This window comes from Indicator indicator, chromosome Z (genome assembly GCF_027791375.1).
Source record: "Indicator indicator isolate 239-I01 chromosome Z, UM_Iind_1.1, whole genome shotgun sequence".
In the NCBI taxonomy this organism is placed as follows: Eukaryota; Metazoa; Chordata; class Aves; order Piciformes; family Indicatoridae; genus Indicator; species Indicator indicator.
This window is the reverse complement of record NC_072053.1, coordinates 19,227,399-19,288,346: the sequence shown is the minus strand read 5'-3', so window position 1 is coordinate 19,288,346 and position 60,948 is coordinate 19,227,399. Positions and strand designations below refer to the sequence as shown.

General features: G+C 42.5%; 1 protein-coding gene across 1 annotated transcript; it reads left to right on the top strand.

Annotated features, from left to right (window-relative positions):
- The first annotated feature begins 1,777 nt into the window (after positions 1 to 1,777).
- On the top strand, positions 1,778 to 43,580 carry GOLPH3 (golgi phosphoprotein 3). Its single transcript, XM_054397678.1, has 4 exons — positions 1,778 to 1,990; positions 28,834 to 28,965; positions 39,801 to 39,915; positions 43,028 to 43,580. Exons 1-4 carry the CDS (start codon positions 1,778 to 1,780, stop codon positions 43,450 to 43,452), a joined length of 885 nt encoding a protein of 294 aa, XP_054253653.1. The 3' UTR covers positions 43,453 to 43,580.
- The last annotated feature ends 17,368 nt before the right edge of the window (positions 43,581 to 60,948 follow it).

Below are 60,948 nucleotides of genomic sequence, written 5' to 3'. Positions count from 1 at the left end.
TGGCGCAATACAACTGAAACTAGTGTTTCTTTGTATTTTTGAAAGTCTAAAACATCATCCTTAAATCATCCCAAGGGAGAAGCTTAAAATGAGGCTTATTGGGAAAAAAACCCAAAACTATTGGTAAATCTTGATTTTGTAAACTGATAATTAAAACAATGTCTAACTATTAGACATCCAAATCTGTCCAAGAGGAAAAAAGATTAAATACATGGAGAATAAATACATGGAAACAAAGATTAAAGGATGGAGAAAGACCTTGGAGTGCTGGTGGACAGCAAGTTCTCCATGGAACAACATGGAGAGAGCCAATGGGATCCTCGGATGCATCAAGAAAGGTGTGTCCAGCAGGTCTAGGGAAGTTCTTCTACCTCTCTGTTCTGCCCTGGTGAGACCACACTTGGAATCCTGTGTCAAGTTTTGGGCTCCCCAGTTCAAGAGAGACAGAGACCTGCTGGAGAGAATCCAATGGAGAGCCACGAGGATGATGAGGGGAGTTGAGCATGTCCCCTATGAAGAGAGACTGAGATCCGTGGGCTATTTAGTCTTGAGAAGAGACTGAGAGGGGATCTCATCAATATAAATATCTGAGAGGTGGGTGTCAAGTGGAGGGGGCCAGGCTCTTTTTGGTGGTTCACAGTGATAAGACAAGGAACAAATGGTTCAAACTTGAACATAGAAGATTTCACCTCAACATGAGGAGAAACTTCTTTACAGTGAAGGGGACAGAGCACTGGAACAGGCTGCCTAGAGACGTTGTGGAGTCTCCTTCTGTTCCTTCTGTAGAGACTTTCAACACCCACCTGGATGCATTCCTGTGCAGACTACCGTAAATGATCCTGCTCTGGCAGGGGGGTTGAGCCTGGTGATCTCTTGAGGTCCCTTCCAGCCTTTGATCTACTGTGATACTGTGATACATTCCACAAATGGCATACTTTAAGACAACTTTAAACAGTAGCATTAAAGCTAGGTAATTTGTATCAGCAAGCCAGGATGATCTGCATAGGGGTTTTCAAAAGAGCTTTTTGGAACTGCTTTTTTGATCTCTTGATATGATTCTTATATCTTCTGAATTTCAAATAACAAGAGAAAGTAAATATAGTGACTGTTAAAAGAAGGTAAAAGGGATGACCCAAGTTAACTACAGGACTGTCATTTTAATTGAAACCCTCGGCAAAATATTCAAGTGGCTCCTATATGGCTAAATTAATGCCTAATTATTGTAGAATTACTGGTCAGAAAAGACATTTACAAAAAACAGATCTGGTAACGCTATTGCGGCCTCTCTTATTTGATAAAGGAACAGCACTCTCACACCCTTAAACTCTGCTTTGGCATATGACCTGCAACAGCAACACCCCCAGCCCAGCCCAGCCCAGCCCAGCCCAGCCCTGCCCTGCCCTGCCCTGCCCTGCCCTGCCCCGCCCCGCGGGGCGTCGCTCCCTCCCGCGGCTCTTTCCGCTGCCCCCGCCCCCCGCGCCCGGCGCTGCCACATCCTCCGCTGACATCAGCCCTCGCCGCCATATTGGAGGAGAAGCCGTCTCCGCCAGCTCGGCCGCCGCAGGGGGGGGACGCTGGACTCTGCTGCCTCCGCCTCCCTCGCTGCGGCCCAGCCTTGTTCTCCATGACTCCCTCGGGCCCGCCACAGTCCCGGTGCGGATAGGGCAGAGGCGAGAGCGGCTCCCGTCCGTTTTCCTGCTCTCCCTACCCCCTGTCCCGAGCTGTCGCCGAGCCTCTCTCCCCGCGGCGGGCCTCTGCCCTCCCGCTGTCTCCAGCCATGACTTCCCTGACCCAGCGCAGCTCCGGCCTGGTGCAGCGGCGAACCGAGGCCTCCCGCAGCGCCACCGCCGACAAGGAACGGGGAGCGGGGGGTGGCCCGGAGGATGAAGGCCGCCGGGACGAGTCCGGCGACGACGAGAAGGGCGATTCCAAGGAAACGCGGCTCACCCTTATGGAGGAGGTGCTGCTTCTGGGCCTCAAGGACCGTGAGGTGCGGCCAGGGCCGCGGCGGTGGGATAGGGTCGGGCGGAGGTGAGGGGCGCTGGGCAGGGCTTATTTGAGGCCTGGTCCGTGCTTAGAGGGGGCTTTGTAAAGGGACGCCAAAAACAGTGGCCCGGGTGCCTGAGGGGACTCCTGTTAACTCTGGTGTTAAATCGGGTGCTTACGGAAGGAAAGGGAAGCCTATGTGGTGCGAGTGTGTGGGTGGATTGCGGGAAAGGGCGCTGCTGTGAGTGTTGCTGCGGGTTTGGGGCAAAGGCGTTGCTGGGAACGGGGATTGTGATGTTTCTGGGGTTAGTGACATACTCTTGGAGTAGGCCCGGTGCTTTCCATGAGGTGAGGAAGGTGCTTGGACTTTAAAGTGGGGGAGCCTGGCAGAGAGTTTGGGTCGTCCTTTGGATGTGGTGGTAACAGAGGGCCTTCTGCTATTTGTAGCGTCTCGAAGGCAGCCTAGCGGTTAGGGCTGGACGAGGACAATGGATGTGAGGCCAGGGCCTTTGGTCAGTGTTGATGGTTTGACCCGGAGGCGTGGGTAAATACACGATTTTTATAGGCCTCCACAACTTACCCATAGCTGTGATGTGAAAGATTTGTATCTTCCTATGCATTTTCTCATACCGAACCCTGTTGTACTTAGGGAGTTTTCAGGTGCTTTAGGGTGCTTAGCAGCCCTTTTTGCTGAGACTTCCCAGGCTAACGCCTGGGGAAAATGGCTTAAAATTGGTAGATACATAGACGAAATACGGACCTTGAGTAGTAAGTGTGTGAAAGGAGGAAATAGCATTATTATATAATTCTGTCGTTTTGCTGAATTTATAGCTCAATTGTTTAACATGATACTGTGAATAACAGTCACTGAGGGGGGTGTACTTTCAACAGTGTGTCAGATTTTTATTTTAAAGAGATAATCAGTATAAAAAGCATGCATACTGCAGAAAGTCAGTCCTGTTGGAGAAATCGGATGTGATATGGTGAAATGTAATGCCCCTTAATTTTTGTTTCGAGTTATAATGTAAATTTTATTGAACAACATGATTTTTTTGGTTTATTTTTAGTGGTAAGTAAGTTAATAAAGCCAGTTCGTTGATTTGGGGGGAAGTCTCTTAAAACTTATTCATGAAGACAGAATAATGTTGGAGAGAAACCAATATTATATTTTCTTTGACAGTGTGTTACATCTGAAAGAAACTTGCTGGTCGATAAGAAATGGATTAAAGGGTGGTTTGCTTGGTTAAGATTGTTTTTGTTGAAGCATGTGGGTATATCTGTATTAATAGCTGGTAAAACAACATTTTATTTCTCCCTCAGATTGTGTATTATAGGCCATATTCTTGAAGTCCCATTTCTTCAGGTAGACCTTGTTGTGTCAGCCCAATAAAATCAGTAGATACTCACATGGATGTCCGCTGTTGAATTGAAAACTTGTGCATATGTGCATTAATTTCCTTTCTACACACCTGAATAGTTGTGGGAAAGTAAGTTGTGCATGACAGTACAAATACCTGAGAAGACTGCTAGGAAGTCTAGCCTTGGAGGTGGGATGGACTGGGTTATCTTTCAGCTTTTTTTTTTTTTTTTTTCTGAGGATTGTGTGCTAAATTTACTGAATTTGTAGTGATAAATATTTCAGGAGAGCATTCTGTCTGCCTAGAAAGAATATAGTGCAAATCTTCCTACATATATCAAAACTACTAACATCGAGCCTAAAAATTCAGCTTGTGGTATGCATCAAAATTACAAATCATCTAACTTTGCTAACTGTGGCTGTGGCACACAGTGCAGAAAATCTGGTATTCCCTTGTATGAGAAAGGAACCGAGTACTTGCGGTGGCATGGATATCCATAGCTCCCTGGAGACTTTGCAGCTGAGATATCAGACAATAAGAATGATAATGTGGTCTCTAGAGTAAGGGTCTTAGGTGCAATACTGTAGTGTACTCTCTTTCTGAGCTTTGTTATACATGAATCACTAGGGTTTGTACTTTGGTTTTGGATCTGTATCCCTAAGTACAAGCTACGCTGTATGAACCACTTCATCACATTGTTTTCCATTTAAAACTGAAAATAAGACTATAGACTCATGTTCCAAGATGAATTTTTTTGTTGTTGTGGTTCTCCAGTATTCTAATGATAAATCAGGAAAACTTTACGCATCTGGAAATGCTTTTTACAAAGCTTTTACTTCCAACAAAATTGATTTTCCATGACATTTGTGTAGATTTTCTCACGATAGCAAGCAGAGAAAAGCAATGTAGGGTCTTCAAAATATAGTTGTGAAACCACAAGAAGCCTTAAGGGAAAGGCAAAAGCCTGTGTGTGAGCCATAAGCTCAACTGAAAGTCAGTAAACTTAAAGCAGTAACATCCTTCCTGTTTATTCCAACAGGATAAAATAATTTAAGTAAAAAATACTTAAGAAAGAAGATTCAATTGGCCAAAGAATATGTTTCCCTACAAAAATTGCTCTGTCAGAAAAAGCACTGATACATGCATTGGTAAGTTAACTTTCGGGTTTTGCAGTAACTTTTTTTTTTTCTAACAGTAAAGGCTGGTGAATATCTTAGCACCATGTAAACTGTATACAAAATGCCTCACACAGAGAGAGACATTTATAATTTGTAAGTGTAGGTGGCAGTGTCTTTAATCTTGGGAGAGAGTTTTTCAGGAAGTTCCGAACAGTGATGGATTGACAAGTTCAGTGTTTCTAGGAGATTTAGATATTCATCTGAATTCTGCTTTCAGAATAGTATGATGATTGTTAACCACCACACCAAAACTTTTTGAAATTTTTTGCAGCCTGGTTGTTACTGCAGTGTGGGTTTAGTGACAGGAATGTCTAGTTGTCGCAATCCCATTCTTAATGCTTGAATGCCATGAACTGCATTTGCATGTGCTTCCTGGACATGGCTTCCCCCCATCTTTTGGCCTAATTAAATTGTACTTGATATGTGTGTACCTGTTCCTTTTCTGTTGATATCTTCTGTATATAGACAACTATTTCTGTATTCCAAGGTCAAGATAAGTTGGAAGGGATATGTGCTGAAAAGTGTGCATGCTTGCATAACGTGACAGATGCAGTGTCCTTGGAGGAGCAGGTAATAAACTGTAACAAAATACGTTACTAAAATTCTTCAGGGAGCATAACAAGAATAATGATGCTTATTTGGAAACCCTTCTGGAACATAGCTGGGAAAGAGAGTCTCATTCATCCATTTGGAGAAGAGCAACAGCTTGTTGCTATAGGAATAAAAAATGCTCACTGAAATCAAATACTTTTCTATATTATGTTAGAAATAGTATTTTGGTAGGATAGGTCAAAGCCACAGCAAAAGGGAGGTTATTGAGTAGAACTCCTGAAGTATCTGAAGTCATCACTTCCAACAGAAGGGAGGGAGGAATATTAAACTGGCATATTTAAAAAAAACACCTAAGAGATTGGTACAGGCCAGTTTGCTCTTTACAGCTCTTCATCATGTAACTCAGATGCATAGGAAACTGAGAGGTTGCTAGGCGGCTGTGCTCTGTAACTGCTGCTCTTGTTAAATTCAGTTGAGTTTTTTGTACTTGTAGGAGTTTTTGGGGAGGTTGTGGGTGTTGCGGGGTGTGTGTGTGTTTGGGTTTTTTTCTCTTTTTTTGGAGCTTTCTCTGTACATGTTGGGAATCTAATCAGACACGGCAATGCACACAGCTGCTCCTGTCCTCTATATGGTGTGCTAGTTACAACTTGACAGATTGAAGCAGTTATAGAGGCATGGCACATACCAACATAAAACATTTATTTGATCTGTAACTAATCCTTCATTTCCTGAAACAGAACTCAAGCAAAATACGCAGAAATAACTGTCATGTACCAGTCTACTGCAACAGTAAATATTTCTGGTTTTATTTACCCTTTCTTTGGTGAACAGTAAAATGTGATTTGTGAGAGTATGGAATTGTGAGAGGAATGTAAAACCACTTTGTTAAGTACAGAAATTATCTTGGATCCTTGCTATTCGTGTTTGTCCTTCATTTATTGCAGAAGATTTAGTGTTGCAGCATAGCTTTTTGTCTGAATAGTTCATGTGAAAGTCTCTAGCTTTTTTTTTTTTTTTTGTATTGAAATAAGTTATTAAGGAGTTACTTTGCCTGATTGAGATTTGATGTTTTGTGTTGATCAGGTTAGTGCTAAAGTGTGTTTTGTTTTTCCTACTGATTTATATTTTTTAATCCTAAAGATATCTTTTCCTGAAAGATTAATTTTGAAAACATTCAAAATGTAGATGACATTTTCTGTGATACTAAGATTTGGCTTTGTGAAATTCATGTTATGATACCGAATTGCAGGCTTTTTTGCCTGTGTAAGAAATGAAGTTTGAAAAGTGTTTTTCATATCATTTTAGGTTTAAAGATTTTATTTTTTTTTTCTTTGGTTCCCCTCATTAAATTTCAGCAAGTCTCTGAATGTCAACTTGAAAGCTTCCAAGTTTTACTGGAAAATTTCTGAGACAAGTAGTGAAACATGAAGAGGCATCTACTGGGAATTCACATTTCAGTTGAAGAAAGATGTATGAATGTGTTGAAACCTTGACAAAGACGTGTTTTTTCTCAAATGCTCAGAGCTTAGTAACAAAGAATGTAATGTCTGTGCTGAAAAATTCTTTCTTTCATAGTTGCACAGTTTTGTGTCCTTCGTTTTATTTTTATTTCATGTCCGTACAAAAATTACAGGCTAGGAGAAGATAGGGAGGTGTGAGTAGAGGAGTATGGGAAGTATCCCAATTCTGTGTGTTATAAGATAAAGTGCCGCTTTACTGTGTGTGTCGGTGTGAGCTGAAATTCCCCCTACCACCAACAATAACCAGGCTAGCTCAGTCTGGAAGCAAATGCTGAGAGTATCCTGCTTTTAGGCTTTTTGGGGGACACATTGATTTGGAAGCAGCATTTTGGATTCAAGTTGACTTTGTGTTGAGATGGTGTTTATGTTTTATGGTTCTGCATGCAGCTAGTGCAGTTGTCCCTGCTCTTACGGCATGGCTAACCTGTAATCTGTATTATTATTGTTATCTGCAATCCCAAGCACAAATACAGGCTGGGCAGTGACTGGCTAGAAAGCAGCCCTGAGGAGAGGGACTTGGGGGTGCTGGTGGACGAGAAGCTCAGCATGAGCTGTCAGTGTGCACTTGCAGCCCAGAAAGCCAACCAGATCCTGGGCTGCATCAAGAGAAGTGTGGCCAGCAGGTCAAGGGAAGTGATGCTCCCCCTCTACTCAGCTCTGGTGAGACCCCACCTGGAGTACTGCGTCCAGTTCTGGAGCCCGTGTTGCAAGAGGGATCTGGACATGCTGAAACATGTCCAGAGGCGGGCCACCAGGATGATCAGAGGGCTGGAGCACCTCTGCTATGAGGAGAGACTGAAAGAGTTGGGGCTGTTCAGTCTGGAGAAGAGAAGGCTCCAAGGTGACCTTATTGTGGCTTTCCAGTATCTGAAGGGGGCCTACAAGAAAGCTGGGAAAGGACTTTTTAGGAGATCAGGTGGTGATAGGACTAGGGGGAATGGAATAAAGCTGGAAGTGGGGAGATTCAGGCTGGATGTGAGGAAGAAGTTCTTCCCCATGAGAGAAGCCTGGACTGGGTTATCCAGAGAGGTGGTTGAGGCCCCATCCCTGGAGGTGTTTAAGGCCAGGCTGGATGAGGCTCTGGCCAGCCTGATGTAGTGTGAGGTGTCCCTGCCCATGGCAGGGGGGTTGGAACCAGATGATCCTTGTGGTCCCTTCCAACCCTGACTGATCCTATGATTATTTATTCGTGGATAACTTTGAGTTTGGACTAGCCCTTTCTTTCATGTTGAGCCTGTCTAGTGTAAGGCTGAAACACAAACATTGTCAGAGTTCTTCTTGTGATGCCTCTTCATTTTCAAAGTGCTCCTAAAAAGTAAAGCACTAACTTTAAAGTGCTTTTAGAAACCCGAAGCTGTAACTCTTCTTCTCCCTATAGCGACCTGGTTTTATTTATAAATTTGCATGAACCAAAAGGTTCCTGCAGTGCATTGATGACAACTTTCTCCTGCAGGTAGTTGAAGAACCGACAAGGAGAAGTACAATGCTGGACCTGGTATTAACAAACAAAGAAGGACAGGTTGTAGATGTTAAGGGTGGGGCTGGTCTTGGTTGCAGTGACCATGACATGTTAGAGTTTAATATTAACAGACAAAGAAACAGGGTGATAAGTAAAATTTCATCCCTGGACTTAAAGAGGGCTAACTTTCCCCTCTTCAAGACTCTACTTAGAAATATCCAGTGGGCTAGGGTTCTGGAAGGAAGGGGTCCCAACAGAGCTGGTTAATATTCAAACTTGACCCCGTCCAAGCTCAAGAGAAATGTATTCCCTCAAAAAAAAAGTTCAAGTAAGGCAGGCAGAAGACTTCCATGGATAAGCAAGGAACTCTTAGTAACTAAAACTCAAAAATAAGAAGGAGGTTTACAATGTGGAAAAAAAGGACTAGTCAATTGCAAGAATTATAGAGATATAACCAGAGAATGTAGAGATGCAACAAGGAAAGCCAAGGCCCTCCTGGAACTGAATCTTGCCAGAAGGGTGAGAGAGAGCGAGAAGAGTTTTTTCAAATACATCAATGATAAAAGGAAGAGCAGGCAAAAGGTGGGCCCACTGCTGAATGATATGGGAGATACAGTAACTGATGGTACAGAAATGGTAGAGTTGCTGAATGCCTTCTTTGCCTCAGGCTTTACTCATAAGACCAGCCCTCAGGAACCTCTAAACCTCTAAACCCTCAGTCTCTAAAAGCAAGGGTGTGGAACAGGAGAGATATGGACATTCTGCTGGTCAGTCAGGTTAGAGATCTCTTACACCAACTAAAGACAAACAAATATGTGGGCCCTGATGTGGTGCACCCATGAGTGCTGAAAGAACGGGCTGATACTGTTGCTGAACATCTCTCCATCATCTTTGAATAGTCCTGGGGAACAGGAGAGGTGCCTGATGACTGGGAGAAACCAAATGTCAGTCTAGTTTTCAAAGACAGCAAGAAGGATGACCCAGGTAACTACAGACCAGTCAGCCTCACTTCCATCCCTGGAAAGATGATGGAGCAGCTCATCCTGGAGGCCACCTCTAACACATGGAAGACAAGAAGGTTATCAGGAGTAGCCAACATGTATTTACCAAGGGGAAATCCTGCCTGACTAATCTGATAGCCTTCTATGAAACTATGACCAAATGAGTAATGAGGGAAGAGAAGTGGATATCATAAACCTTGACTTCAGTAAAGCTTTTGATACTGTCTCACATAACATCCTCACAGAAAATCTTAGGAAATGTGGCATAGATGGCTGGTCAGTGAGGTGGATTGAAATCTGGCTCCACAACACAGTTCAGTGGGTCATCATCAGTGGCACAGAGTCAACTTGGAAGCCTATGGCCACTGGTGTTCCCCAGGGATTGGTACTGGGTCCAGTTTTGTTCAATGGCTTTAGCAATGATCTGGATGCAGCCATCCAACGTGACCTGGACAGGCTGGAGAGCTGGGTGCAGGCAAACCTCATGAACTTTAATAAGGACAAGTGCAGGGTCCTGCATCTGGGGTGGAATAACAACATGCAGCAGTACAGGTTAGGGGCTGCCCTGCTGGAAGGCAGCTCCACAGAGAAAGACCTTGGAGTGCTGGTGGACAGCAAGTTCTCCATGGAACAACAATGTGACCTTGTGGCCAAGAGAGCCAATGGGATCCTGGGATGTATCAAGAAAGGTGTGTCTAGCAGGTCTAGGGAAGTTCTACCTCTCTACTCTGCCCTGGTGAGACCACATTTGGAATCCTGCGTCAAGTTTTGGGCTCCCCAGTTCAAGAGAGACAGAGACCTGCTGGAGAGAATCCAACGGAGAACCACTGGAGGGAATCCAACGGAGAACCACGAGGATCATTAGGGGACTTGAGCATCTCCCCTATGAAGAGAGACTGAGATCCGTGGGCTATTTAGTCTTGAGAAGAGACTGGAAGGGGATCTCATCAATATAAATATGTGAGGGGTGGGTATCAAGTGGAGGGGGCCAGGCTCTTTTTGGTGGTTCACAGTGATGAGACAAGGAACAAATGGTTCAAACTTGAACATAGAAGATTTCACCTCAACATGAGGAGAAACTTCTTTACAGTGAAGGGGACAGAGCACTGGAACAGGCTGCCCAGGGACGTTGTGGAGTCTCCTTCTGTAGAGACTTTCAACACCCACCTGGATGCATTCCTGTGCAGACTACCGTAAATGATCCTGCTCTGGCAGGGGGGTTGAGCCTGGTGATCTCTTGAGGTCCCTTCCAACCTCTGATACACTGTGATACTGTGATACATAAGAAAATATTGTCATAATTGCTAGGAGGAAAGTAATCATGAAACTGCAAACTAACATATTAATGAAAAAGTGTTATTCCAGCTGTTCTTTGATCCTAAAGTAGTTCAAGTACTGCAGCATTTATCTGGATGAGTTAAAGCTATATGTAACAGGTCTTTTTTGCCAGGCTAACTTGACCAGGCTAAGTGTGGCAGGTAGTAGCTTCAAGAATGAGTTTTTAAAGCACAGAACAAATAATTACTTCAGCACACACTCACTTTTGTGTTGTGTTACTGGGAGAAAGAGAGGCTAGTCTGCAGTGAATGTGCAGTTTCCCTGCATAGACAATATTCACAATCTGCTTTCTCAAAATTTAAAGAAAAAAAACACTAGTCAACTTTACTGTGTGCTACTTTTTACTGGGTTTTTCCTGGCTTGCAAACAGCTCTCAAAAATTGTTTAGTAAATTGTTTATTTTCTTTCAGAAATATTCATAAAGCATTGCTGTAGAATAAATTCGTGTACATTTTCAAACGTAAAACTTACAAAGTTACACATAAAGTAGTTTGTGACTTTGTCCTTGAAGAGCATTGTATGCAAGCCTGGATGAGTAGGAGCCCAAAGGTGTGGTACTGTGATTTAGTTGTTAGTCTGGGTGCAGACCACTCTTGCACATGCCAAGCGTATTCTACTTTCCTCAGGATATCCTGCACTAAACTGCTGCCTTTCAATATTTTCTTTTTTTTTTCTCCTCTTTGTTATGGGTCATTAAGATAATAAAATATTTTGCCTTGTAAGCCAGATCTTTGTAATTGGAGATGTGTTACACTCCTAGCCCTTCAGTTATTTCTGGATGCTACAGAACTTATTCATCATACTGGCAAGTTAGTCTGTGGGGCTTTTTGCATATCCTTCTGTTGCTGACATTCTTCTAAGCACTTGTAAGCTGCTTACTGCTATATACCTCTGTCATCTGTCTTTATGGTCTTCCTAGACAGGATCATGCCATAATATTATTTAGTCCTTAGCTGCCAGGCTTGGTGGGTTTTGTGCGTGGTCTATACCATGAGGTTTCTGTTTACCCAGTCTTTCCTGTGCAGTATTCTTATTTAATTCAGTAGACACTTGATATTATGTTGGCATTTCTATGCTTACTGAACATTCTGTACCTGAGAGAAGCATTCTGCACTTATCATATTGCCCTTTCAGGGCACAATGGAGAAGGTAGGTATAGCATTTATTGACTGGGTTGAGGTTGATGTTCTATCTATGCTAATCACTTAGGAAGTGCTAATTGAGTCTATTTTGCCTGTGGTGGATATTTAAATGAGACTTTAAGCTTTAGCAGCATCTGCAGTCTGGCAGAGGCAGTTTACAGTTAGTACATATTAAGTGTAAGTGGAAGAACTTGTTCGTTTTAATGTGAGAACAGTGCAGTGAGTGGAATTTTTTAGATCTCTATTTTAGTCTGTTTCTTGAAAATTGTTTGCACTTGGATAAGTCAGACAACTGAGAGATCTTTTCTGAAAGGAACAAACTGAAAGGAAACTAGGGAAAGTGTAGACAAAGGAGAGAGGAATCCATACCCCTTATGTATACTTTTTTTTTTTAAATACCCTGAACTCTGAAAATCCATCCACATTAAGGACCAGATACAAACCTCTGAAAATGAAGCATTGTACAGTTCCTCAACTTGAAACAATATAGTGATTTATACAGTGTTTTAAATTCTGACCACTGTAGAAGAAAATATAGAAGAGAGGGATGGCTGTTGTATCTGGGTCAGATACAGTATGTTTATAAGCCTGGAGGAGGCAATTACAGTTTTAATGTGGCCTCGGTCAAAGTCAGTGGAACTTCTGCCTATTATTTAGTCAGCCAGTATTAGGCCTAGTTTGTCTGTATTAGAGGGACATACCAAATTTAGGTTTTGCTTACTGTTTTTTGGAGAAAGGTACTGAATCTGGCTGGGACAGAATTAATTTTCTTCATAGCAATCAGTGGGGTGCTGGGTTTTTTTGTTGGTTATTTGGTATTGTTTGTCTGTTTTTGACCAGAACAATGTTGGTAACACACATACGTTTTACTAGTTGCTGAACAGTGTTTGCACAGTGCCAAGGCCGCCCTTCTTACTCAGCCCACACTCCCAGTGAGTAGATTGGGTGCACAAGAGGCTGGAAGATGGGCAACCTGGACAGTAAACCCTAACTGACCAGAAGGATATTGCTGTATACTGTCACAGTCAGCAATAAAAAGGGAGGGGGATGGTGGATAGGTGGTCATTGCCTGGGGTCTGGGTGGATATCAGTCTGCTTATGGGAGATGATGAATATTTTGCATCAGTTTTGTGGATTTTTTTCACTCTTGCTCTTAACCTGTTCTCTACCCCCATCCTGCTGGGGAGGCCCCAGGGAGAGGCTATGTAGGACTTAGCTGTCAGCCACGGTCAGCCTGCCACTTGGAGATTCTAATTATGGGCAAGGTTTGTGCTGATTGATAGGTTTAGGCAGAATGTGACCTATTTTTTTGGTCCTGCTAAGTTTGCTTACTGCTGTGGGTGGTTTTTGAGTGAAATACCTGATATGGAGGATTTAAGCACTAGTTGTAATTAAACATTTTTTTAAGTGAATGTCAGATTTTATACTCAATGATAATTGTTGGTAGTGTAGAAATCAGTTTGCAGGTTATAGAACAAAGTAATTACAGCCTTACTTTGCACTAGTTATGGAAAATAGAGATTAGACCCTGATGGAAGGTGGTTTTTCAAGAGCCATACAAATGTTTGTGGTAATTATCTCTGAGTACATATACTTCACCATGCTGAAAGTTAGACTTCTATCTTTTCATTCCTAAGTGAACAGTCAGGCTCTTAAAATGTTGAGTCTGATAAGAGTTCAGCAGTTGCTACTTCTTCATCAAAGTTACAATTTTTTTGCCTTGTTTTAGTTAAGAGATGTGTCTGTGTAATGTGTGCCTGTATTCCTGCCTGAAAAACTTTTAAGTGTTGTTTTTTTTTCAGTATGTGATAGCAGTTGGTGTTTGTTACTTATTCTTAAATGCATCTGCAGGTTAATCAAATACTTGACAAGTTTCTTGTCAACTATACTGTGCTTTGTAGAATATGTATTCTTACTTTCCTAAAGTATTTCTAGTGTTTGACTGTCAGAACACTTTAGGGATTTTCCACACTAACTTGTCTTCTGTTTGTAACTAGACTACAATTTATGTTCTGTTAAAAAGGCTAGTGAATTCAGTTGCATCAAAAGAGGAAATCAAGAGGAACCACAGTCAGACATCAAAGTCCTCACAATGTAGTATTCTGATGATAAACACTTTGTCAATCTGGTTTTCTTTTCTTTCCTAAAAAGATACTAGTTTTCAAAGTTCCGTAGGTCAGGAGATACCATTAAATGTTCTTGCAACTTTCTGGGTGATGGCTTACTTGAAATGCAAATCTAGGTATAGGTTAGTATGGGCCCTTAATCTCCTGTGAGGAGGATGAAGAGGAATCTCGTTTATTCTAGAATCATAGAATGGTTTTGGTTGGAGAGGGCCTTTTATAGGTCATCTAGTCCAAGTGCCTCCCAGTGAGCAGGAACATCTTTGACTAGAACAAGTTGTTCAGAGCCCTGTCCAAAATGACGTGGAATGCTTCCAGGGATGGGGCTTCTACCAACCTGTGCCAGTTTCAGCACAGTGTTCCAGCAGCACACAGTAGAGGGACAGAATCACCTGCCTTGACCTGATGGCCATGCTTCTTTTGATGCAGCTCAGGATGTTAGTGGCATTCTGGGCTGCAAGTGCACATTGTTGGCTGGTGGCCAGGAAGTCCAATGGCATCCTGGCCTGCATCAGAAATAGTGTAGCCAGCAGGAGCAGGAAAGTCGTTCTGCCCCTGTACTCAACACTGGTTAGACCACACCTTGAGTACTGTGTCCAGTTCTGGGCTCCTTAATTCAAGAACATAAATATACTTGAACTTGTCCAGAGAATGGCAATGAGGCTGGTGAGAGGTCTCAAGCACAAACCCCATGAGAAGAGGTTGAGGGAGCTGGGATTGTTTAGCCTGGAGAAGAGGAGGCTCAGGGGAGACCTTATTGCTCTCTACAACTACCTGAAAGGAGGCTGTAGCCAGGTGGGGGTTGGTCTCTTCTCCCAGGCAACCAGCACCAAAACAAGAGGACACAGTCTCACGCTGCACCGGGGGGAAGTTTAGGCTTGAGGTGAGGAGAAAGTTCTTCACAGAAAGAGTAAATGGCCAGTTCAATGGGTGTCCATCCCTGGAGGTGTTAAAAAAAAGATTGGAGCCATGCTTTAGTTGTCACAAGGTGTTAGGTATTAGGTTGGACTTGATGATCTCTGAGGTCTTTTCCAACCTGGCTGATTCTGTGATTCTGTGTAAGTTTTCATCCACCTGTACTCCCAAGTCCTTCTTCACAGGGCTGCTCTCAGTCATTCACATGGAGTTCATCCCAACCCAGGTGTAGGACCTTGCACTTGGCCATGGTGAACATCATGAGGTTCACAGGGACTGAGCTCTCCAGCTTGTCCAGCTCCCTCTGGATGGCGTCCTGTCCCTCAGATGTGTCAACTGCACTACTAAGCTTGATGTTAGTCTGCAAACTTGCTGAGGGTGAAGTCAATCCTACTGTCTGTATCTCTGATGAAGATACTAAACCCCAAGGGACACCAGTTGTTACCACTTTCCATCTGAACATCAAGCTGTTGACCACTGCCCTCTGGATGCAATCATCCAACCAGTTCTTTATCTACAGAACAGCACAGCCATCAAATCCATGTCTCTCTAAATTATGGAAGATGTTGTGTGGGACCATGTCACTCCTAGCTCTTCAACTGCAAATTGCTTGAAGTTGGAGTGTTTCCATTTCGCACGTGAGAAAATCCAGAGTATTCCTCTAGCAGGTGTTTTACTTGAATATTATGAATATTCTCAAGTTCTGGACCTATAATTTTTATCTTTTTTTGTTATTGAGAGATGACTGATAAGAGGGATGAATGTCTCCTAAAATTGTTTTTGTCCTCAGAAATGCATTTTTATCTTTTTCCAGTTATGTAGATAGATGGGACCATATTTCTTTTACTGGTTTTGGAATTCTTTTATAGTCATTCAAGAGCTACTAGAAAAATTAATACCTCAGATTTGTTTATTACATATATTCTACATTTCTATAATACATACACTATGTTCCTGTTGTGTAAAACTGGGTCATATCTGTAACAAAAGATGTCTTAAAACAGATTGGATTGAAGCAGTGAGAAGAAAAATCTGTCAGATAGTGGTTGTGAAAACAATTTGTAAAAAATGGGAAGATTAGTATTTTTATATTTTTCTAGATAATCTTACATTTTATTGAATCTTACTGCTGGTTGTGTTTTAGTCTGACATTGTGTCATGGAGTACAAGATTTTCTTATCAGTAATAATTAATAGTTATTAGACTTAGTAAATTGATATATGTGTATTTAATGTATTTTAGAAAGTAACATAGAATCTGTAGGACACATGCATAATTTGGCTGTCACCTTCTTTGAGACTTGCTCTCTGTTAGCTGCAGCTTCTGTGCTGCTCATCTTCAGTTAGGTAAAATGAGAATAGTCTGCGCTGGAGAAAAAAGAACAATTTTTTTGATCCCCTGAAGGTAAAAATGGATCAGTTCATATAATAAAGTACCTGTGTTGGGAGCAGCCTAATTTTACCTCAGTGATTCAAATAATTTCAGGCATTCCAGCCTGTCTTCAATAAATGTTGCAATGAAGCTTTTCTTTTTCTCCTCTTCTTCCATCATTGTTTTCTGTTGTTTGGATTTTCATCCGGCTTCTTGTAAATACATTTAGTTATGCTGGTAAAAAGACTTATTGATTCTCAGTGGCGATTAAGGTTTTAATAATCTGCCCAAGGTTTCTGAAGCTGGATCAGAGCTTTACGGTCCTAGGTGAGGAGGAATAATTGCTGGCTGGCTGCAAAGGGAGATCTAAGGGCTTCAAATTACCAGGATAAATATGCAGTTAATTCTCATGGTATTGATCAGCATTTCTGTTTATCATTGAGGATGTGGAAAAACTTGTGGATTTTTAAAAAAATTACTATTATTTTGTGTTCTTTATTACAAGACCCATTTGCTTATTTTATGTTGAGAAGCTTCTTGCAACGGTATCCTGGAAGGGAAAACTTAAACTTTTTTTAAACTGTACTTTATTTCTAATTTAAGAATTTCCTACTCTGAAAAAATGATGTGGTTGAAGTTTTTAGGTTTGACTGTAAAAGCTATCAAATTTGTTGGGCAGGTACTTCATAAAGTATGCTTAATATGAAATTAAACATATATAGCATTAAGCTTGCTGACTTTCATCTCCTCCAGGAGATTCAGAAATAGTATTAATTGTTCCTTACAGAATGATCATGTTCCTAAACAAAATACTTTTAAGAGTTTTCTTATCTAAAGAATCCATAAACTTATTACAGTTACTGACTTTGATCTGCCTGAGATATCTGCTTATAGTTACATTATCACAAGAAGATATTTACCTACCTGCAACAAAGCAGGAACAGCTCAGCACTGCTGGAGCAAGTGTAGGGGAGGGCAATGAAACTGGTGAAGGGCCTGGAGAATAAATCTTATGACGAGCAACTGAGAGAGCTGAGGCTGTTCAGTTTGGAAAACAGGAGGCTGAGGAGAGACTTTGTTGCTCTCCACAACTACCTGAAAGGGCGTTGTGGAGAAGCTGGTGCCCCAGCCTTCTGATCATCTTCATGGACCTGCTCAAAAGGTTCCATGTCCTTCTTTGTGCTGGGGGCTCCAGAGTTGGACACAGTATTCCAGGTGGGGTCTCGCAAGAGCAGAGTAGGAGAGCAGAATAGTCTCCCTCAACCTGTTGCCCATGCTTTTTCTGATGTAGCTGAGAATATGGTTGGCTTTCTGGCTGCAAGTATGCAATGCTGGCTGATGTTGAGCCTGTCATCAATCACCACTCCTAAGTCCTTCTCCTCAGACTGCGTATGTAGCCTTGTGCTTCTCATTTAGTGAGTACTCTTCATGAACATTGTAAGGAAAAATTAATCCGATTTAGAAGTTCCTGTTCACAATGGAGACAGAGGAGTCTTATAAAACTTCTTTTGAATAAAGGGAGAGTCCATGGGACAATTCCCTGTGAGGTCTCTCAGATTTCTGGGAGACACAGCTCCCCTTTTGTCCTAACTTCCCAGATGCAAATTTCCCTCTTGCTTTCCCCACTGGTTAAGGTACTCAGGATTTACAGTCTTTCCCAAAATCGCCTACTACATGTCCCCCTTCCCATGTAACCCTGCTGAATCATACATCGTATGTTCATTTAAATTAGGTTCTTCACTTCTCTGGGTGGAGAAGTAAATATTCAGTGGTCCTAAAAGTCCAGAAGTTCAGGCTGTGTTCAGTGTCTGTCATTTTCTGACAGACACCCTACCGATTTACAGCAAGGTTCAAGATAAGGTACTTAGCAGAGGCCCTTTTATGGTTTACATACACATAGAGAGAGTAAACTGTCTGGTTCCTTCCTTTCCAACTCCGTCTTAGATAATTCTTCCTTTCTAAAGACACAAGCTACTTTTAATCCCATCAACTTCAAAATGCTTAAAACCAATTTGTCATTAACAGTCATAGCTGTGAAGCAAATTAAAGCTGTAAAGTTGTTTGCAACTGATTCTTATGTTGGAGACAGGATGCAAGAGGGAGGAAACAACCATCTTTGACATGAAAAATGCAGCAGATAAACACTCACATTTTAAGTTTTAACTAGCTGCAGTGTATCTGGACAGTGCATGCTATTGTTTCTTTCCTCTCTCTCCTCCCCAGCAGTCTTTCTGTACATTCTAAAATCACTACTTCAGAAGGAAACTCTTTGAATAAGTGAAGTTCTATTACAATTGTGATTAAGCCCATTATGAAATAAAACTTGCCACAGCCCTATTTCAGGATAAATTGTCTCCCCCAGTCTTTTGCAGTAAGCTTCAAATGGGTGACAGATTATGATTTTGGATTATTACTTTGTCAGTGCTTGGTGTTGACTAACAGTAGGCTAGTAGGCATGTTTGAAAGAACTTGTGTGATGGTTTTAAAACTGTTTTTAATTTCTCTTCACAAAGTTCAAGCAGAGAAGGTGAAGGAATGTAAATAAATCACTATTGGGTGTAAGAAAGCAAAATGATGATTATTCTAAACACCTACATTGGAGACGTAAAAATGTTTAAGAATCTCTACTCAAAACAAGGCTGGGGAGTTTGGGCAGTCTGACCCGGCTTGCTTGCTGGGCTTCTGCCTGTCTGGCAGCTTCTTTTCTGGCTGAAGATAACACACTGACCTTGACGAGCTAAGCCTCTCTGCTTCTTGACTCTCTGCCTTCTGCCAGGGGAGCCTGGGGGGATTTCTTCTGGTTGGGGGAGGGAGGCCACTTGGGGAAGGCCCCTTGGGGGAAGCAAAAGGGGCTTGGTTGTGCTTTTCTGTTGATTGTACATATTTGTAAATGTTTTGAATAGTGTCTATTTGTACATATTCATTGCATTTCATCATAAATTGTAGATTTGCTTGTAAATACAGCTTTTGTTTGCTTCCAGACTGAGCTAGCCTGGTTATTGGTAGTGTGGGGGGATTTCAGCTCTCACACTGTTACAACTTGCTGTTGCTTCAGAAAACTTGAAAAAGATGTTATTTCTGTCCTGTCCGATTTAAATAATATAATTTCAGATTTATGATGATCAGGGTAATCATTGCTGAGGTCCAAAATGGAGAGCTGAAGACAGTGGTGAATATAGTGCATGATACCTTAAGCTTTAAGCATTTTACATTTTCTGAGTAAGTTGTGCTCATGAATGGCTTCCGTATATGTAGCCCAATAATCACAGAATTGTAGGGGTTGGAAGAGACCTCAGGAGATCATCTAATTCAACCCTCTTTGCTTGTGCAGGTACACCTAGATACAGGATTTGAAAGTCTGCAGAGAAGGAGGCTCCACAGCCTCCTGGTCAGCCTGGTCCAGTGCTCCATCAGACTCAAAGTAAACAAGTTTCTCCTTAAGTTCAAGTGAAACCTCCTGTGTTATAGGTTGTACATGTTGTCCCTTGTCCTACCACTGGCTACCACTGAGAAAAACCCAGCCTCATCCTCATGACCTCCACCCTCTCAGTATTTATATGCACTAATAAGATTCTCTCTCAGTCTTCTCTTTTCCAGACTAAATAGATGCAGGTCTCTCAGCCTCTCCTCTGAAGAGTGGTGCTCCAGCCCACAAATCATCCTTGTGACTCTCTCCAGTAGTCTCCTGTCCCTCTTGAACTGGGGAGCCCAGAAATAACAGAGTACTGCAGGTGCAATGTCGCCAAGGCAGAGTAGAGGGGAAGGAGAACCTCCCGCAACCTGCTGGCCACACTCTTCTCAATGCACTGCAGAATACCATTGGCCTTCTGGCCCATGAGGATGCATTGCTGGCTCATGGATAACCTCTTGTCCACCAGCACTGCCAGATCTTTGTCTGCAGAGCTACTTTCCAATAGGCCAATCCCTAACCTGTACTGTGATGTGGAATTATTCCTTCCTAGGTACAGGACTCTGTCCTTGCCCTTGTTGAACTTAATGATGTTTACCTCTGCCCAACTCTCCAGCCTGTCCAGGTCTGTCTGAATGGCAGCACAGCCTCTCCTCCCAGTTTTGTATCACCAGCAAACTTGCCAGGAGTACACTCTATCCTTAAACAAGACTATGTTGAACACTCTATGTTGAACAAGACTGGACCCCATACTGACCCCTGGGGAACACTTTTTTTTTTTTTCTTTTTTAAATTTTCTCTATCCGAAAGACCAAGTGAATAGGTCTAGTTGTAACTACTCAGACAGTGAAAACTGTTGAAGTGTTCAAAGTGGTTTTTCCATTGTCATATGGATTGTCACTAAAGGGCATGCTCTGGCTTTTTGCAGTCTGTCTCAACCATGTTCCTTCCCATCCCTGCACTGTCACTGCACGGTGAATCACCTGAGGAGACTGACCATTAGCTTTCAGACAGACCACTTTCTCACCTAGATGACTACATAGACTGCTGTGGGTTTATGAGGGAGTACAGCAGTGTGCTTTGATACGGTGAAATAGATACTTTAGCAGCAGTTCAGGCTTTGTTGGGTCTGCATTTTTGAGTTTAGTCCTCAAATAGCTAAAAATGAGGACATAAGGGGGATGTACTTTCTGTGGTTAAGTAAGGTGAAAATGAGATACTGTGACATTGATTTGAAAGATCAGTAAAACTGAAATTAATCTCTCAAAGAAAAAACTGAAATTAATCTCTCAAAGGAAAAATAATTGAATGGTGTGTAGAAAGTAGTGGTTTGAAAATGGTCCTTGTGCTAGGAAAGTAATTAAACACAGGGATGTCCTTTTGTCCTCAGTTTCTTTCCCTGTTGTTTGGTTGTTTTTTGGTTGTTGGTTTTGTTGTGTTTGGGGGTTTTTTTGTTTGTTTGGTGGGGGTTTGTTTGTTTGTTTGTCTGGTTGTTTTTTTTCCCCTGGTGTTTCTTTCTGCAGCTTTAAATAACCTTTAAGAAATTTATTTATATACAAAGCATAACTCTCTCTCAGTGTTGAGGTATATCTGCATGCTCCCTTTCAGTAGTTATTATCCCTTCATGACACCTGCTGTGTGAATGTTAAAAAGTAAGTAGGCTTTTTGCTAGTTATGCTATGCATCATGAAAAATAATTTATAATCAGTTTATAATAGCAGACTACTCAATTTGCTTTGGCCAGTCCTACAAGTGACTTAGAGATGACTTCTCAAGTTCTCATTTTTCCAAGTCTCACATTCACTTTAGTTAGTCCCTCTCAGTTTATGCATCTATTGACAACTGTTTCTTCGCATTAAAACTGAACTGTGTATGTTTTACAGATCTCCAAACTGTATTTTTATTACTCTGCCATATGAATTGGACTAATTGGACCTGGAGATAACCTATCCTCAATAACTTCCTGTAACACCAGTAAGCATAGAATATTTTCCAGAATGTTTGTCGTCTGTGATTTTGAGAGCATACCATAAAAATAGTCTGCTGCATATTGGAAAGAATAGATGGCAGAGAAGACGACCTGTTTAGAAAAAGTAGACACTTCTTTGTCTTTAAATAAAACACTCTTTGAATGTCACCCATGCAGAAATAATTAAAGTAATAGCATCTCATCAGAGTTTGGGAAGTCTTGTTTTCCTATCTTTCAGCATCCAAGTAGAGCTGATTGAAATATTTTTTCTTTAATATTTTTCTAATGGAAAATTACCTGTAAATTCAGCATTTACTTTTTTGCTAGAGGCAAAGCTGTCTTTAACCTAGATTGTGCCTCCTAGTTGAGAGAACTGAAGTTGGGTGGGATTTCATGTCTTCTTGATAGGCTGTCAGATGTATTACCTTGAAGCCTGGACTTCAGACTCCTTGGGACATGTAATTGCTGTTTATCTTGGCTTTCTGTTACTTTTAAGGTTGGCCAGTTCCCCTTCTGCTGGAGCTACCATGGCTGGAAAGGGTTAAACCAAAATTTTATTTCCACTGTTTCTATGTGAAGTTTCAGAAATTGCATTCTTGTATTAAATTTTGAAGTCTGTATGTGTCTTTCATAAAAGAAGAATTTGGAATTTCCTGAGACCTCAAATTCAGGGATTTGGGTAACTCTTGTGATTTTTTTTTTTTTTTCTTCTTCAGAAGATTCTGATTTATTTGTTAGTTTATTTTGGTTTGGTTGCCATAGATCTTTTCTTCTGGTTTTATGTAGCTGGTTGTTAGGTGAGGGTTTGAGGAATGTTACTACATCTGAAAATAAAGTGAAAAGGATTTTAGTGAAAGAAGTATAAACTAAGCAGTGTTATATGCTTTATCACAGAGAAGAACTGCTATGGTGGTTCTTCATAAATGTAAATTGAGTCTGAGTCAGAGCCAAAACTTTTACCTAATGCTAACCTCTAATGCTGAATAGGAGTCTGCATGAATCTGAGAATGGGCCTGAGATGCCCTTTTGTTGCTAACTTTTTTTCTTTTTTGTGAACAGGGTCTTTTAACCCTCACTTATCTTCACACACTATTACATGGCTTTATAATGCTTTTTAAAGAATTATAAAGCTGGTTTCTCTTCGACATGGCTGTGTGGTCTGCTAAGTAAACTGTAATAGTTGATTATTAACTGGGTTAGGTCAGGGAATACATTGGTAGGTACAATTTATGTTGTGCTGCACAACATTCTGTAAACAGGTGGCCCTGAACAACTAAGTTAATCACATAATGTGACAAGAATGTTTATTTCTATAGTAACTCTTGTGCAAAACCCAAAGTAATCAAAGTGAAAAAATTACCCGCTCTTCTGTGAGTCTTCTCTGCTCAATTTTATGAGTTTTTGTTTGTTTTAAACTTCACTCAGTAATCCATTAAAGATTACTTCTTCATCAAAATTTTGAGGTAATGTCTACAAATGTAGAATGGCATCTGTGGTTTTTTTTTTTTCACTGTTTCTTCTTGGTGACTTTAATTTGCACTTTAGAAACAGAAAATATTGAGGTTTGTTTCTGTGGGGTCTTTTTGTTTGTTTGCTGGGGAGGGGTGGTGGGAATGTGGGAGTAGTGATGTTGTGGGTTGTTTGTTTGTTTGTTTGAATAGTTATCCTGACAATTGCCTGGAAGCTGAATAGGGCAAAGTAAAGGTTAACTGCTGAATGACTGCTCCATGAAGGTTGGCTGTTCTGCACTTAAGTGAAACGTTTTTAAAGTTTTGTGCAAGTTTTTAAAGCAGCATCAATTGTGCAGAAATTGCTGACATGGCATTTATCTTTGCTATATACCTTCAGGTACATGCCCTCTTATTCTTACGTTTTAAATGCTTGTTTGCATACTTAGTAAATTATAGTGGGAATTGCTGCAGTGGCTTTTTGGATCAGAGATTGAAAAAGTGTTATCTGTCCTTTTTTAAAAAGCAGTTTTACAAGTAATCTTTGAATAGTAAAGTCTCTTGAGTAGCCTATGATTTTAAATATCCAGAAATTTAAATTTTGAGTGTCCTGAAAAGTTGGCTATCCGTGTGTTCTGTAGAAGTGCATCTTAATACTTCTGCAGCAGCTCTTGCTCTGCCATATTTAGTATTGAGTGCTTCAAAAAAATACTGGAATAGACATTCTGAATTCAGAACGCTATTTTACTGTCATCACTAATGCGTATGTGCTTTCTCTCTCTAGTTTTCCCACCTAGCTATGTCATTGTTGTAGTATAAACAGATGATCCTATTAGGTTTTTTTGCAGCTGTGGTAATAATTTTTGAGCTGCTGGATGACATTATTTCTTTGTCTATGAGGAGCTTTCATAGTTTCCAGCCATCCTTACAAACGCTTTTTGCAAGTCCTAGGACTCTATTCCAATATAAGTATAGCTTTGTAAAGTTTTGGAATTGGGGTCTCGGAGGCAGGCTGGGAAAAGGCATTGTTAGGGAATAATGTTAAGTTCCAGTTTTAAGGGACTTTGGTTGGATGTTTCCACTCAGGGTCTCTTCCCTGTTCCTTCTTTCTTTGCAGGGTACATGTATGCATCTTGCCTGCTGTTGCACTCTGCATGCCAGCATCTGTAGGAGACTAGTAGTTCTTGCTGTTTAGTATGCAGATCTGAGCTGGGGTATTCCTACAGTAAGTAGGGAAGAAGCTATGGGGGTTTGTGCTGTGCTCAGCAGAGCTAGACCCAGCATATTAGTAACGATTACTTGTTGATTCATCCTCATCCATTGTGTGGCTTTGTCTGACTCTTGGAGCAGAGAAGAGAATAAGATGGCTGTTCATTGTATTTATGCTCTCTTGTCTGCACCATCTGTGTGAACAGATCTAAGGAAGTCCATGAGGGTCACAGAAATTCAGATCTTTATAAAGCTGGAAGTGGTAAGTTAATGAATCCTATGTCGCAGTAAAATGAAGCGAGGAAAATGGCACCGTCGGAGAGACGGTGTCACAATTTGACAAGGACAATTAAAGGGGCGAGGTAAAAGCAGGGACTGAAAGATAAGGTAGGTTGGGTAGCACTGAGGCACAAATCATAAGGAGATGGAGTTTCAGGTAATTAATGGCTAACTGCACAGAAGGGCCTGTGTGGGCTGGAAACATGGGAAGAGGAGAAAGAATAAATGCTGCAGGAGATGATGGGAGAGAAATGGCCCAATGAATGTGGGTTTTGGATAACTTACTCTTAACAGAAAGAGGATCTTTGTCTTAGCTCTATGCTTTGCCATGCCTGGATGGGAAGCCTGAACTTTCAAAGTTAATGTGGTCATAAATTTCCTTTACAAACTTGTGATGGTTTGAAACTGTCTTTTTAATTTTTCCTTGTCAAATCAAGTTCTTACCTTGTGCCATAAGCTGTAACAAGCAATGGCCACAGAATGTTCAGGGAATGGGTGTGCACAGAGTTAAAACTCCTCTTCCAGTGTACACTGATTTCAGCAGGGTGGGAGTTTCCAGGCCATGTGTGGTTTACAGATCCATTGCTATCTGTCAGATTGCATTGTCAGTCTCCTATGAATGTAACTATTCTTCTTATTCTTTTTTTAAAATGTTTTTTAAAAAATTGCTTCCCTGTAAAAACAATTTAATAGAAACATAGAAAAGAAGTTGACTTTTGATGTTTCTAACATAGTGAGCTCACTGTTTACTGCCTTTTAGTCCATGTCTGTGGAAAAAAAGAAAAAAATTGTATCCTGTGCAAATAGTACATGATTTCCATATTGCTATTCTCCCTCTCCATATACTATTACTCTCTCTACTCCTTTCACTCCTTTTTCTTCACTATCTATAGGCTCTTTAACAGGCAATAACTTAAAAAATCTGAGCCTTGTTGGTCTTTTGTGCACCTTTTTCTAGTTATGGTTTATGCCATTTAAAATGTGTCAAGAAGCTGTTTGCGTTGTTGAAGATAAATACCTGCTTCTAGTCATTTTCATTTACATCAGGAGGTATGAGTTAATTTAAAGGATGTTTTAGTTAGACTGTTGCTGTGTGCTAAACTAAACTTCTGTGAACATGCCCTCATTTTTCTGAGGTAAGGATGTTTTAGTTAGACTGTTGCTGTGTGCTAAACTAACCTTCTGTGAACATTCCCTCATTTTTCTGAGTTTTTTGTAGTAAGTGCCAAAACCAATCAGTGCATCTACCTGAACTACCTGGAAAGACCCGTTTAATGGACTGAAAAATGTTCAGCCTAATATCAAATATTCTAAAATATTTCACTCCTCACTGTGTTAGTAGCAGTATAACCTCAGTGTATTGAAAGATTCCTTCTCTATTGGATCACCTGCAAACTTGAAATGTGGTAACACAGTATACATTCTCATGACTTTAATGTCATGTACCCCACTAGAGCAAGCAGTTCCATTTATGAAAAGTACAATCTTTCATGATCACTTCAATAAAAACTTGTGAATGTTTGTGCAGTCTACATCCTTGGAGGTTTCCAAGGCTTGCCTGAATAGAACCCTGAGCAACTTGACTTGACTTCATAGCTGCTTTTAGCAGAAGGTTGAATTTGGAGGTCTCTGTGACCCTGAATTACCCTACAGTCCTCTTGTTTCTCTGCAACCCACAGCTTGTAGCAGTGTATGTTGAGTAACTGCTGGAGCAGAGGAGGTTACATCTGGTAATTGCTGCCAGGAGCAGTGTAGTTAGTGTTACTTCACTGATAAATATATACTTTAAAAGTCAGTTTTCATTACTAAACAAAGCAGGACAAAGGTTGCTTCAGTTGTTTGCAAAATGATTATTCATGTGAATAGAAAGTAGTGTATATTTGTCACGCCACAGCTGTTAAGTTTGTGAAATAGGTTTTTGGTTTGTACATGTGTTACTTGATTTGAAATAGGGGAATGTAGGAGTAGGATTTTTTTTTTTTTTTTAAATCAGGCAAATACTGTGCCGTATCTTGTTTGTTCTTTAGCAAAGAAATGTCTACTGCCAATCACAATCTTAAGTAACAGAAGGGCTGACTTAAGAGAGTAGCTGATACTTGTGAAGTATCAGCTCTGAGTAGAAGGCTGATTAGATAACTTCTCAAATGCCATTCCAACCTTTTATTTATGGTATTTTAAATAAATATCACAGAACCATATCTGTGACATACTTCAGGAATTACTTTCTAGGGTTTCAAGCTTTTGTAGACTTTGCAGAAGTGTTGGTCGCCTGTATAATGCAGCTCTTGAAAATAATTAAGTGCTAAATGGAAAAAAACATCAAGTTTCTGAAAAATCTGTATTGAATGACATGCATTAATTAGGGACTGGTTTGTAAGGTTTGTGGAGTTCAGATGTGTGCTTTTATCTGCAAATAGAGTAATAGTGAATTGCACTTGATTTAAGCTAGTCTTTGTTATTGGTTAAGATAAGTGTTATAAAAGGGAGTGCTTTCTCTCCTTTTTTTCTTTTCTTTCACTTGTTTGCAGCAGTTTTCTCTGTAGTGTCCCAAAGTGGGTATTTTCAGAAGTGCATCACTAAGGAGGTATGTTTTGAAAGATCTTTCTCGATCATACCAAGTGTTTCTGCAGTCATTTCTCAAAAGCCAAAATATTTTTCAGAATTATTTTGTTTTGTCTTAGATAACTTAAAAATATGCAAGATTTTCATTGGCTACTTTGTTGGTAAAATAGAATCCTTTTTATAAGATTTTGTTGTTGTTATTATAATAAGCAGTGGAGTAAAAAGTCAATACATATATTTCTAGCTAATGAGCAAATGCAGAGTCAAATGCAGCGTTCTGCTGCTGAAGCAGACAGAAATGGTAGTTGTGTGGTTCATAAAATACATGTGGTTTGCAGCTCTGAGTGTACATAAATATGAGCTGTAAAACACGTGTATTCAAAGAATTTAAATGACAAAATAGTTAGTCACAAATATTTGCTGTAAAACTCGAGTAAGCTTATGTGATGTTGGTAGTGACAGCCTCTTGATATCCTAAAAACAGTAAGTGTATTTTGACTGTGTAGAGACTGTTCTCACAGTTTATTGAATGGTTTGGATTGGAAGGTACCTTGAAGATCATCTAGTTCCAACCACTGTGCCATGGGCAGGGACATCTAGTAGATCAGGTTGCTCAAGGCTTCATCCAGCCTGATCTTGAACAACTCCAGGGATGGGGCACCCATAACCTCCCTGGGCAACCTGTTCCATTGTCTCACCCCCTATACTGTATAGAACTTGTAATATCCAGTCTAAATCTACCCTCCTCAAGCTTCAATCCATTCCCACTCATCCTACCACTACAAAACCCTAGTGGAAAGTCCCCCATCAGCTTTCTTGTAGGCCCCCTTCCAGGTAAGAGAAGGCTGCTACAAGGTCTCCCTGGAGCCTTCTCTTCTCCTGCCACTTACAGCCTGTCCTCATAGGGAATGTGCAACAGCACTGTGATCATCTTCATGGCCCTCCTCTGGACCCATTCCAAGAGTTCAATGTCCTTTTTGTGCTGGGGACACCAGAACTGGACACAGTACTCCGTATGGGGTCTTAGGAGAGCAGAGGGGGAGAATCACTTCTCTTGTCCTGCTGGTCACATTTCTTTTGATGAAGCCAAGCCACAGATGGCCTTCTGGGCTGCAAGTGTATATTGCCAGCTCATGCTGAGCTTTTTGTCAGCTGACACCCCAAAGTCCTTCTCCTTGAGATTGCTCTCGAGCCGCTTCTCACCCAGCCAATGTTTGTGCTTGGAATTGTCCCAGCCCAGGTATAGGACTTTGCACTTGGCCTTGCTTGATTAATGAGATGGGCTTGGCTTAATGAGATTGTCTTGGTTCCGCCTGTCCAAGTCCCTTTGGATGGCATCGCTGCCCTCCAACATGTCAAGCAAACCATACACCTTGGTGTCATCCACAAACTTGCTGTGGGTGCACTCAATTCCCCTGTCCGTATCACCAACAGAGGTTAAACAACACTGGTCCCGGTACTGACCCTTGAGGGATGCCACTTGTTGCTGGGCTTCACTTGGATGTTGAGCCATTGACCACAACCCTCCGAGTATGGCCATCCAGCCAATTCCTTATTCAGTGGGTGGTTCATCCCTCAAGTTCATGCTTTTCCATATGCTTTTGCAAAGCGTTCAGGGTGATCTGCTCTGTGATCTTGCCAGGCACACAGGTGAGACTGACTGGCCTATAGTTTCTGGGGTTTTCCTTTTTTGCCTTTTTGAAGAAGCAGGTTGTTTCCCATTTTTCAGCCAGCTGGAACTTCACCAGATTGCTAGGACTTTTGAAATATGTTGAATATATCACTATTTCATTTTCCAAGGTTTTCCTGCTCTTCAACGAGCAGAGACTAGGTGTCAAAACTAGTAGGGGGTGAGTCTGTTCTTTTCCATGTTTTCAGTACAAGAATGGTATTTGGTGGTGCCACTTCAGAAGTGTATAAAGGCAGGAGAACTGGTTAGAGAATGCAGTAAGCTTTTTTTGTATTTATGTTCAGGTGGAGATGGAGATATCTTACTGCCTTTCATTCTTCACAGGGTTACACATCATTCTGGAATGATTGCATCTCCTCAGGATTGCGTGGCTGTATGTTAATCGAATTGGCATTGCGAGGGCGTCTTCAGCTAGAGGCTTGTGGAATGAGGCGCAAAAGTCTATTAACAAGAAAGGTAAGTGGAGGAAAATTAGCACATTTACTTTTGTGTCATGATCCAGGCAATACGATAGTTCTAAATTGCAGCTGATTGCAAGAAAAAGACAAGGATTTTTTTTTCCTTTTTTACGTGGGGATACAACTTCTGAGTAGCAGCCTAAGTTATGGACATACAGTTAAAAAGTGTCCTGGTTTTGCTCTGATAGAATCATAAGCCGGTCATGGTACGCAGGTTGTTAGCAGCTTTGAGTCAGCCAGGAGCTTAAGCTGGGCAGGGGATGTAAGTGGGCACAGCAATGATGATGGCTATGGCACAAGCCATGGTAGCTGACTCAGGATGGTTCACAGATATATCATATACTGTAAATATCATGCTCATTATAAAGGGAGAAGTTTTCTGAGGATGGAGGGGCTCCTCTTCCTTCTGCTTATCCTCATCCCTGAAGGGGCTCACTTACTGTTGTGTTCCTCAGGGCTGCCTTCTCATTTATTCTAACTGCCTTTCATTCACTGGGCTGATTATAACTTAGCATACTTATATTGGCATTAGAATTAATATTTGTTTTGCTGTTTTATGAATAAATCTGTTTTCATGTCAACCCTTTTCATGATTTCCCCTTCCTAGCTGTGGAGGGGTCTTTGAGTGATAGAGTAACTGGTATGGTTTAGCCCTGGATACAGGCAAAACGTAGACAAGTGTTTAAAGGGTGCGCTGAAGTTACTTGGAAAATCTTCTGTATTTGTTTTCTGCTCTGTTTGTTCTCTTGACCTCCTGCTATTGAGAACCTTGCACAAACAGTTGGCAGTGCCTCCAACCAGGGTGCACTGACAGCAATTAGTGCTGAGAGCCGATAACACCAGTTGTAATCTGCAAAAGGAACTGGCTTTTGCAATGATGGTGAGATGTGGGCTGAGAGCCTGCCAGGTGCATCCTGCAAGCCTCCAGTTTAATTCCCTTGTATGCTCTGTTGCAGTTAGTGCTTGCAGTGCATGGAAAGGAAGTGATCCTTGTACTGTAGGCCTCTGAGAACACAAAAACACATCTAGTTTAAGAACGCCACCAGTATATTAAATTTGCTGTACTCAGTGATCTTTAAGATGGGCACGTTTTAAAAGTCCTTTATTGAATTACACTGAAGATTTGATACTGTATGTTATTACTTCTGTTGCAGAATTTTTCCTTACTACAAAAGTCCCACAAAGGGACTTTATGGGGTATCAGGTAGTGATAGGACTAGGGGGAATGGATCCAAGCTAGAGGAGGGTAGATTTACATGAGATGTTAGAAGTCCTTCACCATGAGGGTGGTGAGACACTGGAATAGGTTGTCCAGGGAGGTGGTAGAAGCCCCATCCCTGGGTGTTTTTAAGGCCAGGCTGGATGTGGCTCTGGGCAGCCTGTTCTAGTGGAAGGTGTGTCTGCCCATGGCAGGGAGGTTGGAACTAGATGATCCTTGAGGTCCCTTCCAAGCATGACAATTCTGTGATAGAGCTGCTAGAAGTTGCTGGTGGGCAGTAGGTGGATTTCTGAAGACCTTGCCCACTTTCATTTTTGTGGCATGAGCGTATTCAGAGAGCGTTTTTGATACAGCAGATGAGCACCCCATGTGCTGGATTACACAGTGTGGAGTCTATATTTAATACATGGAGAAATAAACTCAAGATGAATCAAAGTGTGGTTATCTACCACATTGCTGACTCTGCTTGTAGGGTTTTTTCCTGCTTTCCCCCACCTGTGGTGGCAGATAAACCTTTATGAACTGAGAATCACTTTGAGCAGGGGCGCTGTCCTCCTGGACAGAGTATGGGAAAGCAGCCCTGAGGAGAGGGACTTGGGGGTGCTGGTGGATGAGAAGCTCAGCATGAGCTGTCAATGTGCAGTTGCAGCCCAGAAAGCCAACCAGATCCTGGGCTGCATCAAGAGAAGTGTGGCCAGCAGGTCAAGGGAAGTGATTCTCCCCCTCTACTCAGCTCTGGTGAGACCCCACCTGGAGTACTGCATCCAGTTCTGGAGCCCCTATTACAAGAGGGATCTGGACATGCTGGAACATGTCCAGAGGCGGGCCGCCAGGATGATCAGAGGGCTGGAGCACCTCTGCTATGAGGAGAGACTGAAAGAGTTGGGGCTGTTCAGTCTGGAGAAGAGAAGGCTCTGAGGTGACCTTATTGTGGCCTTATTGTGGCCTTCCAGTATCTGAAGGGGGTCTACAAGAAAGCTGGGGAGGGACTTTTTAGGAGATCAGGTAGTGATAGGATTAAGGGGAATGGAATAAGGCTGGAAGTGGGGAGATTCAGACTGGATGTGAGGAAGAAGTTCTTCCCCATGAGAGTGGTGAGAGCCTGGACTGGGTTATCCAGAGAGGTGGTTGAGGCCCCATCCCTGGAGGTGTTTAAGGCCAGGCTGGATGAGGCTCTGGCCAGCCTGATGTAGTGTGAGGTGTCCCTGCCCATGGCAGGGGGGTTGGAACTAGATGATCCTTGTGGTCCCTTCCAACCCTGACTGATTCTATGATTCTATTCTCTAATTCTATGTCAGAGAAGAGCAGCTAAGCTGGTGAAGGGTTCAGATAACAAATGTTCTGAAGAGAACTGAGGGAATTGGGGTTGTTCAGCCTGGAGAAGAGGAGGCTATGGGGAGATCTTCTTACTGTACAACTCCCTGGAAAGAAGCTGGAGCCAGTTGGGTTCAGTCTCTTCTCCTAGTTAACAAGTGAGGAGACAAGAGGAAATGGCCTCGAGATGCACCAAGGGAGGTGTAAGTTGAACATGAGGAACAGTTTCTTCCCTGAAATGCTTGTCAAGGCCTGGAACAGGCTGCCCAGAGCAATGATGGAGTCCCCATACCTGGAGGGATTGAGAAGTCATGCTGAGTGACATGGTTTATAGTGGTGATCTGGCAGTGCTGGGTTAGCGGTTGGATGTGATGATCTTAAAGGTTTTTCCCAACCTGAACAATTTTCATTCTTTGACCACTGGATAAGGAAAGATTGGATATTATCTACTTGGACGTCTGTGAGGCCTTTTACCTAGTGCCCCTCAATATTCTCTGCTCTCCCTTCAGGCGTGCACCCGAAGCTCTAGCACCCTGCTAAAGCCCCAAGGTGGGAGACTGGAGGACAGAGCTGTAGGGCTCAGTGCTGCTTTCTGCGTGGGGCCATGTCTGAGTCCTGTCTGTGACACCATAGGGCTGCTTGCCCTGGGGCAGGGGCCAGGGCAGTCATCGCTTGAGTGGTGCTGTGATGGAGGTGACTGAGGACTGGGGATGGCTTGGTGCCCTTGGGGCTTGGTGGGTCTGATGTGGAGGTCAGTGATGTTTTGGCCACGCTTTGGTCCTGTTGGCTCCTGCCCTTCCTCCCCATCCCAGGTAGGCACAGTGAGGGTCTGGAGAAAATGGATTTAATGAAAAAAGGGAGAACAAAACAGTCATCAAAGTGAATATAACATCAACAATCCCACCCATTCTCCCCCAAAACATCTGATCCCTTTAACAGGCCTAATCCCTCCCCCTAACCCCTGTCTCATGCTCCAGCACTGTCTGCAGGCTGCTTGCACTTGTGGCCAGGAGTTGTTGTGGTGCCTCTGGCTATGCTTCTCCTGCTTGTTGTGCTGGGACCTGCTGACCAGGGCTGGTGGTTGGTTTTTCCTTGGATGCTGCCACAGATGTTCAGGCTGGTGGTCTTGAGTTGATCTGTGCACTGTGTGGCTTTTTAGTGGCCTTCTTCTTTGGTGGAGTGGATGAGCTGATGGGAATTAATGCCAGTAGCACCCAGGGAGATGGCTGGGCTTGGGGTGGTGCCATCATTCGTATCAATAGCTGTGTCCAGGCTGATATCAAGGACTGGGGAGGTGGCATCCGTGTCTACATCAGTGGGGAGATGTCAAGAACTGGGTATGTGGCATACTGCATTTTGACTTACGTGATAATGGAGATGTTGAGACCGGAGAAGGTGAAATGGGAGAGGTGCCCCAGGGTCCTGGATAAGTGTCTGCAAATGCTATTTCCTGGGCGGGCGTTGGCCAGACGATGGCAGCTCTGGTCACTGGGTCCTGCTGAGCCCACATGGCACAAGTGCCAGGGAGACAGCTGCTGGGGGTGCTGGAGATTGTGATGGGAATAGAGAAAGAGAGGGAACCAGAGGTGCTGGAGTGTTGGGGTTGACATGAGTGGTGAGGTGGCAGGTCTTCTGGGAATGTCCTAATGGCTAGGGGTGTCTAGGGTGCCTGTGGTGCCACCTGTGCTGGTGGTAACCAGGGTGGAAGGAAGGGCTGCTGCTGCTGCCCAGGCCCTTGGCAGGGACTGGGTGATCCTGAAAGAGAGAGCTGAGCCTTTGGTGGTGGTCACAGGCCAAGCTGCAGCAGAAGGAGGCCTAAGGGGACTGAGCATGTGGTGGCAGAGGTGCTCTGGAGGTGGCAGTGAGTTTGGTCTGAGGGCATCTATGGGCTGCCAGGGTAGGGCGTAGTTCTTATCCTGGACAAAGGACATCCAGGAGAAGATACATGGCTTCAGGAGAGGGCACATTGTTGGAGCCTGGGGGCCAGATAGTGGATTCATCACAGCTGCGGCTGGCAGTGCCATGCTGACTGGTGTTGAGTGAACACAGGTCTGGCTGCTTCTGTCTACGTGTCTCCCAGGAGATGGAATGTGGGGGCTTGCATTGTTCTGTCACACCCCCAACAGCTTTGCCAGCTCTTGATGGGGGGAGACTGGGTTAAGCAAAGAGTTAAGCAGTGGAGTCAGTGAGATCCAGCTCAGTGTCCAAGTGGAAACCAGTTAGTGGTGTCGCTCAAGGCTTCCTACTGGGACCAGCATTAGTTACTGTCTTTCCAGTGACATGGAGAATGAGATGGAATGCACCCTCAGCAAGTTTGTGGATGGCGCCAAGCTGAGTGGTGATTTGACACGTTGGGAGAGATGGAAGCTGCCCATAGGGACTTGGACAGGCTTGAGAAAGTGGGGCCCTGTGAGAATCTCATGAGGTTCAGCAAGGCCAAGTGCAAGAGCCTGCAACCAAGTCAAAGCAACCCCCAGTATCACACTGCCGGGTGAGGATGAAGGGCTGAAGAGCAACCCAATGGAGAAGGACTTGTGGGTGCTGGTGGATGAGAAGCTGGATATAAGCCAACAATCACAGACTCACTAAATGATAGAGGTCGTAAGACACCTCTGGAGATCATCTAGTCCAACCCCCGTGCTAAAGCAGGTTCATACAAAGCAGGTTGCACAGGAAGGTGTCCAGGTGGGTTTTCAATGACTTCAGGGATGGAGACTCCATCACCTGTCTGGTACCATCTGTGAAACGCTGCAGTGTTTTTGGTGATGGCTCCTTAAACTGACTGGTCTTTGTCATCTGCAGTTACTTAGTGACAGAAAAACTTCTGTTATGTTGCAGGGCAACAAAGTGTCTTATGAGGAACAGCTGCAGGAACTGGGATTGTTTAGTTTAGAGGAGGCTGAGGGAGAGGAGACCTCATTGCTCTCTACAGGTTCCTGAAAGGAGGTTGGAGTAAGGTGGAGGTCTTTTCCCAACTATCAGATGATAGAACAAGAGGAAATGGCCTGGAATTGTGCCAATGGAGGTTTAGATTGGATATTGGGAAAACTTTCTTCACCAAAAGACGTTGGAACAGGCTGCCCAGGGAGCTGGTGGAGTCACCATTCCTAGAAGCATGTGGACATGGCACTCAGGGACATGGTTTACTGGCCATGGTGGTGTTAGGTTGACAGTTGGACTCATTGATCTTAGAAGTCTCTTCTCACCGAAACAATTCTATAATTCTATAAATCCACTTAGAAGTCAGTGCAAAAAAGTTCTTAATCTTTAGCATTGCTTAATTGCAAAGCTGCGTGGTGGAAAATGCAAATTAAGTATTCTGTGTAATTAAAATTTCCTTAGTGGTTGGATACAAGGCAAATCTAGTACCTGATAAATTACTGAAAATTTGAAAGCAAGATTTTTTGCAAAAGGTCTAAGGGTCATCATCTCCGAAAAGCCAACCTCTGAGCTTCTTTCTCTACCTTGGGTCCTCCGTTAAAAATAAAACAAATTCACTTCGTGTATGCTTAATCTTCTGTGGTGAGTCAGTTCATAGGAGCCCCTACCCGCTTGATTTCCCACTCTTCCTGTGCTTTTATGAAGATGAAGAGAGTTAGCCAAGTAGCAGTCACCAGTAAATACTTCAGGAAAGATCAGGTCATGAAGAGGGAGATGGCTGGGTTTCATGGCTGGCTTTCTGTTGTTGCCTGTCTCCATGGGGCGAGAGGAACAGAAATAGCATGGATGTGTGAACCCAAATACTATTGTTTGAGGGCAAGGATAATAGAATCTGTGCAGTGAAAATTCAGTGTATCAGAGAAGCGAGCGGAAGGTGCTGTATGCCTGGCTGCAGAGAACAGTAAACTTAGAAACACAGTCACTGTTCATTGTGGCCTGACAAGAGCTTATGAAGTCCCAGCAGAGTTGAGTGGAGGCATCTATGGTCCTTACATTTTGTTCCCCTAAATGCTTAAGTTTTTAGGCTCATACTGCCACGGTCATGGTGCACTATATTCAGGCTAGCTTCTTATCTTCTTTTCAGTGGTACAGAAAAGTATCTTAAAGCCAAATAATCAAGGAAAGATGTTTTCTAAATTAAAAAAAAATAAATAAAGAAAAAAAAAGGCAAACAATTCCTTCCCCTCCCCTACAAAAAATGCCCCAAACCCACCACCACCAAAATGACCAAAAAACAAAATAAAACAATGAAGCACAAACAAACCCTGAGGAATGTCCTACACTTAAAAGCATGTTTTTAATCTCTTCAAGTGAGGTTTGTTTGCTTGCTTGCTTAAAAAGAGATCAAAAAGATGACTTCACATTTTAGCAAGTAGTAGGTTACTAACTGCAGTAGGCTGGAGTTATCCTATGTGGCTATCCTATGTAGCTAATGTTACTGAGATACTAATCATATGGGATACTTCAAAGAAACTAAAATACTGCTGGATTGTCAGTTCTAAAAAGAGGTAAAAATAAATAAGCTGGATTTCTACTTATTAAAGGAACATCTGAAAGGTGGCTATTAATAGCCATGATCTAACATCTTTAAAAAACCTAACTTGAAGTATGCACCTGTGTAATTAGATAACAGAAATTTCAAAAACTTAATCTTTTGGTAAAACTGGAAGATAGAGTTTGTGAGTGATGCTGTGGTGCAAGCTTGTACATCATAGTGATATATATACAATGCTGTGTGTTTAGTTTCAAATACAGGTTATCAGGATTAAAATATAGTTGTGTTCTTAGAATCAAAATTCCAAATTTTATGGTTGGAGTGATCTTCAGGACCCCCAAATGGAGTCATGGACAGTATCTCAAGAGACAATGTAGTCTTGATGCAATAACAGATAATGGGGTTTCTCTGGTCCCTCACTGGCACATGCTTAATCTTAAAATTCTCTACTGAATGCAAATCAGCAGCTCCCTGAGTGTTGAACTGTACACCCTGCATCTTTCATATTTTCAGAGTAAGCGGGCATCTTTGTTTTTCTCTGAGTAAATACTCTGAAATACTGTTTGATACCCTGTTTGTAAAAATACCTTCTATACTTTCAAAATCTAAACTTTGTCCTTTTTAGCCTGGCGTCACAGACTGATTAATTCTTACAGATTTTTATTGGAAATTGTCATGTCTGTGCTTTATGTATACCATCTAAATTGGAAATAGTATTCTAGCTGTTAGATCGTATTTGAAATAAACCTAATGTATATCTGGTGAAATCCCTGCTGGTTGGAAAAAGGGAAACATAACCCCCTTCTTCAAAAAGGGAAAAAATGGAAGACCCCAGAAACTATAGGCAAGTCAGTTTCACTTATGTGCCTGGCAAGATCATGGAACCATCATCCTGAAGGCTTTACAAAAGCGTATGGAAAATGAAGAAAAGGTGATTGTGGTAACCAACATGGGTTCACCAATGGCAAGTCATGCCTGATGAATCTGGTGGCCTTTTATGATTGAGTTACAGCATCAGTGGATAAGGGAAGAGCAACTGATGTCTCTACCTGGACTTGTGTAAAGCCTCAATAGGTTGTCTTCCAGACAACTGACCTCCTGAGTTGACAGATGGGATCAGGGAGCAGTATAGTACTCCTGTAATCCAGGATGAAGAAGTTAGACTCCTGCTGCGCCACTTGAGTCCCCACAAGTCTGGGATCCATCCTAGGGTAACGATGGAACTGGCAGATGAGCTGGCCAGGCTGCTCTCTATCATTTATCAGCGGTCCTGGCTCACTGGAGAGGTCCCAGATGGCTGGAAGCTGGCCAAGGTGATGACCATCCACAAGAAAAGCTGGAAGGAGGAGCCAGGAAATTACAGACCTGTCAGCCTGACCTCAGTGCCAGACAAGATTATGGAACAGGTCTTCTTGGGTGCAATCACACAGCACCTACAGGATGGCCAAGGGATCAGGCCTGGCTCGCATGGGTTTAGGAGGGGCAGGTCCTGCCTGCCCAACCTGATCTCCTTCTATGACCAGGTGACTGCCTGGTGGGTGTGGGGCAGGCTGTGGATGTAGTCTACCTGGACTTCAGCAAGGCCTTTGACACTGTCCCCCATGGCAAGCTCCTGGCCAAGCTGTCAGCCCACAGCTTGGACAGCAGCACTCTGTGCTGGGTTAAGAACTGGCTGGAGGGCAGTGCCCAGAGAGTAGTGGTGAATGGTGCCACATCCAGCTGGCAGCCAGGCACAGGTGGTGTCCCCCAGGGAGCAGTGCTGGGCCCCATCCTATTCAATATCTTTATTGATGATCTGGACGAGGCGATTGAGTCCTTACCAGTAAGTTTGCAGATGACACCAAGTTGGGGGCAGGTGTTGATCTGAGGGTAGAGGGCAGGAGGGCTCTGCAGAGGGACCTTGACAGGCTGGACAGGTGGGCAGAGATGGCATGAGATTCAACATGTCTAAGTGCCAGGTTCTACACATTGGCCACAATGACCCCATGCAGTGCTTATGGGCTGGGGTCGGAGTGGCTGGAGAGCAGCCAGGCAGAAAGGGACCTGGGGGTACTGGTTGACAGGAGGCTGAACACGAGCCAGCAGTGTGCCCAGGTGGCCAAGAAGGCCAACGGCATCCTGGCCTGCATCAGGAATAGTGTGGCCAGCAGGAGCAGGGAAGTCATTCTGCCCTGGACTCAGCACTGGTTAGGCCGCACCGTGAGTCCTGTGTCCAGTTCTGGGCCCCTCAATTCAAGAAAGATGTTGAGATGCTTGAACATGTCCAGAGAAGGGCAACAAAGCTGGGATGGGGTCTGGAGCACAAGTCCTGTGAGGAGAGGCTGAGGGAGCTGGGGTTGTTAAGCCTGGTGAAGAGGAGGCTCAGGGGAGACCCTATTGCAGATTACAACTACCTGAAGGGTGGTTGTAACCATGATGGTAGTTGGTCTCTTCTCCTAGACAATCAGCAACAGAACAAGAGGATTCAGTGTCAAGCTGTGCAAGGGGAAGTTTAGGCTTAATCATAGAAGAAAGTTCTTCACAGAAAAAGTGATTGCCCATTGGAATGGACTGCCCAGCAAGGTGGTGGGGTCAACATACCTGGAGGTGCTTAAGAAAAGACTGGATGAGGCACTTAGTGGCATGGTTTAGTTGATTAGGTCTCTTCTAACCTGGTTGATTCTGTGTGATTCTGTGATTTGGCACTGTCCAGCATGACATCCTGGTTACCGTAATTGGAAAAACATGGACCTGAGTGGTGGACCATTTGCTGCATAAGGAGTTGCCTGGATGGTCACACTCAGACTTGCTGTTGGTACTGGGACCAATGCTATTTAACCTCTTTTTGGGCGATATGGACAGTGGAATTGAGTGTACTCTCAGTAAGTTTGCAGATGAAACCAGGCTGTGTGGTTCAGTTAGCATGCTGGAGGAAAGAGATGCCATCCAGAGGGGCTTGGGACAGGCTGGAGAGGTGGGCCCAAGCCACTCATGAAGTCCAGCAACACCAAGTACAAGGTCCTACACCTGCGTTGGGGAAATCCCAAGCACAAATATAGCCTGGGCAAGAAGTTGCTTGAGAGCAATCTCAAGGAGGAGGACTTAGGGATGTCAGTTAATGAAAAGCTCAACATGAGCTGGCAATGTGCGCTTGCCGCCCAGAAGGCCAAATGTGCCCTGGGCTTCATCAAAAGAAATGTGACCAGCAAGACTAGTGAGGTGGTTCTCCCTTCTTCTCTACTCTTGCGAGATCCTACCTGGTGTATAGGCTGTACCTTTAAAATTTTCCACAGATCTTGAACAGGAAGTGGTAGAATGTAAATAAATCACCATTGGGTGTAAAAAGGAAAATAATAATAAGTTCTAAACAATCCTGTTAGATAGATAATAAACATAAGGCTGGTAATGTACGCTATTTTTCTCCCTATTTGGCTTCCTCGCTCTGGGAGACACTAACTTGCTTCTGGCTGGCTTTGATCTCCTCTCAGTCTTCTCCAGACTAAATGGCCTCTTCTCAGCCTTTCCTCACAAGGCAGATGTTCCAGTGCCTTAATCATCCTTATAGCCCTTTGTTGGACTCTATAATGTATCCCTGTCCCTCTTGAACTGGGTACCCCAGAACTGGACACAGTACTCCAGATGTGGCCTCACTAGTAGAGAGGGAAGGAGAACCTGAGACTTAAGATAGTTTTGAAATTAAAATCCTAGTCTTTATGAACAACTAGGTGTTTTTTTTTTTTAAGTTTCATAGTCTTAGGGATGGCTTGGTTTTGTATTTTAATGTTCTTTGCTTTTCTAACAGGTACATTTGTGTAGTTTTTATTGGTGGACATTTGATAGACATGAATTATGTCAAAACACTTGTTTGCATTTTATTCTATCCTAGGTGATTTGCAAGTCAGATGCTCCTACAGGGGATGTTCTGCTTGATGAAGCTCTGAAACACATAAAAGAGACCCAGCCTCCTGAAACAGTACAAAATTGGATTGAACTGCTTAGTGGTAAGCCTTGGACCTAATCTGTTTGGGTTCCATCCCCCTCCCTCTTACCCCACGCTAGAGCTAATTATCTGGCATTACTAGAGATTATACTTTAAGGTTTCTTTGGAGAAAGTATGCAAAAATGTTGCTTAGTCTGTCCTCTAGGGTGGTCTTTAATCATACATAAGTAACTCCTGCTTTTGACTTGATACAGAAGGGATCTATATGGAAGTGTCAGAGGACATCTCAACTCTCTGGAAGAGGTGCCCTCCACAGGCGGAAGTCAATCAGGGCTGCACCCTGGAGATACAACTGCCTTATAATTGGAAGTAACAGTTAGTGGAAGTTTGCAGTATAGGTATATGGATTCAGTATTCAGAATTTTTTATAAGGAAAGGAGATAAAGGGCTCACCACTGATCCAAATCATCCTCATGTTTTAAATCTGTAAACCATGAACAGTAAACAGTCAGGAGTTCTGTTTTTCCATTAACTGGAGAAACATAGTAAATATTTTCAAACATTTGACTTCTTGTATCTAAGTCATCAGCATAAGTTCTTTGCGCAGAGCTCTTCCTGTAAAGTTAGTTAAAAAAAAAAAAAAGGGGCAATTAGGCATCTTTACAGCCGCAGTTAACGTTTTCCATATACCTCACCAACAGAGTTGTAACCTCAGGATGCATAAATTCAGCTGAAATTAACAGTGGCCCTCTTTTAGAATGTAGTGTGCTTTTTATTGTTTTGTTGTGTTTTCTTATTTCTGTGGCCAGAATGCATCACCAGGGTTTGCCTCTTTGTACAAAAAACATAAAATGCAGCTTCCTTGGAGTAGATCAGAGCTGTACTTAGTTGCACAAACAGTGCAGGAAAAAAAACCCCACTGTTTTATCAACAACATGACTCTGGGAAGTAGGGGGTTAATGAGACTTGAAATCATGTATCTGAATAATCTGTTACTTGTAACAGCTGATAAGTAAACGTTTAAAAAAAAAATAAGCAGAATCTCTCACTTTCCCCTGCCTTCTTGTTTGTTTTCATTATGTTCTTTCCATTTGTCCTGTATCACCTTAAACAGCCTTTCCTGCACATGAATTAATACTCCTGTCCTTGCTATCTCTCCTCTTTTGCTCCTTGGCTGTGAGGCAGAGAGGGGAGACAAGGGAGAACAGCAGTCCTTGTCAGTAAGTTCAGTTCTGGCTCAGGTCTACTTTGGTTTTCGCATCCTGCAAAAGCAATTCATTTTTCTTGTCCTGAATACTTAATTTGTGCTGACTTTTCACCTTCTTTCCCAGTGTGAAGCACATCAAGTTGAGGCTGATTCAAGAAGGGTCAGCTAATAAATGGACAATATTGTAGGTTTTCTTTGAGTTAAGCAAAGGTTTTCCTGACCTACTGAGCTTTGGGTCTGGGAAGATAGTTATTGTCAGTGCTGTGACTAAGATTTGAATCAATCATTTTTACTTAACATATGGTTGTTAATTACTAGTTCTTGGGTGACATTAAGGTTCTTTGCATTTCCCATGGTTTAGAAGACTGGCTTTTGAATAAAAATATTTTTGTGTTTTGTTTGGGTATTTTTTTAGAAACTTTTTTAGAATTTTACTTTAGGGCCTGATCTTGGAAGATGGCTACTTTATCTGTAATTATCCATGATGTGAAGAACACTTCTTGAAGTTACTGTACATATGAGTTCGAAGCCATCATGGAAATACTTATATGGACATGCAAGGTGATGTTTGCCAGATTGATGTTGTTTCTAAGACAGCCTCTAGGGAAAGTAATTGTAGTGAATACAGAAGCTTGGGTCAAAATGTCAGGTCTTCCTGTAAGTGTAACAAAAATCTGTGTTTAGATAGCAAGTGGCTGTCTGTGTAATTGAAGGAATTGGTCACAAGGTGTCACCACAATACTGATTTTTACTACCGGATAGTGGCGTTCACCTAACAAATGTAGCAAACTCTGGGAAATAGCCTTTGCCCTGTGAAATATTGTGAGGAAACTACTCTCTTGGGGGGGTGGGAGGGGCGCATGTGTGTGTGTGATGGTTTCATTCACGGTCAAACTGGAGAACCACATTCCATGAAGTGAGGACCTATAGGGACTTGTGTAGTTCACACCTGGGTGGGTTCTCTGCCTTTCACTTGGATACAGTGTCTGTCACCCTCTGTCACAGAGAGAGACACCTTGAAGCCATCTGTGGGGTTTATTATTAGTAGTATTATTATTATTACGTGTTAAGCAAAGAATTTAAGAGCTTTCTAATGATAGAAACAAATTGATACAGAAAATTTTATATAATCTGTGGAAAACTCCCATCCAAGTAAGAAATATTTCCTGCTTTTTCTTGCCTCTTAAAATGCATGCATTCTTTAATATCAGGAGGTCAGTTTAATACTTAGAATAAAACTTAGGCTGGGCCTTAAAATTTTTGGCTTGTTAAGTAAACTTTTAATCAAAGGTAGATTTCTCAGTGCTTAACAGTCTTACCTTTATCAGTAGCTTTTGATGCTGATTTTATGTGCACACAGTCACGCACTCTGAAGGTCCCACTTCCGCCACATAAACAGAAATAATCAGAACTATTTTTTTATAAAAGCATTAAAGCTCCTGCATGCACACACTCACACAGTGCATGGCCACTCCGTCACCTGGTGGGGGCAGGAAGGGAGAGAAGAATCAAAACCTGAAGCAAAAGAGAAATGTTATTGAGTAGGTGTGTATTTGCTTGTCTGTGTGGCAGAAAGCAAGCCAATGATGCTTCTTTCAACCTCTGAAGTAGTGAAAGGCTGGAAGCAGACGTGCACAAGACTGACGGGGGTGCTTATTTTTATTATTAAAAGTAAACGCCTGTTACATTTTTCATTACTGGTTTGGGGGTAACTTTTCTTTTTTCTTCAGTACAAGACTGCTTGATTGTCATGTCCCTAATCAGGGCATGGCTTAGAGAGTGTTCTATCCAAACTTTAAATGTGCACAGAAGTTTCTCCAAGAAGTCTTTCATGGTCTCTGTCTCTATGCTTACGTCTGGGTAGGTCAGATATGAGAGAAATGCTGACAGCACAGTGTCTTGGTGTAACAGTCAGCTACATGAATTTGACAGCTCACCTGACTTGGGTTTTTTCCTTGCCTTTTAGGTGAAACATGGAACCCTCTGAAGTTACATTATCAACTACGCAATGTCCGTGAACGGTTAGCTAAAAATCTAGTTGAGAAAGGTGTATTGACAACAGAGAAACAGAACTTCCTTCTCTTTGACATGACTACGCACCCTCTCACCAACAACAATATCAAACAGCGCCTCATCAAGAAGGTTCAAGAAGCCGTTCTTGACAAATGGGTGAATGACCCTCACCGCATGGACAAGCGCTTGCTAGCACTTGTTTATTTAGCCCATGCTTCAGATGTTCTGGAGAACGCTTTTGCCCCCCTTTTGGATGAGCAGTATGATTTAGCCACAAAGAGAGTGCGGCAACTTCTGGATTTAGACCCTGAGGTTGAATGTATGAAAGCCAACACGAATGAGGTGCTGTGGGCTGTTGTAGCAGCTTTCACAAAATAACGGCATTCAGACTGAAGCGTTCTCTCTTCTTTCATGTGAACCAGTTTCTCTTCTATTGACTATTCATGTTTTCTGTAATTTGTACCTTTTCACATGATGAATTGGCTCTTGTTTAGTGGGAGTTATAAGTGGTGTATTCCCTCCTTCTCTGTGTATCTGTATACAGGATTCTGCTGGTACAAGAGACCTTCCTGTTTAAAAACAACAGAAAAAGGTTTTCCTGCCATATTGGCATTCCATTTCCTATTCAGTTTGAGTTATCTGAAATACTTTGTTTAATCTATTTTTCGTCATATTGTTATTGAAGTGGTTTAACATGGAAAGCACCTCAAGGAGGAAATGTGCATGCAGCTGGATCAGTAGTCTCAGCTGACACCAATGTGTGCATGCATCAATACTTCTGCAGTACAATTCATAACAAATCAAAAAGGGCCTCTTTTAAATCACCAAAGCTCCATGTTGAAGTGTCTGTCAGGACATTTTATACATGTCATTTCAGTTATATCTCACAAAATTACTTTAAAAACAGAAATGCCATTAAGCAGCTTTGTCAGTAGTTCCTGTAAAATGCCCTTTAAATCTTACTTTTCATGCAAGTCTCTTCTGTACTTATATTTTTGTTAGAACAATAGCGGAGTCATATGGCTAGTATAGAAAGGTCCAGTTGTTTCATAAACCAGTTTGGGGATGGGATACATTCCATTGTACTGTATATATTATTCAAATGTATATTAACAACTACCCCATCTTAGTATTTTGGGAGATCTACTTACTTGTGCACCTGGTGCCCCTTACTTGCTGTCAGCCATTGTCATTTGATGGAAAGGCCTCCTGTTAAGAGTATTTATCTGAAAGCTGTTTGTTGCCAGTGTTTCAGGTATTCTCAGTCTATGCATTGCCTTTGATAATTAGTGTACTGAAAGAAACAATTTTCTGTCACTCTTTTTTTTTTTTCACTCCTGTATGGAAGGTGCTCATGACCAGTACAATTCTTGAGTGCAGTCTTTAATTTTGCACACAAATTAATGTTTGTCTCTTAGACCTCAATCTACTTTACACTTCAGAAACACAAAGTCATTCCTAGCAGGTGTTGCATGTGAACGGTTAGCAAGTAATGACTCCAGATGATTAAGATTTCTGTAATGGGATGCTCTGCTATATTTTTGTTTATACATACAATTATGCTGATCAGCACACTATTGTAAAACAAAAAATATATATAGAACTTTGGCTTTTTAAAATCTATTGCCACTGCTTGTTACCTCCCATTGGTTTCACAGTGTAAATAATATACATTGAAAAATTAAGCATTTATATTTTTTTTCCTCATAACAATGCAGATTTACAATGGGGCTTACAGGTGTTTAGAAATTTCTTTGGTTAATATTCAGAGCAACAATACTAGATGGTGTATAACTGTAGAGTTGAAATTTAAGGGATCCCTTAATCTGTATACTAGCTTTTTACCTACAGTAAATAAACTATGATCTTGAAAGTGCCTGAAACAAAGCAAGCATGTCATTTTTATTTTTTGTTGCTAATTAGAAATGTTTCATTGCTTAATTGAAAGCTTTAGTTAATATCCTTCTTATTAGAAAGGAAGAATTTGTATCAGATCAAACTGACCGATCTGCAGATTGCGAATCTCTCAGACAGTTAGCTTGTGAGTGTGCAGCTGTGCCTGCTGTGGGTGGACTTCTCTCTTGAGCACAACTCTACAGCCTCATCTGTGACTGGACTTCCAATTTTACACTTCATTTTCAACCATATAGACACTTAAGCAGTTGACTTTAAAATACAACTTAAATTCATCATACCAATATAACCTTTTTTTAATAAAGCTTTTTAAAATATGGTCCTTAACGTGTAATGGCACACTGTTCTTTCAGTTCTTAAATGCTGTTTCTTTAGAAAAATGAAATTAAAAGCATATTGTAAGATATTTTGAACTCTTAAGTTTACAAACAAAAAGAAAAAAGTTATCTCAGTTGTAAGATACTGTGTTACAAACTTTGAGGAGCTTGGGCATGAACTTTGAACATCTTTTAAACATCTCAAAATGTGATTAAGTGGAGAAAAAATTCAGTTGCTATGTTGGTTTTACATTTAACATAGAATAGTTTATGTACTCAGTAGTATTGCTGTCTCACTGCTTTGCTCTTTGAGAGGAGAGGAAAAGTAATTAGGTTTAAAGATCAGAAAAGCAATAGAGTATTCAAGAGCAAGTGAAGAGCATAAAACTTTAAATGGCTTTGAAACATGGTTCAGACCGAAAGTATTTTTCATAGTTCCTTTTCTGACCTCTCATCTTCCTGCTGAGATTATTTTCTATGTTCCTGCTGGGTTTATGTTAGGTTGTACAGAGTACTGTGGTTTTGTCACCCTTAATAGCCAACATCGTTAGAAAGAAATTTCCCCCAGAAGGAGAATTTGGGATTTTGTGGTTGATTTCCCCCTCTCCCCCCCCATATAGAAAATAACTGCCTACAATATTTATCAGCTTTATTTTGTTAAACATAGAACCTCTGTGATGAGGAGTTTTGTCAAAGAACTCTGATGTAAGTAATGAAGGTTTTGTGAATAGTGGTAGTGCCTTTTGCTAGATCACCTGGTTATAAGCCTGGATGTAGGGGAAATAAACGAACTTTTGGAGTCTTGAGCTCTGTTACGTGCTTTAAAAAACCAAAGCCATGTGAGTGCTCCCAGATCTTAACGTCTGGCAAGGAAGATAAATTTGGTAGATTAACAGGAACTGATTTAGTTAACATCCTTGCTTTTGTTGCTGTTTCAGGTTCTAATAAAATGGTTAAACATGGGAAACTGCTTTGTTCTGCTGAGATTCAGGTACCCTTCTTCCTGTCAGCTGCTGCTGCAGTAGTTCATGGAGACCTGGTTTTAAGACAGTTTTGTCTGTTCCAAGTCCTGATCTCTCAGTGGCTGGTTGAAGCAAAGACTCCTATCTGTAGCCTGAATTTGTGTGCCTCAAGGAAGAATGTGTATTATTCAGGGACACAGTTTTTTGAAACAAACTTGGAAGTTAATGCCAAACTGTGATTTTGAAAGTTAAATCCTCAAGTAGTGCATATATATATAGTTTTACAGTCCTTGAAATTTACATCCTCCTGTGTTTATAGAAAAATGTTACAGTGCTCCTGTAAAGGATGTTAGTGACACCCGTGTGCTATACATGATGCTTTCAAGGCAAGAATTTGCATAAGTTGCCTATAAAAGCCTGCTGACTGAGTGCTCATGTGTTCATGCCCATTTCTCCTACAAAGACACGTATTGACTGATGTGTTCTGTGAACTGGACTGAATCTGTACTGAAACAAAATAAAGCACCCTTTCAAGCTGTGGGCTGCAAATGGTTACTGCGTATCATATGCATGCAATACCTAAAGAAATATATATATGTGTGTGTGTATATATATATATATATATATATATATATATATATATATGCTAAGTAATCTGCAGTTTTTCCTGGGACTCTGGTACTCTCCCCAGTTTGGAAAACAGAACTGTTAAGATTTCTGTTAAAGCCTCAGCTGGACTTCAGGCACTTCAGTTAGTCAAAGCCTGTTATGTCCTAGTTTCCCCTACTGTCCATCTATTTTTCAATGTGGAAGGAAGTTTCCAGTTTCAGAGAAGTACAGATTTCTTGAAAAAGTTAACAAAATTTATTCTGTGGTAATGCTTAATGTATAAAACTGTTTGTTTACTCAGGAAATTAGATGCTCCCAAGCGCTTTTTAAGTGTGAAACAAAACATGATCTCAAATGTATGTAGGAGGTGACCTTCTTGAGTAGGAGGAGAGGGCCTTTGGATGGGGAAGAAACTGCTACCCATGTTAATCTGAATAAGATGAGGAGTTTTCTCACATTGGGTCTTGCTTTTTCTTGCTTAAAAAGCCAGAGCATGAAGCCTATGAAAAGCTGATGGTAAGAAAGGCCTTCTGACAAAGGAGGAGAAATGGCTTTTGTAAAAACAGTGACAAGAAAGCTGGGTCCTAAGGCAGCACAAAAGAACAGAGCAAGAAATGTTGATGCATTTGGTTTACCACCTCCTTCCAGTATTTCCAAATGATTGGCTGTTTTGGCTTTTCATTCTCTTGACTTTGGTCTCTGGTCAACTCCTCTTTTCTCTGTTGCTTCTTGTTTTCCTCTCTGGTGCCTATGAACAAGGTACTGATTTCCAAGCTTAGGTGTTTCTGCTCTTTTATTACTCATCTATTTTTGCTCTCAGTTTTACTACCAACTTAAGCTTGACTCTGTTACCTTGACCTCAAGATCCACTTCCCCCTCTGATTCCCTGAGGATGCCTCAAGGAACCTCCTCTTCTTCAGCACACACGTTTGTCAATACTAGCTGCCTTGGTGTCTGAACTGAAACAGCTGGCCACCAACCACAGCTTATGACACATTTTTTGTTAAGGTGAACAAAACCTGATGCTAATTTACCTTGAACTGCTTTTCACTTGCTTCAAAAGCAACCTGCTGTTCATGTGGCAGGGGAACTTGCAGCTGAGGATGGTGATTTTGCCAATTCTCTAAAAAAGCAGGTCTTGTTCCTGAGCCATGATAGAACATCTTCCCCTGGAGGTTGGTTTTAGAGTGGTCCTACCCTACGTGTGCCTGTGTGGGAGAGGAACAGCTGGCTGTTCATAAAGGTCTTGGTCATCCAGCAGAACACCACGTCGTGCGAGCCAGCAGTTGTACTTGAAAGAAGGGAGTGCGTGTGACCTTCCTTCAACTGGAGTATGTACAAATAAAACAGGCCTGAAATAAGATGTAATTATAAACACATTTGGAATAGCAATTGAGGTCTGTTTGTTGGCTATGTTGCAGACAGGAAATGGAGCTAGATCCCTGCATTAATAAATGCCTTGCTACAAATGCATTGCCTGATGGTTGGCCCTAGCTATTGAGAGTTTCTTGTTGAGATCCAGCTGAAGATTTACATGCGTTTTTATACACCCAAATCTGAGACACTCATCCAAAGGCACACAGAACCTCTTCTCTATAAGAAGCACTGACACGCAGGGGAATTTGTACACAGCATTTGTAGGCATTTAAACTAACTTCTAACATTTTCCTTGAAGAAAGTAGTTTTTTGATCTCACTAAAGTATCCTAAATTTTTGTTCCTTTTTCTTCTGCAGAGAATGGACAGGACCTGCTGCCAAAATCACATACAGCTGACAGCTCAGAGGTTAAGGATTTGTGAGCAGCAGAAATGTCTGACACATTTTTGTTCGCTCTGCATAGTGATGGAGAGAAGCTACCATTATTGCAGCCTTATTTGAAGTGTATCTTTAGAGGATAATTGCCTAAAAGGTAACTAAAAGTACAAGCAGCTGTTGAATATAGTTTATGACTATCCTACTCTTGGCCTGTCTTGCAGGTTATGTTCATCAGTGGCACAGAAGGGAGATCAGAAAGCTGATCCCTGTGGGATTACCGTAATGGACAGGGTTCAAATCTACTTGGTCCTCAGCTCTTTGGTTGCACAGTCAAATGAGTCCCAGCCCTCCTACTTTGGTGTCATTGAGCTGGAATGGGGCTTTGCAGATTTGCCACCTACCAGTTCAGATGTGCAGCCAACTGTCAAAGCTGCCCTGGAAGTAAATCTCCCCCAGGCTCATCTGCTCTCCTAAGGCTAGCAGCCCCATGCCCATGGGCTTCTTGCACTGAGCACTGGTGGATGTGCAGCTGCATATAGGCTGTATCCAGGTGAGGCAGCCTATAGCAAGCACTGTGGGTCCATCAACAAGTGAGGGAGACAACCAAGTGACACAAAAAACAGGCTCTTTGCCTGCATGAGAGCTCAGTGTGTTCTCCAACAGCTTGGGAATGAGGGGAGTGGCCAGACACAGCGACTATTCAGAGAGGCTGGGTATGCACAGGTCTATATGGCTGGATGGAATTCACCTCAGGAGACTGACAGTGACCTTCAGCTAGGGAAAATCATGGTTATTTTGATGAAGTCCTTGGGGACTAGGCCAGTGCTGCACTTGTCTTTGAACTTGAGAACATGGTACATCAGCCTTGTCTAAAATACTGAGCAAGTGAAGGATGCACAACCTCTGGAGTCCAAACAGGCAGCAGGGCAGGAAGACACAAGGGAACAGTTCAAGATTTTTGAACTGCAATTTGAGCCTGCCCAACAAAACTGCCTTCTGTAATGAAATGCCTGGATATGGGAATAGTGTGGGGGCGGTGGATGTAAGACTGCTTGGCTTCAGGAGGGCTTTCAGTTCCATCTCTACAGCACTCTTGGACAGAAGCTGTTGAAGTACAGGCTTGAAGACTGGGCTGTTAGGTGAGGTGAAAATTGTCTGGATCCAGTAGTAGATAGTGACAAATATTGCTCAGTAGCATCATTAGCTACCTGTAGGAAGAGACAAGGGTGGTATTGTTAGGTGAGAGTGGTTGATGTATCATATAGAAGAGCTTTGGTTCAGAGGAACACAGAGAAGCTAGACAAGGGGACAAGAGACACTTGAGGAAGTTCAGCAAGGAGAAGTGCAAAGTTCTATGCCTGGGATAGGAAAAAACAGATCTATTAGTATAGTCTGGGAGCCAAGTAGGAGTGCTGCTGCTGGAAAGGATGTGAACCATGTTGGATATGAGGCATCAGGACATTCTTATCACAATATATGGCAGCAGTTTGAGGGAAGTTGCTAGCCCACTCTTCTCCACACTGGAGATCTCATCCATATCAGCAATACCATGTGCTGTGATGTGAGAGACGGGACGAGGCCTGATGCAAGCCAAGTGTCGATTTGTTGTACAAAGCTTTTTCTTTATATAGGTTAACATAATATCAGAAGGCAGCTTGTAATTGGTCATTGGTATGTCCATACTACAGTTTCAAATTCATGATTGGCTACAGAGAGAAAGTACCACACAAACGCATATATTTTTTCCAAGGCTTAAGCAACCGTCAGGCAAGAGATAAGGGGGCTCCATAATTCTGTCCTAAGTTTTGCTTTGTTCTTGTTATCAGGTCCCTGCATAACTTCCTAAGTCACAGTGACTACTGGGAGTCAACCTATCTATGTTTTCCTTTCTAGCTGCACTCTGTTCCCAGGGTTTGCCACCCATCAGGGTTAAAGCATCTCCTTCTATCAATAAGACTGTGTCTGGGGTTCTGGTCCCTAACCCAATTCCTTCAACCATGTCCAGCTTCAGGTTCCCTGGTTCAAAAAGGATGTTGAGGAAATAGGGTCCAGCAAAGGGCTATGAAGATGGTTATGGGCCAGTGGGACAAGAAGAGGTAGAGGGAACTGGGACTGTTTAATCTAAGGGAGAGAAGCTCTAGGAGTCAACTGCTTGGTGGGGAGTTAAAAAAAAAGCTGCAACTTGGAGACGGACTTGGGGGTTCTGGTTGACAGCAGTATGCCCAGGTAGCCAAGAAAGCTGATGGCATCCTGGCTTGTATTAGAAACACTGTGACCAGCAGGAAGAGGGAGGTGATCGTCCCCCTGTACTCAGCACTGGTGAGGACAAACCTCGAGTATTGTGTTCGGAGAAGGACCACAAGGATGATCAGAGGGCTGGAGCAGCTCACCTGTGAGAACAGGCTGAAATAGTTGGGGTTGTTCAGTTTGAAGAAGAGAAGGCTCTGAGGAGACCTTATTGTGGCCTTCCAATATCTGAAGGGGGCCTACAAGAAAGCTGGTGAGGGACTTTTTAGGGTGTCAGATAATGATAGGACTAGGGGGAATGGATCCAAGCTGGAGGAGGAGAGGTTTAGATTGGAGATCAGGAAGAAGTCCTTCACCATAAGGGTGGTGAGACACTGGAACAGGTTGTCCAGGGAGGTGGTGGAAGCCTCATCACTGGATGTTTTTAATGCCAGGCTGGATGTGGCTCTGGGTAACCTGATCTAGTGGACGGTATCCCTGCCCATGGCAAGGGGGTTGCAACTGGATGATTCTTCCTGTCCCCTCCAACCCCAACAATTCTATGATTCTGGGCCCCTCACTACAAGAGGGACATTGAGGTTCTGGAACGTGTTTAGAAAAGGGCAGCAACGCTCATGAAGGGCCTGTAGCACATGGCCTATAAGGAGCATCTGAGGGAGCTGCAGTTTGTTCAGTCTGGAGAAGAGAAAGGTGAGGGGAGACCTCACAGCTCTCTATAACTACCTGAAGGGAGGTTGGAGTGAGGAGGAAGCTGGTCTCTTCTCCTTGGTGCCAAGCAACAGGACTAGAGGAAATGGTTTCAAGCTGTGCCAGTGGAGGTACAGGCTGGGTGCTAGGAAATGCTTCTTCACAGAGAGGGTTATCAAACATTGAAATGGTCTGCCCAGGGCAGTGGTGGAGTCATCATCCCTGGAGGTGTTCAAGCAGCATGTGGACCCAGCACTTAGGGACATAGTTTAGTGTTGACCCTTCCGTGCTGGGTTGAAGGTTGGACTGGATGGTCTTTGAGGTCTCTTCAAACCACACATTTGCTGTAATTCTGTGATTCTGTAAAAAATTACAGGGATGCACTGATCCCAGTAGCAGCAGATAATACACCAGTGGGTGATAACATTTGGAGTTTTAAGCTGGACTTCAGAAAAAATGTTTTTACTGGGAAGGCAGAGTAGCCCTGGGGAGTGTAGCCCTGGGACAGACTACTAACCAGAAACATTGTGGTATCTCCATCCTTGGAGGTCTTACACACTTGTCTAGACAAAGCCACAGCTGACCGGATCCAGTGTTGGCAAAAACCCCACTTCAAGTGGGAGGGTGAGCTGGATGACCTCCAAAGGTCCTTCTCAGCTACTATTTCTGTAATCCTGTGATCAGCTTCATCACTTTGACTGTGATACTCCAACAAGCTTCCCACTCAGCAGGCTGGTCAAATAGCAGAAGAATAAACTGGGAAACAGAGGGTGGTCTTATTTGAGAAGAAGAAAAACAGTCCCCACAGTATCATTCAGCTTTGTCCTAGGTGCCTCAAAAGTTTTACGTATGCTAGGAACATTATTCAGTTCTTTCATGGGACTGAATTTACATGCAGATTTTTTAATGTCTAATTAGACTGATAGACTGGAGACGCTGCCAGACAAACTGCCAGAATATTATTTGCAAGGTGATGTTGATGTCAGACAGTTAATGCACCAATGTGATATCATCCAGGCAACAAATCCCAAGCAAGGCACCAGACCTACCTGTAGCATGGCATGAGGGATGTGGGAAGGGGGGGGATATGCTCTGCATCTTCCTTCACTGCTGTCAGAATTGCATGGACTGAAAAGTGTTTTGAGGTTTGTCAAGCTTCATGCAAGCCCATGAGTGTTTTTATAAAGTTGCTTCACTATTTCAAGCACAGAAGGTGCTCATTGTGGATACTTGTGCTCAATAAATGGAAGTGAGAAGCTGTTTCGTGACAGGTTGAGTGTCTGGTATATTTTCTGCAAATACACCTGTCACTTTCTTCAAAGACAGTATTACATATATGCACTGGTGAAATACTTCCTTTCCTAAGTAATACCTCTCCATATTTATAAATGAATACTAAGGAACTTTGTGGTGCAGCATGAACATGTTGTATTCCCTGCAGGAATCTCTCCTACTCTACCAGTCTGTGCAATAAGAAACTCTCTCATTTACACCATGGTGTTCAGCATACGTTCTTGTGATCTCTTATTTTTCAATTCAGCCTCATTTAAGTTCCATAAACAAATTGCTACCTGCATCCAACCAGCTTCAGGAAAAGAAAAAGGTTAATGCCACTTCAGAAATGCAGAGCCCAAAATGCAAAGCACCTACCAAACCCTGCCATTTGTTATTCCACCATGAGGTGAAACATCATCTAGGATCATTTAGAGAGAACCGACAATAAAAGGAGTCAGAAAGCAAATCAGTTGCCATCCCAGTTTGCTAAAGAGCTGGGATCATATAATAAATTGTGGTAATTGTTTTTTAATTTAATTAAGTGCACACATAGCAATGTAATTAAAAAGCAGGTAGGCATTCTAGGTTTCTTTAGAAGCTACCCACCAGTTTCAGTCTCGCTATCTGTGTGCTTTGAGTCACAGGGTACGTTAAGTAACCTTTCTGAAGAGCATTAAAATCTTTGGGAAAAGATAGGGTAAATTTTAAACCAGGTGTCCCATGTTAACATAAAGAAAGATTTACAGAGGCTACTGCAATCTGGGTCTCCAGGCACAACGAGGGATGCACCAGAACCCGGTTAGAGCAGAAAGCAAGGGATGGAGCAGTGAGCAGAACCCACTGAAATCACAGACTAATTTCAGTGGCTAGGGAAATCAGTTTCTCTCCAAGAGCTTGTTGCCTTTGTAAGTCAGTTTGTTCTTTTACTGCCTTTGTTTGCGTGGGTGTGAGGTCTCTCATAACCAAGTAGCTTCTATCACAGGACAGACCATCTGTGGTGCTTTCAGTAAGCACCAAACATTTAAGTTGCTGAATTCCCTAATGCACTGAGTGCAACTTCTCATGTTTTTACATAAAATACACCTCACTTTAGTGCCTCATACTTCTAGAATTGAAGGGACAATTCATGTTCACTTTGTTTTCTTTTTAGGTTTCCTTGATGACCTGTCATTGCACTGCTTTTTTTTTTTTAAAAAAAAAAAAAAAGAAAGAAAGAAAAGTAAAAGCAGCATAGTGTACCATACAAGTCAGGTATTCCAAGTTGTGGAGAGTAATCGAGGTATTTCTACTCGTCTGTGTCTTCGCTTGCTTTGCTCTGAAATGGCTCAGTTTCTTGAAGCTGCAGAGCTTATGGACTGGCTGTTGATGAAGGTGACTTTGAAGGTCAGGGGAGACAGCTAGTAAAGGTAGTGTGGTCTCCTGACCAAAAGCTGTATCTCTTTCCCACTGTGCATCACAGGCTTTGGCTAAATCAGATTTTCTGGTAAGACATTCTGCCTTGATGTGAGGTTAACAAGAGACCGGGAGCCTTATGCTACCTCTTCAGGCTTCGCTAGCTTTATTTGGATAAGGTTAAACTAGTGCTGATACTATGCAAATGTCCTACATTTCTAAGGCTGGCATTCTGACTGTAAATCCCAGATGTTATATTGTGATATTTTCCCTCTGAAGATGTATTTACATCGTAATTAAGTCACCTCACAATGTCTTCAAAGATGGACTGCTTAAACTCCTTAAGGGCGTGTTAGTACAGAGGAGCACACATTCTTCTGACACAATTACTAGTAAAATAAAGTGCCAGGCACGAACAGAGCTTCCCACAAGGGCACTGTTGTTTTGGAGTAGAAGTAGATTTTATTTTATTTTTCTTTTAAACTCTTTCCAAAAGAATCTTGGAAGATCTTCTGGTGCTCTCTCCTGCCTGGGGGAGGATTAGGAGGTGGGTGAGGAGCACCTGATCCTTTGCAGCAGCTTCACCACAACCACCATGTGTAATCAGGACATGCCTTGGGTCCATGAACCTCTTGGATGTGGGACATGAGCCTTGATGAGAGCTAACAAAAGCTCATGACAGTCCTTGGCACTGCTTATCCTTCCAGACAAGCCCAGAACACGAAGCTTCACTGAAACCCAGTTTGACCTTCATTGCCCATGAGACTCATGAACTGCACTGATACATTTTTTACAATCACTTATACAGTACAGCAATTTCTGATTTAATATTCAAGGACAGAGTTGCCTCAGAGGTTTTAGTTGTTGTTTTTTTTCCTGTAAGTTAAGAGTAACCTGAATATTAAGGCGTGAAAGTTCACTGGAGCCTGTTTCAGCCTGTAAGTGGGTCACAAGACACCAAAGCACTGGGTGAAATAACACCCACACAAATCAAAGAGTAGCTAACCTGTATTTAAATAGAATAATTTTTCTGGATGCCTTAGTCATAGATGTCTCAGCCATGAAAAAAATCAAGACACCAAGCACTTACTTGAGAAATGACCACAAAGAATGTCTCCAAACCTAGGCACAAAATTATCAGACTGACATAAGTAGTTAAATCAACCTCCCCTTGGTGGTCCAGGAACATGGGATACATGCAATTTCCACTGGAGATAGTGAAATTCATGAATATGAACCTTGGAAATGGTATCTAGTGAGGGCTTTAGTGGACAAAAATCTTACCAAAGTATCTCAAAGAAAAGGTGGCCTTAAAAAAAAAAAAAAAAAAAAAAAAAAGAAGAAGAAGCAAACCCACAAAAAAAGCCCAAACAACCCCCAAGTGAACAAAAAAAATTATGAAGAACTGAGGAGCAGCAGATAAAACTGTATGAAACTCTGCATGGTGATCAGCTGACATTGCTGAAAGATGGATGCTGCTGCAGAGAGCACTGCTAAGCCAAGCAGTGTTGTAATCTAAATATCTTGAGAGCCTGCCTAGAGGTTTTCTCTTTTTTGCTTATAATTACAGCACAGCCCTAACTATCACCACAGTTTGCCTGTAATTACTGCAGACCTACAGGGCTCCTATAGGAAGTTTTACATATTCTGGTGGCTGGGTCTGACTGCTAAGAGGCTGCAGGCAGACAGATAGCTGTGGGTGTGATAGGCTGAGCAGCATGGAAGGACAGGGATTCATCTCTGGAGTGTGTGTCCTTGCAGAAGTGAGGTACAAATGAGGAGGCTGGCTGGGAAGAGAGGGAAGGCATGAATTCCATTCTAGATGGGATGGCTAATATGACAACAGAGCTTTCAGCCTTCTCCTTGCTAGGGATGGCAGCTGGTAAATCCCTAGCAAGCCTACTCCAGCCTTGCAACCTCTGCTTAGGCTGCCCTTCTTAGGGTGTGCAGTGCAGACCTCCTCACTGGTTATTTTCCCCACCCATGCTGCTTGGGGCAAAGAAGACCAGATGCCTCCAGCTGTCACACTGCACTACAGCAGTGAGGTTGGGACTTCCCTATGTTACTTGCTCATAGTTTTTGAACAACGGAGATGGGATTGTGCCACAATGGTTGATCTGACCACCTTATCAGCCTCTTGAGTGAGCTGCCATGCTTGAATAGAATTTGACTTTCTCTTAGCAGATCTGCTGGGCCCCTGTTCACCTGCACAGTAGAGGGATGAAGGATCACACAGCAGCGGGATGTGAATGAGAGCAGTGAGTCACTCAGTTTTAGCTTATCTCTGCTTCTCTACTGGGAAATGGAGATAACTCGAGATAATGCAGTTACTCTTCTGCCCTGGGCTTGCCCTGTCAATTATCCTGTGATTTCCAGGTGAAAGAGAGGAGAGAAGGATATGTGTCCTCCTATACCAATGCATTATACCTGCATATCTCTACAGGCTTCTGGGTGTTTGACAGAAAGAAATATTTCCCTCCCATCAGCACCACCTCTGATTTTTTACTTATTTTTTTTAACTGACAGTAAACCCCAGAATGGATAATTTCACAGTGAAAATGGTAACAATGCACATATAAGACAGCAGGGATATAGGGTTATTTGCACCTATTAGAGTGTTCTGCATGCAGTGTCCTGGCAACAGTAGTAGATATTCCTCAGAGAGATGTTTTCCCATCATCTGTTTGAGCCTGAGTTTCAATGTGCCCTTATGGAGCAAACCATGAGTAAACCAAGGATGAGGACCCTCCACCTGCACCATCTAATCTGGTCCCTTGCATATTGATGCCCAGGATGCAGACTGGCAGTGCAGGAGAATGCTTTGTGTTCAAAATCTGGGACACCAAAAGGAAAAGCAACAAAACATTGTGGAAAAGCTTTCTGTGACAGAATAGCCTGATGTCTGCCATCAGCTTATGGTCAAAGCCTTCATGGTCCCACAATGCAGGAAGAATGGGTGACTGTGGAGGTGCAATTAGCGGGTCTTTTCTCATCAAGCTGCGGTTCAGCTTTGGTTTTGGATGCTGATGAGACCACAAAATACCTTTATTGCCTGTAAATACAGACACTGAAATCTGTAGGAAGCCCACTTTACCAGCTGAAAGCCCACCTTGGGAATAAAACTGAAACTCTTGACCTTGAAATAGCTTCCAAATTCTAAAAGCAGCACATTTAGCTAGCTACATGCCTTAGTTACAGGCATTAATCACCACCTTATTTTACACAGCATGTAAATTTTAAGTAATAGAATCACTGTCCCCATTGCCATATTTGCAACTAAAAGCTGATAAATAGAAGCACTGACCTCAGCTGGTCGATTTAACCTGATGAGTCATGGTCTTGGGGCCACATATGCTTCCTCTGCTAATATTCTTGTTCCTATTTATTTTTTAAAGTGCACTGGCATGCTGTGTACCACAGAATAGCTTCTCTAATGGGCAATTCCAGAAATAGAAATATCCCATTAGTTCCCTTCTCCTTTGTCAGGGTTTCACTGCTTATTCTATACAGAGCTGCAGCAGCTCAAAGAGACAAGGGCAAGAGTGCTCTCGGGAGAGACAGAAGAGGGGCACAGGTAGGCTGTCGAGCAGACAATTTTTCTTGTAGTTGTCTGTCTGAGAAGCACCCTGATCTCTGCTTGCTTTTTGCCTTACAGGGAGCTGAGCTGCAGAGAGAGATGCAGCATCTGTGGACTCCTCCACTTTATCTGTTCTGTACTACATATATGCCACAATAGAGGGATCTGCACATAGCCATAGCTTTGGTGTTGTTCTTGATCACAGAATCATATAGGTTGGATACGACCTTCAAGATCATCAAGTCCAACCACTAATCCTACTCTCCCAAGTCTGCCACTAAGCCATATTCCCAAGCATCACATCCACATGGCTTTTAAACACATCCAGGGATAGACATCCAACCACCTGGGCAGCCTGTTCCAATGCCTTACAATATTTTTGGTGATTTTTTTTTCACAATGTCCAGCCCAAACTCTCGCTGGTGCAGCTGAAGGCATTCCTTCTTGTTCTATCACTTGCAAGGAGAGACCAATACCTATGTCACAACAATCTCCCTTCAGGTAGTGGGAGAGAGCAGTAAGGCCTACCCTCAGCCTCCTTTTCTTCAGACAAAATGACCCAAATTTGATGAGATTTTCTCTGCAAAAGGGTGGATTTTTTAATCACAGCTGAGTCAGAGAGAAGGACTGAATCACAGCCAGTGTGGTGTTTCACTCAGTGTGGTGGTCAACAGCAGACCATTTGCCTTGGACTGGGGTGCCCCAGCATTGGGTGCTGTGCAGAAATAGAGAGCAGAAAAGCCCTCTTACTCTTCCCAGCCAGATGTTGCTTGCAACTCAACTTGCTAGCATTGCAAGTTTATCACAGAATGGTAGGGGTTGGAAGGGACCTCTGGAGATCATCATATCCAATCTCCCTGCCAAAACAGGATCACCTGGAGTGGGCCACACAGGAACATGTCCAGGTGGGTTTTGAAAGTCTCTAGAGAAGGAGACTCTACAACTTCTCTGGGTAGCCTGTTCCAGTGCTCTGTCACCCTCACAGTAAAGAAGTTTTTCCTTGTGTTGAGGTAGAACTTTCTGTGCTCTGTGTTCAATCCTGAATGTGCATACTCCTTTAGTAACACCGTCAGAAATGGCATTTGCTCAATGACCTTCCACCAAACCTGTAGTTGCAACCTCAGAAATACTGCAATCAATATTGTTGTCAAATGTTGTGTCTGTACCTAGACATGGACCATGGTGCAGTGGTTGCCAGGCAGGCATGAACTTGCCTGGTTTGCAAGACAAAAGCTTCTCATAGCCTAGACTGTCACACAAGGTCACAAAGCCCATCACTTTCACCAGCCTGTAGATGTTCTCATCTTGCAATAAAAACCTGATGGGGACTGTTTCTCTTCTGGCCCCTAGCTGAGAAACTGAGTGGCTTCCATGTCTCTACACAATCCCCAGTTCACAAAGTGTTGTACATGGGATAGAACCTGGGAGGATACATCACTGCATTGCCTTTTCCTCTCCTGCAGGCAGGTCCATGGTGCTGCAGCTCATTGGACAGAAGAAAAAGCAGCAGCTTTCTGAGCAGCATGATACTGGTGGGGTGTGGTGGGTTTGCATCTGGATGCCCCTGAAGCCTTCTGGTTCTGGGTACTGGTTCAGGGTGCAAATTGGCAGTGAAATATTAAAACCAAATAAAATAATTTTAGGCAAAAGCCTTTGGCTGCCTGCATAACAGTCCCTTGTTCTTACAAAAGCATCACTTACACCCCTTTGATCCGTGATGCTTACGGCTCTTAGACTTCTTTGTTCCAAACAAATTAACTCAAAACCAGGCTAAGCCTTCCATTAAACTTGATAGATGTGTGACAAAGAGAAGGCTCAAGGCTCATTCATTTACCTCTCGAAAAGAAGTAAGAGTGTAAACCGCTACCGAGCTGACTCCCTTCCATGTGCAAATTCACCAGGCTGGAGACCACAAGTGGCTGCTAATTCTGGCCCTTAGCTGAAACCTTTTCTCTTCAGGCATATCTCCATCCCTACCTTTCCCTACTCACCTCTCTGGATGGTAATTCTCTGTCTTCTGACTCCTTAATGTCACTGAAATGGGATTTATATGAGGAATATTTAGTGGAATTGCATTAGTATTTGACATTTCAGCTCTTGGTAGTTCTCAATGATGTTATTTGCAAGGACATTTTTTATCACCGTAAATTGCAATTCTTCAAGAGCAGTGTAGCAGTTTAATCTTCTAGGTCTGTCTCTTTGTCCCTCTATCAGGATTTCTGATTTATTTGACTCACTGGTCCTTTGAATTTCTTATGCTCGTTGCAACACACCTGTGTGTCAATGACTGAAAAATGTTCGTTTGAAGTAACAGCTCTGGCTTGCAGTGCATTGGGTTTGATCCAAAAATAGAACTGTGTAGAAAACTCTCTTTATTAGCTTTTCCAGAATTCTAGACCTCGGGTAGTTCAAGCTGAATAACATCATGTTTTACTTAAAAAAGGAAACAAGATATTGGTTGCTTGAAATGGCCACTGAAGGAAGGCATAGGAGAGCTTATGAGAGACTTTTGTTGTTTCCAAAGACTTCACGTCACGTGCTTTGAGGATTACAAAAATTCAGCTGTACAGCTTTTTCCATTAGTCAGTTTATCTTTTGTTAGTCGTGGGTTTTTTAGAATCATGGAATGGTCTGGGTTGGAAGGGACTTCCAAAGGTCATCTAGCCCAACCCCCTCTGCAGTAAGCAGGGGCATTCTCAACAAGATCAGGTTTCCCAGAGCCCTGTCAAACCTCACTTTGAATATCTCGAGGGATGGGGCCTCCATGAAGGAGGGATGGGACCTCCAGGAATGTTCCTGGGCAACTTGTTCCAGGATTTCTGGGTTTGGTTTGGGCTTGTTTGTGTGTTTTTTGGTGTTTTTGTTTGTTTGTTTGTTTTTTTGTTTGGTTTGGGTTGGGTTTTTTTGGTTGGTTGGTTGGTTGGTTTGGTTTGATTTTTGGTTTGTTTGTTTCTTTGCTTTGCTGGATTGTTTGCTTTTATTTTTAATGAGCGAGTACAAGAAATGCAAAAGCAAATATTACACTGCCAAAGCCTAAATTAAAAGATGTTCCTAAGTGGCTGATGTGGCAGTGCAATGGGAGTGTGATGAAGAAATACCAACAGCAATCCAGTTGGTAAGCAGCTAAAGGTAGGCTTTA

Coding starts and splice junctions, on each gene's coding strand:
- GOLPH3 (XM_054397678.1), top strand. CDS start 1,778: ATGACTTCCCTGACCCAGCGCAGCTCCGGCCTGGTGCAGCGGCGAACC. Junction 1,991..28,833: donor TGGGCCTCAAGGACCGTGAG/GTGCGGCCAGGG, acceptor CATTCTTCACAG/GGTTACACATCATTCTGGAA. Junction 39,916..43,027: donor TTGGATTGAACTGCTTAGTG/GTAAGCCTTGGA, acceptor CTTGCCTTTTAG/GTGAAACATGGAACCCTCTG.